General features: G+C 41.2%; 1 protein-coding gene and 1 long non-coding RNA gene across 4 annotated transcripts; both read right to left on the bottom strand.

Annotated features, from left to right (window-relative positions):
- Window positions 1–4450: 4450 nt before the first annotated feature.
- LOC128428949 (uncharacterized) lies at window positions 4451–6889 on the bottom strand. Its single transcript, XR_008333856.1, has 2 exons — window positions 6616–6889; window positions 4451–5324 (listed from the first exon to the last, which is right to left on the bottom strand). It is a non-coding gene; the product is annotated as an uncharacterized LOC128428949 (long non-coding RNA).
- An 8447-nt stretch (window positions 6890–15336) lies between these two features.
- On the bottom strand, window positions 15337–51025 carry slc38a4 (solute carrier family 38 member 4). 3 transcript variants are annotated; one of them, XM_053415215.1, is made up of 16 exons: window positions 50639–51025; window positions 35578–35811; window positions 34662–34758; window positions 34068–34183; window positions 32649–32722; window positions 31567–31659; window positions 31225–31306; window positions 31045–31127; window positions 30322–30380; window positions 28560–28817; window positions 27550–27629; window positions 26974–27074; window positions 26189–26313; window positions 20457–20601; window positions 19204–19301; window positions 15337–19060 (listed from the first exon to the last, which is right to left on the bottom strand). In XM_053415215.1, the coding sequence occupies exons 2-16, from the start codon at window positions 35700–35702 to the stop codon at window positions 18956–18958; spliced, it is 1641 nt and encodes a 546-aa protein (XP_053271190.1). In that variant the 5' UTR covers window positions 35703–35811; window positions 50639–51025; the 3' UTR covers window positions 15337–18955. The 3 variants fall into 3 exon arrangements, with proteins under 3 accessions (XP_053271190.1, XP_053271188.1, XP_053271189.1); XM_053415213.1 differs by lacking the exon at window positions 50639–51025 and adding an exon at window positions 39037–39535; XM_053415214.1 differs by lacking the exon at window positions 50639–51025 and adding an exon at window positions 39041–39535.
- Between the last annotated feature and the right edge of the window lie 21064 nt (window positions 51026–72089).

The raw sequence follows: 72089 nt of genomic DNA, 5'->3' as shown, positions 1-72089 counted from the left end.
GTTCAGAAGCTCCATTTAAAGGTAAAGATACAAATTTGACACCAAACTCATCAAGGTTGGAAATTAAAATAGCAACCTCTAACTTTTGGACTACTGCTGCCTGAAAATTAGATTTTGATAAAGATGTTGATCTTTTCCTGAGCGTAGTGTCTGGGCAGCTTTTTTAATACAGATTGTTCTGGGTTATGATTATCACAGTCCCTGTTAAAGCAGCCAAATAAATATTAGAGAGGAATTTCAAAAGAGGGTGATTAAACATTTCTATAAACAAGATTAGACATCCTACTCCCACAGACCACTCATACAGTTAGAAGAAATAGCAGAGCTTTACAGAGAAAAACTGATGCAATGATTAAAGGTTGTTGAGACAGCGGTTTAACATGATGGGCCTGTGAGGGTTGAGTTCAAAAGGCGAGCAGAGGAGAAGGAAGATGAACATGAAGAAATCCTTCACTGAACCAAATGACTAAGCCACACTCAAATACCTAAAACAGTTTGAACTTGTTTAAATAGTTTTAACAATAATTTGGGAAATACAGAGGATTAGAGGAGAAGGAGAAACACTAAGGTACAAATCAAACCTCTGGCAACAATAGCAGAGTCACAGGCAAGGGATGATGAAGGAAACAATGACCATTGGTGGTGAAACGATAACGTAAGACGACAAACTAAAAAGACAAAGGGAAGCACAGAGAGTTATATACACAGAAACACATGAGGGACAAGTGCAGACAATCTCAAGGGCGGGAACAGGACAAAGACAGGAAGTCAAGGCAGAAACACACAAGGAGCAAAAAACTACAAAATAAAACAGGAAACAGAACTACATTCATATACACAGGGAGACACAGGTTAGGCAAACGAAACAAGGAATCTATAATCCAGACTAAAACTCTCCTTAATCAGGAGGCAAATCCAGATAATGAGTTAGTGAAAAGTTAAAATACTTAGAAACAGATGATTGATGTCTCGAGACGTTACTGCGCCACGAAGACACCAGTTTGGTTTTGAACGGCTCAGAGCTCTGCAAAGACGGTTGTCTTTTTTCTTGGTAGTGACTTTCTAACCGCAGTGAGTCACCACACTTTGTTGTAGATGTGTGTTACTGTACTGTGAGTGCAGGTATTTAGCAGTGCAGTGCAACACAGTACATGTGACTGATTGATTTCTAGTGTGTATGCTAACCTGTGCTCTTCCATCTAATGGCCTGTTATGTTGACCAGGGTCGGAGTTGAGACAAAGTCAGGATTCCCCACAATATACTCTGAAAAAATAGATCAAAGGATTCAACTTGGGAGGTTTGGGGAGTTCTTTTTAGGGACATCAAATGAATGTGTTCAGCCCCACAACAAATATCACTTTTATCACGTGCTTCTTAAAACGGAATAAATCCACCAGCATACAGATAAAATAATGGTGGCTGTTTAAACCTGCAATTACAAGCTCTGCTGCTCATTCACAGCTAAACAAAGAATTAAAAGTAGCTGTCCATGTTTTTTTTTACATATTGGAAGAACACATTTCCTGTATTTGAGTTCTCACAGTGAACAGCAGTCACACTCAAACAGTTTGACCGTAGGCTATATTGTCAAACACCGGAAAAAAAGGAAGTTTAAGGAAGATATTGTCACAGTTATGATATCTGATCATCACCAGAAGGTCGGCGGTTCGATCCCTTCTCACAGAGAAAAGTGCTGCACATTAATACAATGTTTGAATGTGATGAATGTAAAACTGTACTGTAAAGTGCTTTGAGTGGTCTTCAAGACTAGAAAAGTGCTATATAAATATAGACCATTTATTATATAACTGATCATTTGTCACTCAAACCAGCAGTTACACAAATTCTTAAATACATTTCATGAGGTTTCAGTCCATCCTTACTCATCTGATCTGACCTGGTGTCAGCCAGAAACACACTGGTGTTGTTCACCCCTTGTTCATCCACTGATAGTTGTCATATATGCATTGAAAGTGTATATGTTCATATTTATGGAGAAAATATAGTTGAGACTTTCCAACTCTCACAGGTGTAGCTGCTGAAACACCTGGCTGTCATCTCAGCTAACATCCTTTACAGGTGTTTTCTGTCCGTGCCTCGATACCACAGATACAAAAGGAGCCATGTGTGGATGGCGTTGGCTTCCTTTAGCTTTGGAAGATGAATGCAGCAGTAGGAAGAGCAAGAGATCGATGTGGAGGAAGAGGAAGAACAGTTTTATCACTGATAATGTGCTCAATCTTTTGTTTCATTGTACACTGACTGACAGAGTCTTGTTTGCATCAGCTCGAGTCACTTTTTGGTGACATGGGAAGTGTTTCAGTGGTGGAAGTGGTTCACTGATGTGCTCAGATGTGTGTTTCAAAAGCATAATATGTGAAGAGATCTGAAAAAGTAGAAAAGAGATGTGAAAACGTTTCTTAAATGTCAATCCAGGAAAGTATTTCCGCACCAAAAATCTATTCACGCAAGCCGAGACGTTTCTTGAACAAAGTTATAAACGCTTTGTCAGTGTGACAGCAGATGTTCTAAAAGTCAAGCTCTTGCCAAAAGCTGCTGACAATTGTGCTCTGTGTGGCCTAGTCATTTGTGAAAAAACTAAAACACAACCTGCTATCACTACCAACACCTGCTGCAAATCTCACAGGTCATGCAAGTGTAGCCTGCATCATCTTTTACCTTAAAATGAACTTCTCCATCCGTGTTGTACAGAATAATACACTGGCTGTTGCAGACTTCCTCATAGCTTCACTCTCTCTGTTGTTGTGTGGAATATGAAGTTTCAAGAGGTTGTACGAGAGGTTGTGTGGAAACGGTGGATTTGAGTCTCTGGGGAAGTGAGAAAGTAGAGTCGGTGCACCAGGTGCTGAGGTGTCCTACGGCCTGTGGCACAGTTATGCAACATGCGGTGCAGGAGGACCAAGTCATAGGGAATCGAACACAAAGTAACTGAAACTTATACATAGGTTGTGCACCTAATAGAAACAAAAAATGTAATAGGGCTGCGGGCAGCACTGTGAGGGGCTTGAGTACTTGTGATCTCGGGACCTGATGAACTGGGAAGGGTGAACTTGGACCGGGCGAAACGGCTCTTTGTTGTGTGCGTTTTGTGCATCGCAGGAAGGAGAAACTCGTCACTTCCTGCATCTGTCACGCAGCACTGAACCACGCCCATTAATGATGCATTGAGGTCGGACGGTACATATTCTTTCCACATATGTTTAATATCGTTAGGATTAGGGTTGCAAAATTCCGGGAATATTCAAAGCTGGAAACTTTCCACGGGAATTAACGGGAATATACGGAAAAAAACGGAAAAAACGGAAAAAAACGGGATTAAACTAAACATTTTGTGGGTAATTTATACTAACTGTATTTACCTTGTCATATACAGACATATATATTAACATTTTGTTTTGTCATAGGCTGATCTGAGCCCTCAGGAAACTTTGGGCACTTGACTATGTGCTTCTGCATCTTTGTGTCATTCTTAACATAGGTCTTTGCACAGTATTTGCAAATGTACACAGCCTTTCCTTCTACATTGGACGGGGTGAAATGTCTCCACACATGAGATAGTGCACGTGGCATTGTTCCGTGGAATAAGATGAGAAAAAAGCTTGTTAAAAAACACTAATGCAATGCCAGAGATACAATTGGAATCGTCTTTAAAAATATTTTACAATTGATGGATAAATGAATAGAAATAGGCTAGATGAACAGATGAACAATCCTCAATCAGCATGCTTATATATTTTCCCCAGTAATATCATAGAAACTTACCTGACTAGTCCTGAACACCACAGCAGGCCTCAATAGCCCTGCTGTAGTGTGCAGGATGCTGGGAATTATCTGTGCATGTGATGGAGAAATGCATGGTGCAGGGTTGAAATTCAACGTGTAGCGTGTGCTGCATTCCATACATCTTTAAAATAGAGTTTTGAATGATGTTTTTATTGCTCAGCGTTTAATTTGTGTATTTTTTTCAAAATTCCCGAGCTTAACTTCCCATGGAAAGTTTCCGGAAATTTACCGGAAATTGTCCGCCCCTTTGCAACTCTAATTAGGATTATTGTCATTAGTCAACATATTTCTTTTGTCCTGGTTATTTTCCTTTAGTTCACTCAGCTACACGTTGTGGCGCTATCAGTTTTTACAACTGTGCCAGGAAGAGGCTCAAGTGTTAAGTGATTTATGGTTGTTACTTCTAACAAAGACAAGATGAAGGTCGGCAATGACTCACATGTTCGTTTAATCTTATTGATGTGAAGTGATAGTTTGGTCCATATGTTGCATCGTTCTACACCTCGAGACTGATTTGTTGCTTTGTAATCTTCTCTTCAACATGCAGACAACAGTCACATGGCAGCAGCAATAAATCCGTCTGGTCCGTTTATGTAATCTTCAGTCACACAGTGAGGCGAATTATGAGACAGATTACTCCACCAGTGATTGAATCATAAGTTTATTGACTTTACTAGTCTTCAACTTCAACTCAACTCCAACCATGTCCTCTATTATCTGTACCGCGTTCAAGTCAGAACGACCTTGCTTTGGCAAAACACTAATGTGAGGCTGACTGCAGATTAAGATTGCAGTATATTAATCCTACAGTGAAAATATAAATACACAATTTTTCCTGGAAGACATATGAGCGGTCATGAATCTCTCCTGACTTCTTGCTGCATTGTACCTAAATAATCCGAAAAGTTTATAATTTTTATTGATGGATCATCTGAGAATATAAGCCAACCTGCACAATGAACAAAGTGTATGGAAATCTACTATTTGCACCCAAACAGGCCTCTGGGTAACAATGTTGCAAATGCTCAGAGGCCCACAGATTTAGACATTCCTCTGTATACATAACCGCATTTACAGAATAAGTCAGATTCCAGAGAATGGCATTTTAATGAAAGATTCACTTTTGCTCGAGCATTTTAACCCTTCTGACAAATGTCACTCTTACTCCAAGACAAGTCTGATTCGGTTTCAAAGTGTGGAAGATAGTCCCGTCTGAGTGCACAAATGCCACTCGTGCCTCCCACATTTAGTTGGTTAGATCCAGATTAATTACTTGTGAGTCCTGGTTTAGCCAAGGAGAGCAGCCGGACTCAGGGGGAATAGACTCGACACAGAGAGACTCTGGGTGGCCGACTCGATCGAATCCCAGAATCTTTGGTTTGCATTTGGTTTGTTGAACTCGAGTCCGGTTCATTTCTTCTTCTTCGTCTTCTATCCACCTGTCTTGTACTTTAGTTTTGATCTGGCAGGTGCGGTGGTAGCCAGTCCAAACTGACATTGGACAAAGGCGTGGAACACCCTGGACAAACAGAGTGAAACAACCATTCACACCTTTGGTCAATTTTGAGTCTTTGTTTAACCAAACCCCAATCTGCACATCTTTGGACTTTGGGAGGAAGCAGGAGTTAAAAAAAACAAACACAGACACGTTGAGAACATGCAAACTCCACACAGAAAGACCTCGGCCGAACCGGGATTCGAACAATGTTCTCATCGCAGCGCTAACCACCACACCACTGTGCCACCCCATTAAGACAGTCCTATATTCAGGAAATACAATTTCAAAAAGTAAGTTTAAATAAGTCGTATAACTCCAGATTGGTCTCAAGCTTAAAAGAGTTCCCGACTGACTATTGCATTGCAGTGCTTTAATATTATCGCACATATAAAGGACACACTGCAATATCAAAATCAATGTTCGAGCTGTTTGTCAAAGAAGCGCAATGAATCATGGGATATGTTGGGCCGGCAAGGATGCACCTGGTGGAGCCTGCGTGGCTCAGGGATGGAAGGAAGCATTTGTTGGTTGCTTTTGGAGGATTCTTTGAATTTGCACAGTCTAGTTGCAGCCTCCAGAGGATGTGGCCCCTGAATTGAATGTCGTCAATGAAACTCAATGTCTAACATCAGTGGGAGATTTGAGCATTAAAATGTAAACACGATTCCAGATTGATAGATCTCGAGTTTGCACAAACAACTGTACTGTACAGTTTAGATAAGACCAGACCTGAGTGAATGAGTTACAACAGTGTAGCAAACAGTGTTTTCCCCACACAGAGGTTGCACAAGCTAACATATAGAAAACAAACATTTCTGTCAAAAATGTATTTTATATTTCAAATGCGTTTAATAGCATGTTGCATCACACACGTATAACATATAACATGTATCATCTCATCATGTGGCCTGTTTGTCTGTGACATATTGTCAACACCTACAGGTCATGAGCAAACAGTAGAGTGCTGTCGGCCCTTTAAATCCTTTACAGGTTTAGTCGCTGCTGTCTTTAAAGTTCAATATTTACCTGCTGCGTCTGGTGACCGTCAATATACAAATACATGGAAAAAAACAATGTGGCCATGTAACATTTTATGGCGGCAGCTTGTCTTCTTTCTATACCACTATCACACAGTGGATATTGACATTGCATAACCCTTTGTGTTGATAAAGCACGGTGACGCAGCAAGATTCCACCAACGGGCACAGCCGTAGAAAAGCTTTGTGCTATCGTCACCCTCTGATTGTAAAGTCAGATGATTCAAAAAATTTCTAACAAAGAAATACTGTTCTGTTCTTTGTCGTCTGTTTACCTTTAAACCCAGTGAAGGCTCTTCTGTTAAACGTGCACCTTGTGTCTGATGCACTTCTGGTTAGATCCTCTGCTGGGGAGGAAGTGATGTATCATGCCCTGTGTCGTGTTCCACATTGTGGAATAAACAGAAGATGAGCTGACCACCATGGCAGTTCAACTGAGATGTGATCTGTTGGAATCGCAGTAAAGCACACTTGGCTCCAAATGGATTTCCAAAATAAACAAGTGTGTTTTTTTCTTTTCTTATGGAGGCATTACAAAACAGGAATACAGCGTTGTCCATTGTTCTCCGGTTTATGTGTTCAGTCAACCTTTTCTCACACAGTCGCTCGCATCAGCTCCAGCAAATTCTGCTGAGTCATTCCAGGTTATGAGAGGATTAAATCACCTGAGAGAAACACAGCACCTGAGCAGGAACGTCCAAACGCACATGGAGGGTGAGAGCAGGGGAGACGGCAGCTCCAGCTGAACAAACACAACTTCACAATTCTCTTTTATTGACTCTCCAGTCCTTCAGAACATAAGCTGTGTACCCCTTTGTGGTGCCAGGGGTCCTTGTTGTTTTAAGAAAGGATCCTCCGCAGGTCGGTCACTGTGTGGATTTACATTATGAATTCCATACTGTCTGAGACCACTCTACAATACCTCAGATATTTCTCGTGGCTGTTAACGTCTCTTTCATCGACATAACTTGACATAATCCTTTCTAAATGACAAACTTAGCAAAATCCCCTCTTTTTTTGGAATTCTCAAAGATATTGTTTTTGCATCAAAAGGGTTCAATGGAGTGTCTGTTGTCCTGCCGCCGCACATTTCTCATAAGTCTCTTAAGACCATATGAACTCAAACATGACTCAAGTAGATTACTTGGGCGATTCCGTTAAAAAGCAAATCAAGTAAATATTTCCAGGATGTTTTCATACCTAAACCAAACATTGGTGTCCCAAAAAGTTAAACTTTCCATTCTACTGTTTACAGACTGTTTATTATTGTGTGATAAATTTGAGCAAATGTACATTTTAGTACAAATAAATGTATGGCATAACTTCAGCCATGCATATAAATTGTGTGTTGCACCTCTGACCACATATGACGTAAATGTCGACATCACTGCAGCAAGTTAAGATAAACTTTCATTTTTTAAGTGATATGTACATTGCAACTATGGCTTTGAAAAATCGTTTCTTTATACATTGTAAAAAATAAATCCTTGTCTTTACAAAGCTTAGACAATAAAGAATTAATTGAATTAAATAATAAGGAACTAAGTAATAAAGCCAACCAGGAATGGATTCTGACTTTGAATTATGTTAGAAATGTTCTAGACACTATCTGCACCTGCTAAATTCAAACCTGTATACACATCTGTGAAAACAGAAAGGACGCATGACTTGCAAGACCTGTATGACTTGACAAAATCACTGCCCAGGTAGAAACAGTTGAAACAGAGCATTCAAATTGAACTTGAACCAGATCACTTTCCCCTTCATCCTGTATTTCAAGTCTTTACAAGTCGTAGGACTGCGGACTAAGAGTTTTTACTGTAAATCTTATTCCTGAAATTTCCAGAAATTCTGTGTTTTGACATACATTCTTAACAGAAGCAAGATTTAAAAACATCAAATCCAAGGACATCAAGACATAAATGGACCTCGAAACTGGAATTTGGTCTAAGCCAGGGGTGACCAAACTTTTCATCCCGAGGGCCACATACAGAAAAAAATTAGAAGGTCTGGGACACTCACGCCGCCACGCCCCCCTGCCCTGGAGCGGACTGTTGACAGTGCACCTCTTAGGGCGGGGGGGGGGCGTGGTGGCGTTCTGAGGGTACAGCTGGCAGGTCAGGGGTGAGTTGGGTGCCACCTAGTGTCAAAACTGAGAAGTACAATACAGTGGGCCATAGTCCATTACATTACAATTCATTTAGCTAACGCTTTTATCCAAAGCGATTTAAAATCAGTGCATTCAAGGGAAGGGGAGAGCGGGGTAATGTGAGACACCCCCTGTATCTAGGCAACAGAACACATTTGTAGTCATGTGATCATTATGTTTCCAAGCCACTCCCATTCCATCCTTGCCATGAAGGAGAAGTTTCTGCTAGTGCTGTGGTTAGAATGTTTTTTCACAAAGTAAATTTTCTTGCTTTGAACTTAATCAACTGTTGTGTACAAAAAAATGTATCGAGGTAGAAAAACTTTTATCATACATGTTGATGAACTTCGAACATATAAAACCATGTGATTGAAGCTGGCTGAAGATTAGCCTGAGTAACTAAGAGATGTTTTTTCTAAAATTATGGCTGTGGGGTAAAGTGAGACAAATGCTGTGGGGTAAAGTGAGACATGTAGCACAAGTTAAGTTTAGTCTTAAACATATTTTAGTGTAATATTACATTACATATGTTTTATTTTTAATGCCATAAACATTGTAGAAAAGCCATCATGCCAAGAAATGGTGGGCCGCAGATGGCCCGCGGGCCGTAGTTTGGACACCCCTGGTCTAAGCAAACCAAAACAAAGGATATGTCAATGACTCAGAACTGTATAATTCAGTGCTGGCAACTTATCTCACTACATTTCTGCACATGAGTTCTGGTATTTCCTCATATTATGGAGCAAGTCACATGTCCCCCAGCTGTGACCCCCGAACTGGACAATATTTTCCAACAGGGATCATTTCCAGCACAAAGGTGACTTATCATTGTGTGTCTGTCACCATGGAATGTTAAGTTTCTATCAAACACAGTGAGTCACACATATTTTGACTCTGTGGGATTTTATCTTATCAGAGGAAGTAATTACGGTGATGCCAGAATTCTAACAGCTAACGTTTAGATAACAGTCAGTACCATAGAAGGCTTCATGTGTGTTTGGTATTTCATGAAGTGAAAGTTATAATAAACCATTGCAAAAAAAAATGATTGTACAGAGTTGGTATTAATAGTGCAGGCTTGAATCAACAAGGAATTATTTCACAGCATTGGTCTTATTTGCGGTACAAATACTTATTAGAAGCTTTATTTTCTTTCACAACAAGGTACATAAACACAGAAAATGGCAAGCCAATATACAATATATACTATTTATTATTACAATATATTATTCAAATACAATAAAAAGTCAAACTGACTATTTTAGTTTTTTAAATCAGCCTACATTGGGGTTTTAGGGCACCATAAAAGCAAATGCACAAATGCTATGGAGAGGAACTCAACATACAGGAACTGCGAAAAAAAAAAATTATGCAGTGTGTAATAGTAAGTAATCAAAGTTGTATAAAGCGGTTTACAGTTAGATATTATCATGTATCATCCACATAGAAACATACAAATATATATTATTTCCCTTATTAAATGTGATTGGGGAACAGAATTGTAAGATCAGTATGTTTCACACGGACATATTAAGCTGGGGCGATGGAGCTCGGTGTTTGCAGACACAGCAAAAGCTCTGCACTTTCTTGGAAAGGGTGTGATATGATGAGCAGCGAGGTGAGTGGGAACTGTCCAACGAGATAAATGAAGTTCGGCATCACATCTTTGCCTTCTACTTTTTTTCGAACACAGTTGGAGAACACAGATATGAAGAAAGCAGAGAAGGTCCTTGTTTGGAATCAATCCCAGCCCAGTTTGTCTGCTCCACATTCATTCACAGGCTGGGGGACTTGAATGCAACACCATCTCTGAATAAGACAAAGATCTACATCATTGTGCAAAACTCATGTTAATGTTAGCATTATAGCACTCAGAGAAAATGGAAATTCATTGTCCAAATATAATTTTACTGAATATATCTGGTTTGCTTTGTTATACATTTTACAATGCCCCTACATCCTTAGAGAATGTGTCTATTTCTGGTCAGAACTTCTTAGATACAAGTCTGCACCTAAGGAATGTAGTAGGTTTGTTTGACACGTCTCTGACCTGCTGCACTATTACACTCTTATATCATCTGCTGAGTTCTCCCGAAGGCTAGTGAGGGATCAGAATCAAGACCGACCTCTCTGTGGGCCTCTATGGCTGCCGCTGTAGCCCTCTCGCACCAGAATGCGGTTTCTATCACCGTGTCGCCATGTTTGCCACTGCTGGGGTGTCGGGCAGCACTTTACAGCAAAACACACCAAATCAAACAGCCAGCTCTGATCTCTGACACTCCGAGAGGCACAGGAGCTGCTGTTTACCGGAGAGGAGGTGACATGAATCCCACGTTCTCCTCACCAGGATGGCAACGGCAATGTTGATCATGGTAGCAACAGTGTCAGCATAAAAAGATTTAGGAGAAAAATGTGTACATTGTTAAAATGTTCATCACATGGTCCTAAATAAAATAAGCAACACAATCAAAAGCAAAATGTTTACTCAGATAATTTTAAATGTCTATGTAAGATATAGAAAACATACATAACTGAAACAAAAATGTAATTAAAGGCATATAAATATAAAGAAATTATAATCAGTTTGTTTTAAAAGAGACTAGAAATTGCTGGTCTGCAGAAAATAAATAAACAAAAATATAAATTAATCTTTGTAATGGTAATATACGGATAGCTGATAGGATCCTGGAAGTCACATGCTCACATCACACACACACACACACATCCTGTCCTTGTGGGATCATGAGAACCTGTGTTTACCGTGACAGCAGAGTGTGTGTTGTATGTGTCTGTGTTCGCTGAGCGGGTGTGCAGTTGTGTTAGGGTGTGCCTCAAGGGCTGTGTGTGACTGCACATTTGACGTCGACCACACGTGACGCTTTTGTTGTGTCAATGGATGCAGAATGCTGTTCCCAGTGGACCCAGCATTCTCCAACCAGCAGCCTGAGCTTATGTAAGGCTGAGGCAGACACATTTCAAACACAGGCACACACACACACACACACACACACACACACACACACACACACACACACACACACACACAAACAGACTGTAAATCCAAATGAAGCCTTTGAGGAAGTGACATTTATGGTCATTTATAGCTGATGCTCTTATTCACAGAAAGCAGCGCTGGTTCTGACTCCTCTCAGCTCTAATGGAGATTGAATCTCTGTTACACAACCACAGACCTACACCTACACACATTCACTGGGGTGGGTGCTGGAATCCACCGATGTGAAAGGACGTCCTTCATCACCTACACTGTCATGACTTTCACAAGGACATCCACTATAGAAGATATTCAATGTATTGAACTCAGGATTACATGTCGGCTTTATCACCTTTTTTTTTCTCTGTATGTCTATTTCCCAGTAGATTTTGAGTGTGAGTTCCTTATGCAGGACAGATCAGTCATCTGTGTTTGGTTAGTGCCCAAAGGAAGGTTCCTTAGTGCCTGGACTGAGAGACATGATGGAGAGATCAGATATTTGGAAGCAGCTCAGAAGTCAACTGAAGTCGGCCAGGCATCAGATCAGAATGTCTCAAAGATGCTTCATACTGCAGGTATTTTTTATATTTCCAGGGGCGGATCCAGGAGTTGGGCCCAGGGGACACTGGAGGGAAGTGCCCCTGTCCTGCCAAAAGTCTTTCAACTACAGTCTCGAACAATACTAACAATAGATACTGTATGACAATCTACTAAGGATTGTGTATTTTCTAAATTTTGTGGAAGTACACAATGTGCATGAACAAGGAACTATTTTCAAAATATACTCAAAGATGTGTGTGTCTTTGCTTAAAGCTAACGAACAAATGGGCACATTATAGAATCAGGAATTTTGCATGGATGTTGGAAATATAATTAGCCTCTCTCTAAAATTGTGGCCCCCGTATGCCCCCCCCCCCCCCCCCCCCCCTCATTTAGATAAATCTGACTGTGGATATATCGGACTTGGAGAGGGACCAACAATCAAACTGGACCCCAGGACTCTTACTGCCCTGCTTACTCTGCTGGCAAATGGCCCACATCTGCAGTAGTGCGTGAAAACAGATCAATTCCGGATGAAGTGTGTCTGATCATTAGTAGTCGCTGATGATCAATATTTTAAAAGCAGTTGACAATGGGTAAAACTAAACATTGCAGTTGTCCTTAGCATTTCAGCATCGTTTTCTGATTTGAACGCCCGCACCTTTAATGTTTTGAATCAGTCTTTTAGCTCTTACCAGCGTTTCCAGTAGCAGACGGTAATATACAGCAAAAAAAAGATCGTTATTAACCCACTGTATGTTAGCTACCTATCGAACTAACACTAAATTGAGTTCCGGAGGTTTTGGATTTGTTTCTCCTTTTGTCAACTCTGTGTGTTTGAAACGGCTCATCACACTAAGCCAAGCTCACTCGAAGAGTTTTTTGACCAACACTGTCTGTGGGGGCCGTCTGACTCTAAAGCTGATTTGATTGCTGCAGCTTTTTCCCCCACACAGATAGTAGGTTATTAACTGACCATATTCCTGGAATATACCCCAATCTACAGAGCAGTACAGTTAATCCTGATAAAAAAAAGGAGATAGAAGGTTGAAAACGCAGGGAGAACCGGGGATTAGGGAACAAGCGGGAGAGAGTGGGTGTTGTAGAGGGGGGGGGGGGGGGGGGGGGGTGCAGAGTTAGAGGTAGTGAGGAGAGTGAAGGAGATTCAATTCCTGTCCTTTTCAACCAAACTCACACAGGCAATGGGCCTTAGTTTAATGTGTTGTGAATTTCTTAATTATTCGCCCAGGAGTTGGAGTTGTTTTCATCTACGTTTATTACATGTGAGATTACGTTAAAACTACTCTAATTTCCATGAGATTGTGAGGAGGGATGGGACATGACTCAAGAAAGAAAACCCTTAATTTTCTAAATGTTTTTATAAACATTAGGGTGATTTCTCAGAGACAAATGTCAAAATCTGAGTGTGAATTTGAAGGACTGGTGGAGGTATGCTGCCTAGTTTCAATAATTGAATTCAATCGGCATCTGAATAAGTTTTAATTATTATTCCGAAACACAAAACTGGCTCAACTACCTCTGACACAGTGTAGGAAATCCTTCTATTATTTGAGTACTGATGATTAATTGAATAGCTGAACTCATAATGCTTCCAGTATGTTCATTGTTGGTTTACATTGAGTCACAGCCGGGTTGAACATAATAGCACATCCTGTGTTATTATTTGCTTATTTATTTTTCATAGAAGGATTTATTCCTTGGAAATGACCGAAATATGCATTTAGAAAACTGCTCCTGATCTCTGAGGATCTCATTTGTACGGTCAGTTCTATGCATGTTTTAATGGAAAATACACAAAGATGCACACAGATAGACGGGGGCATTTAATGAGGCTGAATCAAGTAGACAGAAAAACAAAACAAGGTTGAATGTATTGAATGGAAACGTGTTGGAGATGTTCGGATCACAGAGGAGAGCACTTACGAGACAGAGGTGAAGGGAGGATACAGCAGGTTATCATCCAGAGGTTGAAGATCAAGGTGTTGTGTAACCAGATTATCAACAACACCACGTGGCGGAATGTGACCTTCATCATGATGTGATGATGCTGATCTTTCTCTCTCTCTCTCTCTCTCTCTCTCTCTCTCTCTCTCTCTCTCTCCCTCTACCCGCGTCCCTCTCTAATTCAACACAGAAATCAATACACACTCACACCTGCATCCTCTGCCACACAAACACATCCCTCTAACCTCTGCTGTACAGGCACATATTTGAGAAGGTTGTTGACTTGTTGTGATTTGACGCCATACAAATTGATTTTAATAGAATCAAAATACTCGCTATAATCTCCAAGAAACTACCACGCATCCTTAAGATGTTGGAAAATGATCAACTTTGATCAGTTTTCCTTGATGTATCAATATGTTTTAGTTTTTGCTCTGTTAAATGATAAGTGTTCTCTAGGCTATCCAAATGTTTTTTTATTTTATAAATCCAATTCAATGCAGATGAAAAAAAGACATAGAATCTTCTTACACACTTGAAATCCCTGAGTGTCTCCCGCAGCTTATCGCGACCGGGTCGATTTTTGACCTGAAGGTACTGTATGTTTTTGGAAAGTGTTGCTATGGTGACCTAATTCTTTTTTTTACCCACCCCTCGTTTTTCTAAGTCTGGAAACTTTGCAAGCTGGCGTTACATGTCAGCACTGGATGCTAGACAAGAACAGGAGGATTTTATTTGTAGAGGCCTAATATCATCTGAACGTTATGCCAGATGGTTTTGGTAGATGCTGGTCCAGTCCGGTTATGTAAGCTCTGGTGTGACCAAAAGGGGGAAATATTTTGAAAACACACATTCAAAAGGGTCTTTAATACATTTAATAAGTAGAACCAGTTGTGGCCAATAAGGGCTAGAGCTCTGCTCCACATTTATACAAGACACTTCCGCATTTTATTCTACGACATAAAATGAGACTACCACATGAAAATCACTAGTCCGCCTTTACAGAATGTATTTATACTCGCTTCTAAACAGTTTTGAAGAGGATAGACCTTCACCGATCGGTCAGCGCCAAACCAAGTAACAGGTTAAAGGTGGAATTCATTTCTGAGGATTGTTTTGCTCAACAGACATTTTGTTTGTCACAGCTTGTTTTCTGCAATAGTCTGAGGGGTTGCTAGTTAGTCTACAAAATATGTCACACTAGCAGAACTCCTATACTGTTGTTCTAAGTTGTACATGCACTCTATTTTGTTTGTATATCTTTAGTGCAATTTGAGTGTATTTCATGGGTGCATTTCTACTATTGGTTAGTTTAAATGGGCTTGAAAGTAAAAAACAAGAAAGAAATCATTTTCATTTCACATTTTTTTATTGGTCATCAATAATGAAACAGCATCACTGATAAAAAACAAACACCCCCCTTGTTTGGCTAAGATTACACATCTGAATGTGCGGCCTGATCCACAGGAAGCAGACACACAGTGAACAGCAGAAACATTGAGCCCGTGCTTGTCCACGGCTGAGGGTCCATAGAAAAATAAGGCAGGTGAGTCTGTACAACTCGTCTCGAAACACTGTCAACTTTAGCTGGGAACTTGTCTGACATTTATAAATCCACATGACAACTTCGCTTCTCGGCCAGCTCAATATACAACAGCATTGTACGTATTGGCTCAATCATGCAAAAGAGGTGAAGAGACTTTAATCTATCCAAAAGTAAGATGAGAGAATTCATCAAGACTGAATACCTGAGATACTAAAAGGGGGTAGAGGTGTCGTGCCGGGAGCATTCTGTTAAAAACATGCTTTTTGAAAAGATGAAACCCGAACTTGAGGAAGACACACGCCTCCAACACAGACCGTCGGTGAGCAGAATAAGCCACTGACAGCAGGAGGTGAATGAAGTTGCAGGCAAACATTCGTCAAATGAAATCAGAACGAGTACACTGGGCTTTCAAACCGAGTACAATCCATTGTTGAACATTCATAGCAGATACTGAAAGTGGACTTTATGATTTCGTGAAATGATTCAGTTCAAGGTAACATCACAAAATATGATGTTATAAATAACACCTCACCAAGAGTGGATGTTTTAAACAGTAGTGATAAAGATTGTAAGCCACAGTAATGTCAGAACTACGACTGAGTTTCAGAGCTCGCAAAAAGAAGGTTGTTGTTAGTTCTGTTATTCCACCCTATGATATACAGCTACACGTTAGCATCGGTGTACGACCACATATGAGCATGCATGCTATTAGGTGTCATTAGATAAATAACAGAAAAACCTTTAACTATTATTACAAATGATCAAAATGTTGTATACAGTAAGAACCTTGCTGACATAAGGGCAACATCAACACTTCTTGCTTGTGGCTTGGCTTCAAACACATTGGTGCTTAGCAGGGGCCAGTCAGCGGCAGAGACCTGATGCCATGTTTCCGAGATTTCTGAGAAAACCAAGTTATTAACTGTTATGAAGCCGGCTGTTAATCGATTGATTCATCCTAATATGACAAGTTAACCTTTAAACATAACAATGGATATATTGAGAGACCAACATTTTCTACAAATATACAAGCTTCAAAAAAGGGGGGGGAAAACTACAGTTATACAGCAAGAAAAACATCTAATACAAGTTATATGTATTTATATATATACTAAAAAAACACTCCATTGCAGAAGACTTGTAAGGCAGAATCCCCCAACAACCTACTCACAATGAGTGTAAGTGTACCATAAAATAAAGATTATTTACAGAGCATATACAATTGTCCAAAAAGACCATGTTTGTAATCCAAAAACATGCACGTAATACACTATTTCATTTGAAATATCTATTTGTTTCATGTACATAGATCCGCAAAGGATCTATAAATGTTGTCCACTTTGGCTGGATGTGTTCATGACACATAACGGCACAGGAGGAAGAGTGAAATGAACAAATCTGGGCTGTTGATGTCGCTGTCTTTGATTCTACCAAAGGCCCCAGTTAAAGAAATGGATAAATAAAAAGAGAATTATCCTCGAATCTGATTAAAAGTTTTGATAAAATATGTCAGTTAATCTAAAAAGTGTGTGCAACGGCAGAGTGAATACTGAAACTATGTAACTACCTGATTTTCATTCCAATGAGCTTAATGACTGAGCGTCCTTCTTGTGAACAAGACAGACAAAGTGACCTGTGTGCTCTGCTTCAAGTGCTCAAAAACATGTCTCAATTACTGAAACAGTAACACTAACAAAAACCTTTTCCCTGATAAAGGGAAACACGACCCAGATTTCATCATTTGAGTCCAGCATTAGAAAATAAGCATAGTTTTGAGCTTGGTTTACTGTCTTGCATACATCGGTCACATCCTCTGCATGAACAGTAGGTAGCAGTACTGTAGCCGGCTCCTCCGTCACCACAAGTGTCTTGAAGTGTGTGATATCATTTAATACCAGATCACGACTCCAAGGAAGAAAACTTGGGACATTTTGCGGGGGATAGAAAACTTTTTCAAATTGTTGACGAGTTGTAGATATGCGAAATTTGAACCTAACTTTGGTAAAGAAGAAAAACAAATAACTGTATTTTCCTAAATATTCTTTTTTTTTAACTTAATAGGCACATAATGATGTTACAAAAGAAAGTAAGGCCTTACACTATATTCTTGAATGGCATTTGTGACTAGCATGCGACTAGTAAGGTATCTTGAATTGACATGTGATTTTAAAAAAAGCCTTACAGTTTGGCTCTGCTGGTTGATTTTAATATGCCCAATTGTTCTTATCTAAACTTGAAACTTTAAAATTGATTTTATACAAATATATAGTTGTACAGCACTGTCAAGTGCCTCATAAATTATTCCAGTGGGTGTATATGTGAGTTCAGAAGGCTAATTCAACTTCATTAAACGTGAAAGGCAAAGAGCCGTATGAGGTCAAGTAAGATATTATGTACAACACTATTTAGTTTCAAGTAGCTAACCTAACTTATGTACATTCATACTTAGCGTGTTCAGATGTGACAGTAATAGCGAAAGCCTCCTCAGGCTTTGTGTGGGCAGCCGGGAAGACAACAGCTGACGAGGACGCTGTGGAGACGGGAAACTCTAGTGTGAGCCCGATCAACTAAAGCTCTATGTGCATGTCGACTTTGGCAAAGCTTCTGATGGTTAGCAAATTAAACCAAGATTTCCAGAATAAAAGTTCTACATGACTACATGAAGTCACAGATTAACCGTTGCTTTGAGATCAGCCGACAGCTTTGATTGATTTCTTTTCCGCATGAATAACAGCTGTAGTGTTTCAACATGTTTACATATGTGCATATGCGTGCGCAAATGTGTGTTAGCTCTACACACCAAGTGAAGTGTAATGCTAGCGCTAAGTGCTCCTTGTTTCATGGAGGACAACACACTTCACCTTCAGGTGCACAGAGCACTGAGGGACTCGCATTGTCTGTCCAGCCATGCAAATTGCAGTTCACAGATCTGTAGGTGATTGCTACACAATGTGTGTTTGTTCTGTCTCTTCATAGCTGGAGGTAATGGTGATGATGATGATGGTCATGATGATGAAGATGATGATTTCAGGCTGGCTTACTTGCAGGTTAAACCAGAGTCTGCTCCTCCCTCTCGGAGTTTTGATTTTCTTGATCGTGTCACATCCAGAGCTTCACAGCAACAAAGAATAAAAACCCTACAAGACAAAAAACAATAAACCGAGCTAAAAAAAAGTCACTCCAGTGATATTCTCTGGAGCAAAAACTGAAGATGTCTTAACCCAGTGCAGCAAATCTTTGTCTTTATGTTGAGGTTCTAAGATTGATGTTAAAGATCTAATGCAGGGAGCCTCTGAAGAACCCCATCCCCAGATGTGGGAGCAGCTGAGGCTGTGGGAGAACTAGATTTGGGTTAAGGTGGTGGTGGTGGTGCTGCTCAGGGCATTGCTGCACACGTTGATCTGAGGAGGGAGGCAGAGGGGCTTAGTGACCGCTGTTGGAGCCTGGGGGGTTGTGGGTCCAGTCGAGGACGATGAGTGTCAAGCTGCCAATCATGAAGATGATTCCCACGACCAGGAAGACGCTCGCCTGAAGAGAGGAGAGACAGGAGAGGAGGCAGAGGAGGGATTAAATGTGTGATGATGCACAGCAGGATTCTGCAGAGTGCGAAAAGTGATACGGTGAGAAAGCTGTTGGTGTGTGTGAGTGTGTGTGTGTTCCTGCACACTTACCCCGATCTTCTGCGGGGAGCGGAATGGCACTGATTTGACCAGGCGGATGTAAAAGGCAGCAGGTAGGATAAAGATGAGCATAGTCGCTGCAGAAGAACCTGTAACAAAAAGCGACCGGGATTCAACCAATCAGAAGACAGCATTTGAAACCATTTGAACATAAAATATTTATCTTGTTTCCTACACTTTCAACTGGGTAACGGATTACTGCTTGGATAGAGTGTGAGGTTGAATGTTAACTTTCAACCGCACTGTAGACCTGATAGTGATGAACCATCGCCTGATAGTTCCCTTTTAAAATGTAAGAAGGTGGTAACATTCCCCAAAACCAAAAAGATTATTTGAATAGCGGCTAAAGTGAAAACCTGCGCTGTGACTAGATTAACAGAATTTCCCACGGTGCAGCGGTTTTGCTTATGTAAATAATATATCACAAATATAGCCCTGACATTAGCAGTCCTGACACGTAATGAATTTGTGTAGCCATCGAAATAAATGACTAGCGTTGTCTGACAAGCTATAAAAACGAACAAAGTTAAATTTATTACTAGTAAAATTGGGGCTGACACCCATATTGTTTTTTTACGCAAAAATGCATCTGTTGTAGCTGTAAGAACAAAACATTTACAAAGACCATGCACTCTCTTTTCTTTACAGTGTTAAAGAAATGTTTTCGCTAAATTGACCACACGCTGACATCAGATGCACACACCAGTCTAAAAACCAATCAATGTCAACCATAGGTAGACACAGCCCATGTAGGTGATGACGACACAAAACTAACTGGATCAAATCTAAACACTGTAGCAAAGCCATGAACCTTGCTTCAGACCTTCAGGCGTGAAAAGGCCTTGAGAAAAATCAGCACTTAGATATTTTGTATTATCCATTTCAGTTTTCGCCTGCTGAGTTGCAGTTTCACAGACGTGGCTGCCACTGCACGTTTTTGCTGGCCACCTCCCTAAATGTATTAGCACTTTCTGTCTTTGTGTGTGTTGGCGTCCAGATTGTGAGTGTGTGGGTCCGGGGGTCATAAACAGCTGACGCGACTGCACAGCTGACACAAGCCGGCACTTTAAGCTTCTGTATTTCCATGCCTCAATAAAAGGACCACTGAACTGAAGGTGCTAATCACATCCTGACTGCTTTAACTCACGTTTCTCGTGTTTACACAGGTTTTTACATGTTCCCCATTTCTATGCCCTGTAAACCAAATGAGCAACACTATGAGTTGTGCGTTTGCCAGGACTCACCGATGAAGCCGAAGATGTCTCTGATGGTCGGGACGAAGATCACCAGCAGGTTGTTGAAGGCCAGAATTGCGGCGGCGATTAGCAGGTGGCGAGTCCAGCTGAACTCTCGACCGCTGAATAGCAATGTGGTGATGGAGGAGCGGATCTGGGAAGAAACACAAAGTAATGGACATTACAGTCTGGTTCAAGTCGTATATTAAATGCACAAAATAACATTTGAAAACTCTCGACCACAAAATCTGGTTAAATTCTACCAATAATTCCACAAATGTCTTTATGAGGAATGAATATCTTGTGAAGCCGCCAGATCATTTTGACAATTTCACCATATCCGAATGATATCAGACATTCAAGGGAGTCACAGGAGCTGATCACTGTCATGTCAACAGGATTCATTGAATCACTTCCTGCTTTAAACTAGGATACAGTGCAGAGCTTTTATTTTGAAAAGTTGTGACTGAAGACTATGCCTATTACTACAGATAAACCAGGTGGGATGAACACGAATTCTAACTTCACTCTGCAACATGGACTGTTTATAAAGGGCTCTGTACACAAGGTCCAGCACACAAACAATACAAAAGTCACAGTATATTGTAGAACTGTTTGAGGAGCACTCACTAATGACAAGTAATAATCAAGACGCTCCCGAGCACACAGCCAGCTCCTAATGGACATGAACAGGGACTAGTAAAAGCAAAGTAGAGTCCCAATCAGAGCCAGCACTGAGTCCAACTGACTTCCCAGTCTCATGAAACACGTGGCGGTGTTTTCTGGACACTCTGTCTGTCTCTGTCGAAGAAACAAATCATTACCAGCGACAACAGCAGTCTAGTCTGCGTGTCTGTGCCTGAGACTGATTCCCACACTTGGCCACTGAGTGAAGTGTGTCAAGTGCTGCAAGGCTAGAGTGTGTGTGTGTGAGTGTCTGTGTGTGTGTGTCTTGTTTGACTGCCTGTGTGTATGTGAAAGCACCAGGAGATCCCAGCTAAGACGGCCGGTGCTGCTGAGCCACAGGCCGCCTGTTCAAGCCTCAAGTGGGTGAAAGGTTGTGGGTGTCAGGTGAAACCCGAGGCACCGAGAGCCGGCCGGCCACATGGGGTAGGGTTAGCAGGGGGCGGAGCTCCAGGCACCCATTCAAAAAGGCAGGGGATTATCTCCCGCAGCGCAATGGAACCATGGGATTGCATCAGCCGGTAGTGAGAGGAGGATGGACTAGCTGGCAGGGGGGGGGAGGTGTGTCTTTCTTCTATTGTCACTTGCACCGTCCTTTCTTCCTCCCCTCTGCCAGCCTGTCTTCCATCTTCTCTTTTACTTACTACGTTAAGACAGATGAGGGTCACCGGTCACCATGGCGCTACATTTAATTACATCATTTAATTACAATAACCTCTTTATTCAGTTCACCTGAAAAGGGACCAGGCATGTGCAATGTTTCCCTCCTCGAGAGCCACTGCTGGTTGACAACCACATTCCTTCTTTGTATCTGACTCGACTATAAGATTTACATCCAGTTAGGCTGGTGCACAGCGGAGAGAGAAAGAAAAAAAAACATTAACTGGATTTTCTGCGCTGTCTGATTGAACCGAGTGGCCTCCATCACGACTGTCGGGAGGCACCGGGGTGACGCCTGGCCTTTAATATCCGCCGCCAGAAACTTGGGGGATAATAATAATTTCAGCCCTTCCCTCCTGAAGCTATACAACCACACCGACCCCCCCACCCACAGCAAATGCATAATTAGGGCCGAGAGCTGGAGCCTGGATGCGGTATTTCTCTTCAAGGCTCCAAACTATTCGACACTTGGCTGTTACCTAGCCCAAAGGCTTTGGAGTTCACTGTGTGATATTTGCACACTTCTTCTACACGCACACACAAGCAGAGCATGTGGACAGACTAGTTTCAGGCAGCCCAATCTGGGATTTTACGCAATGTGGGTTACAGTCCTGCAAAACAGAAACACACAGACGAATTCAAACGAGTTTCGTGCACTTGACCCCATTTACTGCAAACTATCGTTGTGTTGCATATTTGAAAGTGCAGCTATATCTAACCTTTGTGCAGAGGCGGCACCCACACGTTTTAATTTCCACACTGGCTGCAAAGCGTTTAGAGTCTATTGTGGGAACTGAGACTTTGCACAGCAGAGGAAGTCCCTTTTCAAGTAAAACGACATAAGCACAGAGAGCGTAGCACACTGCAAAGGCCAAACAGTCTCCTTAAACTCAATCAAGCTGCACCAAATTTCAGAGAGTCACAGATATCATTTCCCTGAATGTGCATGATTTTCTTTCATCAAAATCAATGCATTTCTTACTGGGAAAGGGTGAAAATGTTGAAAAACGCATCGTTAAAGATTGAAAAAATTATTCCTGATCCAGATTCCCCCCAAAATCAAAGGGGCTTGTCCTCCATTCATACGGCAGCCTTCCACCAAGTTTTGTGAAAATACATTAAAATGTTTTTTGTGTAATCTTGTTCACAAACCAACAAAAACCTGTTTTCCACTGGTCAAAATAAAATCCACCCACACCCATTATTTATGCAATGGGAATGGATTTAATCAGCATTCCCTCCAGTGTCAAATGACTGTGCAGCACACACAGGTATTATTCGTATTCGATGGAAACAGGAGTTCGGAAACACAAAGAGGCAGAAGAGTTTTGATCTTACCGAATTTACCAAAACATAAACTCTGTTACGAGCCGTACGAGACGAGCTGCGTAGGTAGCACCGCACAACCAAAGCTGGGGATTAGCACTGAAATGGGACTACATGATGGTAGCATGTAGAGGTGACGCTGGAGCCGTTATAATCAGCTCATTTGCAGCCCCTTCTCCCCGGGTTACAATCTGGAGCCCGAGCATGAGAACTGGGGCATGTTTGACTGCACATAAAGCCCTTTCATTATGTACTGGCTCCTGCCAAAGCCCTCTGTTAGCAACCATCCTTCACGTGACTGCACACACACACACACACACACACACACACACACACACACAATCCCTACAGACACTCGTGTACACTCCCACACCTAAAAACGTATCTCCCTCCAAACGCACACGACACCCGCACACATTCTCTTCTGTAGCACTTCCCCACCGGAGCCAAGGACCGCCACAGACAGAGCTATAATGTTAATCTCTGACTGAAGGTCGGCGGCGTTTCCCTGCGAAATGAAGGTCGAGGAGGATTCAGGGCAAGATTCTTAAATGTCAAATGGAAACTTGGCCGAACGACGGTGGGACTAAGCAATTCTTTTCATCCGATGCCTCACATGTGTCCAAGTTCGTCAATCTCTCCAGAAAGGCCGGTTGCGATGGTCGGTTGAGTGAAACATTCCCCGGCACTGCACAGAAAGTCTTAGACTGATCAAATCAAATTCCCGGTCAGCACCAGCCAATTCCGCTGTTTCTATCACACTGCTGGCTCCCAGGATCCCGAGCTAATCACCAAACCTGACTGATGTAAAACACGATATGACTCACACCATCCCGTAGGTGTCAGTGCAGGTAAATACAGGTCACAACCAGTTTCTAACGCAACATGCATTAGCTTGACATATTTCAGAACTGAATAAAGGACCAAGAGCAAAGAGGGATGTGCTGCATTTGATCCCCAAACTCTCCCTTGCTCTTTTCACTAAACTCAATTCACTACAGCTTTTTCTTTTTTTGCTGCATCACATTTCAATCCGTATCAAATGTTTATCTCTTCATTATCACAGTCCTCCTCCCTCCTGCCTCTCTCTCTCTCTCTCTCTCACTCTCTCTCTCTCTCTCTCACTCCACTTTCCTCCTCTATTTCTATTATTATTGAAATGCATTTTAATGTGAGTATCATTCAAAATCAATGGGCTGCAGATATTGTTTGGAGAAAAAAATGTAGGTTTGTGCCAGACAACAAAGAAGGACAATATACACACACACACACACACACATACAAACACGTGAATATACCGCACAGTAACTGCCTGTTTGCAGTTAACCCGACCACACATGATCACAAATCACCAGGATGTCCGAGTTTGTCATCTGGTTTTGATAATCTGCATCATGTGAAAGAAAACCACCGGCATCTACTGACTGATTTGGGCTTTCGGTAACCTACTATACGTGTGGCAGCCACCAGACTGACATAGAATTAAAAATGGAGTTGCACAACTTATCATAAATCCTAATATATTCATGCACGAGATTCCTTCTCTCTATCTTTGGTAGATCCTGATGCACATCTCTAAAGATAATCTATGACTAACGCAAGCTGTTTAGAGGACTGTGTCCACTGGCCGAGGTTTGTGTTTCTCTCTCCCCCCCCCCCCCCACTGTGGCAGGCTCTGCCCCTCTGTCTCCCTGAAGGTGGCAGTCAGGGTGAGGGTTTTTCCACTGTCCTCTCTGAGGCTGTAAACTTCCACTGCAGAGAGAGGGGGGATCCTCTCTCACATTCCCTGCGCCAGAAAACAAACAGCAGCGTCTGCTAAAGAATGGGGTCTCTCTCTCTCTCTCTCTCTCTCTCTCTCTCTCTCTCTCTCTCCCTTTATTTTTGTGTTAACGATGCATGAGGATGCAGGCATAAGCTGAATTGCTAATATGTGGTGAGGATGTGTGTAGATATGAGTCAGTGGATATATATGAGTTCAGATAAGGCCATCAAATGTGTGTGTGTGTGTGTGTGTGTGTGTGTGTGTGTGTGTGTGTGCGTGTGTATGAGCTACCGGTGTTACCATGGCGTCCAGACATTGCTGCATCATTGTCTGTCAGCATCTTCCTGTAACTGAATATCAACACACTGCTTCTCTCTGGTGGCAGCCTACTGTAACTACAACCACTTCACACACACACACACACACACACACACACACACACACACCTCAAGAATTAGCAGCTGCTCGCGGTAACACATTAAACCAAGTTCGTGTGAGAGTGTGAGATGGTGTGTGTGTGTGGGGGGGGGCACCAGACATTTTTGTTCCCCTGGTGTCAGATAAGGGCCATGCTAAAATTAGCCCTTTGTCCATATAAGGTGTGGGAAGTGAGAAGTCTGTGTGAACGAGTGTCAGTGAGAAGATTAGTTTTGGAGAGTGGACACTACACACACAGTCCAACAAAGACTTTGGCTCCATCTTGAGAGAAAATGGGGAAACAAACACAGAGAGTGAGACGTCACTGTTCAGACCTAAAGGAGTATGTGTTAGTGTGTGTGTGTGTGTAATTAAGAGGTGCGGCCGTTTACACCCTCAGCCTGCGTGTTTTAGGATTTGGGATGACGAGGGTTCTCTTTCTCCAAAGCGCCAGGAAAGAAAAAAATCAGCTGCATCAAGAAAGTGACACCAAAAAAGAGCTGACTCGGCAGCGAACACAAAACCCAGTCTGTGTGCCGAGCGACACGCAGGGGCAGCAGTGTTCCAGCGAATGAATGGACACGGTTTAACAAGCAGCTGGTTGGCGATGTGTGAAAGGCAGCGGCCAGATAATCTAAATTACAAGGGCGGTGTGTGTTTGTGTCGACTTGAGGAACGTGTTTGTGCGCTCTGACGTAAATCCAATTATATTCGGGCTTGAATAAGGCTCCATTTAATGATGCTGTAGAGAATAGACAACAGCGCCCGAATGAACATCAGCGTAAAAGATATTTCGGAAACAACTACGTGTGTCCCCTCCTTATACGTGGAGGAGAGGGACAAAAACTGAATTCAACCGAGACAAGAGTTTGTTTTTGTGTGATGTACTTACAGGGAAGAGCACGATGGGCACAGTCAGGGTGACGGCGGTGAGAACCGCCAGACGCACCAGCAGCAACATGGTGTCGAACTTATAAACCTTGGTGAAGGTGTGGAGCAACTCTGCCTCCACGTTCCCTGTGATGGAGGAGGGACAAAAAAAACGGAGAACGATGAAAACGTCACTGGAGAAAAACTCACTAAGTACATTAACTTATATATTTTACTTGAGTACTCAGTATTGTACTGGGTTTATATACAAGTATTCTGGGGGAAAAAAGTCAACTTAACCAAAACTGTTTTTTTCAACTCCAATGATAAACATTATGATTATGAAATATAATGCATGTTAAACTAGACTTGCATTGCCAGAGCACATACCCCCTTGAAGTTCAATATAGCTGCACCACACAACACACATTTACACACTGATTTTTTAAATCAAGACACAGTAATTGTTCTCAAGGAAATCAGTAAAAATGTAAAATTAAACACTCCCTGACCCTAAATGGGTATTTCCCTGACTCTGCATCCTTCAACACAATTACTACCTCCTTGGTGGAGGTAATCAACAAAAACTGTTTTGTTGCGGTCCCTTGTTACGTGTCACATGTTTATTTCCGTTCCACCAGGGAGATAATCTCCAATTTAGTCTTCAGGAGGTTTCAATTACTGAACTGTTTTAGGCTCAAACAAGATTTTCTCTCTCCTCTCACATTAATCATCTGTCCACTGCTCAGACCTTCATCTTTAGACCCTCAGGAGGGGGCTAACCAAACGATAGGCTTCGCTTCTTACCGTAGAAGGTGAGGTAGCCAAACAGCGCCGATAACATGTACATGACGAGCATGGCCAAGATGGACAGGTTGGAAACGTTCTGCATCTTCTTCCTGCTGCGACTGAAGAAACAACGTACACACAAATATTCACTTTAGGAACAGTTAGGGTCACACGCGAGTTGCAGCATTTGGACAAATGAACGCAGATTGAGGTACTTCTCAACCTCTGTTGTTTTTTTCTGAAACGAATGAATTTGAATCTACCCCTCCCATCACCCCTTGCTTTCTAAACTTGTAGCAGAACCTACAGTGGCCTCCAGGTGACATAATATTCTTAAACTGCCTCTCTATACATAATCTGGTTTTCTATTCATCTGTACAGATGCCCCATGTACACAGGCTTGAGCAGGTTCATAGTGAGGTAGGTTGATTATGAGTGAATGGGGTACCAGGACATTGTCTCAGGAAATAAACCCTGCTGCTGACTTTTTAAATGTAACTCTTCTGTAGGTTTAGTAATACTACAAACTACTACGTACTGCAGCAGACCGACTTGATACTAAGATTTGATCTGACAAAGTTTCTGTGCACTTACTCTTTCAGCTCACTGTAGATGGGCAGGACCTCCGGGTGGCACACGAAGGCAAAGGCCAGGATTGGCACGGTGTACGCCGTCTGAGGGAAGCCAGGAGAACAGACGCACAAAATTCACTCACACAGAGTCACTGTGCAATTAATCGACATAAAACTCTACTAAGCCACGTAATTATGTGATGCCCGAATATTTATTTTTATTTATAAAAATTGATGTAATGTTATTCGAAAATAAAAAAGACAGAAAAGCCTTTTACACTGGAGCTGAACATGAAATGTGTTGGGTCATCGTGGTCTACCCTCACCCACAGGTTCAGCTCCACCACTGCTGGTTTGTTGGTTTTAGGAGTGTCATACGTGTCACAACAGACTCTGCTCTTTTCTCACACTTCATGATGATTGGTTTATGATTTATGGACTTGGGCGACAAAATCCTGTCTGAGCTGATGTCAGATCTTCAAATATGTTGACAAATGAGGGTGAATTCAGTGTTTCAGTGTCTGCAGGTATCACACACTGGCGCTTAGACGTCTTTTCCTCTGCGACCGTGTCCGGGTGTTAACACAAAGCCGCGAGGCAGAGTCTTATCGCCATTCACGACACACAAAAGCCCAAACACACCCTACAAAAACCCCACCTTCGCCAAACGTGTCTTTGCACATACTCTGTATATTCTGTTCCTGTTGTGTAGTCATTCCTCTGCATAAGCCGTGTGTAGTCTTGTACAACCAAAAAAGCGTAAATGAATTCACACGGTTTAATATTGTGATGACAATCTCCCAGGTACTATTTTTTATTGTGAACCAATGGAGGAATGTGCGTGACACACCTACACAAAACCGACTAGTTGATCTGCCCTTTCAGGTGTTGCGCCCTTTCAACCTTCACCTCTCTGCCTTGAAACCAGGTTGTGTTTACACATAATGCTGAACTTTACGAGCTTGACACATGTTTGCACACAACCGAGAGCCAATCAGCTGCGCTCAAACCCCCACCCCGGCCGCACCGTACCTGCGAGTTGAAGACAAAGTACTTGGGCGTGCACATCTCCTCGTCGTCAGGGTGGGGCTCAACGTGCACACCGGTGGAGAGGTGGGCGTCGTGGCCGCCCTTGACCGCCGGCGACATGTCGGCTCGGGAGAAATCCATCTGCAGCGAGCGGTTCTGCAGGTAGAGCCCCGACGCGTCCGAGGCGTTCATGGTGAGGTTGGCCGAGTGGTGGGCGAAGAAAGGAAGAGGGCAGGGCAGCTGCGTCTTTTTGTAGATCATCTGGCGAATAAAACATAAAGTTAAGTTCTCGTACATGAAGATACAAATAAATAAGAGGGCAACCAATTAGGAAATCTCAAAACCAAACTCCTTGCTTGATTGAAAGTTTAGCAGTTATCCAATCCTAACATTTTCTCAAATTTCTCTTTTGCTTAATTTTTTGGTTTCCTATATATGAGGTGTATGAGGGTGAACTAAGACAATAGGCTGTGGGTGGTACCACTATGACAAGAAGCTGAAATAAGCTAATAAGCTCCATAGAGTTGATATAGGTCAGGGGTTTCCAACCAGGTGTCCGCGGCCCCCTGGTGGTCCGCGACGGCATTGCAGGGGGTCCGCGAAATTTGCTTTGATATTTCAACACATTCCCAGATTAATCTTGAATATCGTGAAAAATATTTAAAATAAGAAAAATATATCGAAAATAATATAAAGGTGATGAAGGGAACCTTGAAACCGGCTTGGGGCTAGAAACTGCCAGTAGTTTTCCCCTGTGCATGAGTGTTAAAGGTAGATGTGGAAGAACGGTTGAGCTAGGTAGAAAAACTCTCAGGAGGTCTTGGAGAAGTAGTTTGTATGATGGGAATTTTTATTTTCCGAAAAAGAAGGCCCAAAAGGGCAGAGTTAATAATGAAAATATTAAATAAAACAAAAGAGCGAAAAACAAATACTTTGTAATAAGAAAAATAAATTGGCATAATAGCCAAAACAATTAATTGCAATAACAGTCAACTTTACCACGTTCGCTGGTTGAGAAACAATTTCTTAGGAGAGCTCTATAGACACACACACAGATGTACTACTCACGCAGTAGGTGGGATTTGCTGCTGGTGATCATGAGGTTAAACTTAAGTAGGCCTCAATTGTTTGTGTGATATTGTATGATTATCATTTGTGACATATTCTGCATTACTTTGTCATCAGTTGTAGCCCCAGTTTATGTTGATTGTTATTGATCACCGTTACTTTAATGTTCTCTCAACATGTCAGCTACATGTCTCTACATTTAAGTCATGAACGTTATATATTGACGTACATATGGTTCTGAGATGCAGTACAACTACAAACTGCATTTTAATTTTGTGTTCAATTCTTAAGCACTGAAAATCAACCGTTTATTGTTTTTTTACACATTTTTTTAGATTTGTTTGATGTTTTAAATAAATCAACATGGAAAACCAAATGTTAATACTTCCGTCTATCCACCTGCGCGCACACACACACACACACACACACACACACACACACACACACACACACACGTAGGCATGCGCGCTCGTAGGCACATCAGTGGGCAGCGGATTACTTTCTAGTCAGAATGGTGGTCCCTGGGACAAAACCAGTTGAAAACCCCTGTAATAGGTGATAATTCCCTGGGGATTTTGTCATAGCGTCAGTACAGTGCAAGAGGCAGTAACACCAAACTAATATTGAACTAGTATTACTGATAACTGGGTTGACTGGTGCAGCGGCTGGTGGGATTCCATATAGAGGCTGAACTTACCACGGACAGGAAGAAGACCATGCAGCAGAGCGAGAACCCACTGGTGTAGCCCAGGTATCCTAAAGAGGAGAACGAAAATTAGTAATGACTGCAGCAGATACATGTGATGCTATATTTTACGGTTGGAACTCTCCACCTCCGCTGCTCTGTTCTATCTCTGTAGCTGTCAAATCAGCCGTCTATTTTAGAATGGGGGTCACGTCCCATTCTGGGTTGTCACCCGTATCCAGAAGTTGACCAGCAGACATTCAGATATGACCAGAAAACCGAATGCTTGTGAGCCGACATTATTAAAGCTAAACCCAATACAGCCTTAATGCTATTCACTTGTCCAGTCGTCTTGATGAGGACTTGTTGGTGGGCCCAGCCTGTTGAAGCTGTCGGAGCGGAGGCCGACCTGAGGAGTCCGTTCATAAATTACACGGGAGAGACGGAGCTGACTCCAGGGTTACCGGCCGTGCTACATTTCTGTTACTCCTATTTGTCTCCGAGCTGACTCAGGGACTCGACTAGTGTTACTCCTGGCTCTGTGGAGCAGATCCCAGACAGCTGCAAGAGCACGGGCACACTGAGATGTTTGGCTTCACTTGGCAGGGAGTGAACCTTAGATATAAGGTTTACTCCCAGAGCATGGAGTGAAATAACTGAACAATATGCAGTTTGATGGTGATACTCTGTATAAATAGACGTACACACACACACACGTATTAATTAAGTCCTTACCCAGATTTTTCAGGAGAGACAAAGGCAGAATGATTCCGAGGGACACAAACACCACCAGGTAGTTTCCATTCAAGTACCATTCACTGAAAATATGGCACACAGGTTAAAATCTGAGGAAATTGCATATGTACAGGAGTGTAAGTTGAACACAAACACACACACAAACACACACACACTTACCCAGTTATTTCTTCTAAGCCCAAGAAGGCTCTGATGACCTCGGGCAGCTCATACTTCACAATAAAGAGGTAGCTGGACATGGCTGCAGGAGGACGACAAGGGAAATATCTCTGGGATTAGAAACACTGTGCTTTTCTACATACATTCAGACATGTTCACTTTTAATGACTTATTAGAAATCGGAGACACAGCTGTCTTTTAAAAATCTGGAATATAAATGGGTGACAACAGAAAGGAGAACACAACATAAACCTTCTTAATAAGGTATAGTTTATGTATTCAGAATATACATTTAATTTGTCTTTCATCTGTATTTACAGGACCAGTGATTTACTGATTTACCTCCGATGTTCTGCATGGTTATCGATATGAATGCTGCCATTTTCCCGGGCCAACCGAACGCTCTCTCCCCGAGCTTTTCATAGATGAGAGATCCTGTCCGAACAAACAAGATGATGGAGAATTAGACATGGAAAACAACCGAGGCATCACAGCACACGCTAAGACAAGGAATGAATAGTTAAAATGCAGGAGTTGAAAGAAAATAAATTAACATTTCATGTTTCTCTGCCTTTCTTATGATACCCCAAAAGATACGTGTGAAATTAAACTAAAGGTCCAGTGTGTAAGATTTAGATGAAGGGATCTATTGGCAGAGACTCGGCCCTATATATTAAAAACTTAATATTTAAATTAGGTATGGGTCCCCTCTTTGGAGGCCGCCATGTGAAGTGAAGGCTACCACAGGTTCTCTTTCATTATTCAAAGGGGAGAGTGAGGTGAGGGCTATTCAGCTGCACCACGCAACTTCACCACTAGATGTCACTAAATTCTACAAACTGAACCAATAAAACCTTTATCTGTGGACTCCACTGCGCACTAACCTTTATGTAACCTTTTATTCCTGATATGTCTAAAGCAACTCTGAAAACCCCCCAAAACTTCAGATAGTTACACACACAATGATCAATCGTGCAAGTATAATTCTTAACTTTAATTTAAACAAAAATAATATTGTTGGAGCAGTAGTTACCCTCCTTTTGTTTCATGAGCGAGTCTTTATCATGAAGAAACATCTTCCTCTGACCCCTTTAAGGTTGAATGTCTTTGAATGGTGAGAAATTCAGCCAACAGGGCAATTTCCCTTCTTAGATGTGTACATGTGAATACTATTTAGACTTAGACAAGCTAAAAGTGGTGCCTAATGTTTCACATCAAGAAGCACAGACTCGAGACAGGGATGAAGAATACACATGATGTTGTGCAGCGGAGTTGAGAGGTGTGGTACTGGTTTCTCCTCTCATCCCAGAAGCTTCTTCAGCTCTACTTTTTCTACTTTCCTACTCGGGTGGACCACTTGTGTGGGTCCCGACCTTCTGGGTTTTAAATTCTACAGCTGAGCGAGAGAAAGGTGAAATACCGACCTCCTTCTTTTGCCGTCACGAGGAGCAGGTGAACAGAATACAAGGAGAGGATGGCCACGGCAAAGAGGAGGAGTCTGCAAAGAGAGAAGGAGAATGAAGGTCGGCGCAAGACAGTGACACGACAGAGAGTTCTGTGTATGGGCTTCAACTTTTGTATCATCGATTCAAGTAGCTAAAGGTGAATACGAGCAGAGGAAGGACAGGGGAAAGGGTTTAAGTCTATAAAACTGATTTATTTGCTTTGGTCTAGTCCTGGCAGGTGGGCGCTGTTTTCGTTTTCGTCCTCCATGAACAGGTCAAACATCAAAGGAGCTGCGGCATACTGCAGCTGCTCGGATGTGTTTGTCGTTTCGTTGTTTGGGTGATGTGGGGGCAGGTCTCAGGTAACGCCGTGCGGCTGCAACATAACTTGAACACGGCTCTAGCATGACCCGTGCTGTGTCACGTCAATGCTACGTCAATAAGTCCATCTGCTGCATTCTTCAGAGGGCGTCCTGTATGTCAGTGGGTGTTACTGGACATACAGGAGCCGAGCTTTGCTTTAATGGCCCCTGGTTTTTAGAAACAGGACGGGGCAGTTTTTAGGGGCTGGTAGCATTTTAGCAGAGATGTGTGTTATCTTAACTGGCCGAAGATGACACGAGTTAATCATTCTTCCCTTCATGCTATCAGCGTTTTCAGATATTTCCACTCTCCAATCAGACTGGGTTTCAGAGAGGAGACACCCTCTATGTTTTAGCTGTAATATTCCATGTACCGCCCACCGTGTCAGGAGGCAACCACACAGCAGGGGCATGGATAGCCAAGAGAGTGGGCAGGCTTTATGGGTGTAGGGTGACAGCTGGTGTCAGATGTTGGATGTCACCCATGAATGCTGATAATGCAGATGCACGGGACAGACTGAGATGAGACTAAAAGATGGCAGAGGGTCACAGGGTACAGGAGTTTGTCTTCCAGGTCAGAATGTGAATTTAAAAAACCTAATTCAAACCTAACAATGATTATTTCTGAATAAAGGATGAAAAAAAAGTCTGCACTCAGTTCTAATAGGTAACTTCTCTAGGTTAACTACTATAGACAATATTAGCAAAAAATCATATAGTATATTTTAATTATTATTTATTATAATTTAATCAACAGCTTCTAATATTTAACTTTGTCCACCATTTTTTGTATATAATACATTGACAACTCCATAAATCATGTGCCAACTTATCACAGACTTTGCAAAGTGTTGACTTAAGTCAACACTTAAACCAAGTCAACGCATGGCTTAAACCTGTGTCACCCGATTATTATTATATAATTGTTATATAACCATATATTTTTCTTACTTCCCATGTGACCCGTGGTACCATTTCTTGTACACACCCTTCCAAGCTTGCTGTGAGTTTACTAATCTGCGGCTGCACAACTTACGAAAAGAGAATGATGCCAGTGTTTGCCATGGCAAAGGACAGGCCCAGGATGCCGCTGCCCATGATGGCGTTGCTCAGGTTGAAGACAGACATCCCGAAGGAGGTGTGGCCAGGATGCTGGTCACACAGAAAAGAAAGAGAAAAGAGAAATCTTTATTAGGAAGACTAAAGAAGAGCTAAAAAAAGCATATAAAGTCCGTCCATCTGTCCAACTCAGAAGTGCAGTTGACAACAAGAATAAGACTATAAGCACCTAAAAGATGCAATTCAACGCAAAATGCACCCTTGTGTTCTTTTAAACTGTTATATACCTATGTTTTGGCACATTTCCAGTAGTTTTCAGATTTACCGACTGATCTGTTTCTCCCTCACTACTAATTCAGCGGCCAACATTTACCAGAACAGATAGAGCATTAAGCCGGCTTTAAATCCTGACACCAAAATCTGCCACACTCAGATTCTTTACTCAAACAGTGTCAGGACTTCTGCCAGTAGTCTTTCTGAAAGCAAATCATCCTTAATGTAACTATATTTTACCCAATGGTTGGGCACACAGACAAACACCGATTACATTTTGACTTGTGAATCCTCTTACATATTCTTCATGGTATTCTTCATACTTCTTCTTCTTCATCAGCCCATTCGACAGGAACTTCTGGCTTTCTGCGTCATCGTTGTCATCCATAAACTGACTGCAAGGACCAAGAAAAAAAACATTACCACATGCACACACATATGACAGTTTATACGAACCTTCTTATGTTACAATATGTGAAAAAAAAGGAAATATACTAGCAGTTCTCTCACCGTGAACTGTAATCTCTGTGTTGTCCTTTAGAACAATTGTAACAGATTTTGATTGGATGTCAGCTGTGTGTGCTTGTTATTCAAGGCCAGCTGGGCGTGGAAGACCTTTCATTTACTAAGAACGTGTGGAAACATTCCAGCTTGCTGCTTCACACAGATCAAAACTGCTGATTTGTACAAGCTTTTATAACTTATCTATGGACTGAGATTCTAACCTGAAGTTAACTGATTGATTATTTCATTTAAAAGCACAATTTACAGCCACAGAAAAGGCAAGTTAGGAGAGCCCCTTTTCCATTGGTCAAAGAACCCAATAACACCCACTGACATCTGGCTTTTGTCTGCAATGGGAATGGATTCAATCCAATGACTTTGCAGTAAACACGAGTGTAAATCGGCGCCGAACCCTCCGTGCAGTGATGGAAACGTTACGCCCCGGGGGGGGAACGCTACATTGGCAGCACAGCGAGCTGAGAGAACACCTCAGTTTTCAGTACGTTTGTGACACTGAACATGACCTACCCGAGGAAGAAAACACAGGCTGACTAGTGTAATAGCAATAAAAAATACAGTAAGAAATGTTCAGAAGGCCAAAATGAACTATAACCTGTCACTACTGGAGCTGCCGTGTCAAATAAAGCTGCTTCAGTGTCAGCTCACTCGGGAAAAGGGGAAACAGAAACCTGAACATCATGGCTGCTCACCTGTCGATGGTGGCCTTCTCGGCATCAATGGGCTCTGTGTAGCGGTCGTCCAGGCTGTCGGTGCTGTCGTCATCAGCCTCCGTGGAGACTTTGCTCAGCTCCATACGATCCACGACTCCCGGCATGGTGGCGCACAGCGAGATGAGGGGGCGGAGAAATGTTCCGTTTTCAAGGTCTCAGGGCTTCACACGGGTGTGATACGTTTCTTCCTCAATTTCTGCTAGAATTTTATATCTAGAAGACAAAAAAAAATAAAGAGAGGGGAGTGTCAGTAACTAAAAGGTCTTTGAGGATTTCAGATTTTTCTTGGCTCCTCTCTTAAAAATCCACAAATTCTGGAATTATCAACACAACAACAACAACTTGTAACTGATTAAGGGCCTGTAAGCAGGACTGTTGTCTGCATCAATAAGGAACTTGGCCCCCTCTACCACCATCTCATTTCCTGGAAGTGAGAGGCTGTTTGTTATGTTACCTTGAGGAGGAAAGCTGGGGTATGATGCAACCATGTTCAGCTCTAACAACACAGACCCTTTTAGCTTCATTGCTATATACACTAAAACACCGCTTGATTAGAAGTATCTGTTTATGATGTCAGATAAAATACATTAAAGAAAAAATACAAAGTCGCGTCACACTGGATATCCTAACTTTAAGAAGAAATGACAAGCCATTGCTGACGTACATGGAGATTGCTTGCTGGTGCTAAGTCAACAAACCCTGAAACCAGGTTAAAGATACAATGGGTTCATGAGGCCACCATCAACAGACCGTCTTGTTTCGTGTATTAACCAGTTTACTCAGTATCACCCACGACCATTGAAGAAGGAGCAAACAACGTAGCATTCATTATTGCGTTACGTGAGGAAAAGAACGAAGACAGCGAGTGAATGAAGCCTGTGAGGTCATGAATACTACTGAAAGCAACATTATTTATGGTTCCTCACACACAGGGCTCAATAAAAGGGTACTCAACAAACGACTGGGATTACCAACGTGGCAAACCGTTAACCGTGGCGACCAAAACACGATTGCAACACGAGATGTGTTACTTCCGAAGAAGAACACGTGAGACATTAGCTTCTTTGAATTCTCTTTTGTTTTTGCAGCATTAATAAGTTGGTGTCCGCCCTGTGGCACAATTTAATGTGTTGCGTATGAGAACAAATATATCCAAGTGAGAGGCTCCATACTGTCTCTGGCCAGTCCCTTAAGTAGGAACTCTGGATATTTTCCGAATGAGCCTATGTTAGAACACAGCAGGAGATCCTCCACACGATGCACTGCAAGCGAACTCCGAAACAGTCGGGACCCAATTGTGCATATACTCTCCTTAGTTCATGGTTGAAAACAACTTTCAGCCGCTCCCAGACCTGACCTGTGTCTAAAATCCCCAAAAAATTGGCTGCAGAGTTTACCCGCAGTTTGCCTTTCACACATGCACAACACGGCGGGAAATCCTCTGCACAGGACGTGTTCACAACAACGACAAATCCTCCACATTTTGCAGGCGAGAGGTGGAGAAAGGAAGAGGTGTATTAGCGCCGCTGCAGAGATCACATGATTTTCTTTACAACACACATCATAAGCTCTTACCACCTCAAACTCTCTTGACATCTTTGGGTGTCCTACGTGTATGACACCACTTTTTTACTAGGAGATATTTTATTTCTTTTGGTTTGCTTTTTTCATTTTTGCATCGCTTTTTGTTGGAAATAATTCTGTGTTGAGAACTAAAAATTAAAGTTACGCTTAAAAACTGTATGATCTTTTTATAATATTATATTTTGACAGGTAAGCAGCAATTAAATCTAGTTTTTTTCTTTAAAAAAAGCTCCTTTCTTTCAGAAGTATTAAAAAGTACATGCATAGAAGGAGATGAATAAAGTTCAAGCGCGTGTTAGTGCTGTATTTGACTAAATGCATTTGGGGTCAGTACTTTGAAATCATCTGTAACAGAATACGTTTTAGATTTTCTGTTGAGCAACAGTCACTTAAAGGAAGTTGATGGGCAGCAGGATCTTTGCATCACAATGCATTACCCAAGCGTTTACAGCACACAGGCCAATTTGCCTCCACAGAAAATGTTCCACTTTGTAAAGGACATGCTATGCAAATGACATCATCGGTGTTAAGACTCTCCAGCATGACCCGACCTGGCTGAAAGTGTTTTGACCTACTGGACCAGACCTCCTTCCAAATCACGCTTTAGTCCCCTCTGCGATCTCGCTCTTCGGAAGTATGCCGCTCTAAAACAGACCATATCTGGGAGCCAACAGAGATTAAGCGGCTACATTACCGTTAACAACCGCATCACACAAGCCAGTACACCTAATCTCTCAGTGTCCCTCTCTGTTGTGTGGCGAGAGAGAAAGGGCGAACGTTTCACACTTCTCATTGCCAAAAAGGATTAACCTGTCCGACTGGGTTAACTTTGTATTTCACTATTTAACACCACTGTTGTTACAGGTACAGCATTAAAGAATCACTTATTTGGCCAGGCGACACACGAGGACCGGCTATGGTGTAGTATCAGCCTCGCATAGCTGGACTGACTGCAGCCCCCACCCACCATTAACATAACATGTGTGAAATACATCTCGAGGAGTGACCAATTGCTGCTGGAATTTGCAGCCCTGCTTGCATTTTCATCTGAACTGCCCAAACAGAGAAGAAACTCGTTTGCACTTGGCCACACAGATGTGAAAAACAATGGCTGGTTTCATTTGCATTCTGGATAAAAAGCCAGACATTATAATGAAACAGCTGGAATCAATGGTGACAGACAGACGAGAGGGAAGACGCACGTGCTGTCTGCACAGAAACACAACCAGCAATATTGTTTTGTAGCTTTTGAATGACTATTTCATTCATTCATCTCACGGGAAAACTTTTAAGTTCAACTGGTCAAATGTCTTTTAAAGCGGTAAGATTCGTGCAAATGTTCACAAGGTGAAATTAGAAAACAAGAAAACTGCACAAAAAAAACCAGTCGTGAAACTTCCTGCGGATACCAGTCTCACCAAATAACAAAAAACCTTAACGTGCAGAAAGCATTGAAACAGAAAACCTAAAGAAACTAAACCCTTAAAACCTTTGCACATACTTTCAAAATAAAATAATTCGCCGAGACACATTTAGGAAGAAATGTGTCCACAGATGATTTAACAACCTCAAGTCTCCACGGTGAAAACCCTGCACCGATCTCATATATCCTCCACCCAAACAAACTCTTGCATCAGCCACGAGCTCTGAGGAGTTGGCTCTTGTCTGCAGGGTCGAGGGATACCACATAAATCAGGAAAAGGGTGGAAAAAAAAGAAACTCCAACGTGCAGAATAAACAGCTTGGAGGAGAAACAAATCTTGCAACATGGTGCTTGGTAAATATATCTGATTGTTTATAAAGCCTTTTTTTCATGCATAGTACGGACCAAGACTTTAAAGCAAAAATACTCACTCACTGAAAGTTTCCTTAAGGAGATTATGAGAGCTCCTTTTCTTAGAAGAAATGTGTTCTTTAAGAAGAGAGAAAGACAACAGTGGATGGGTGAGGAGCAGCAGCTCTTTTGTAACTCAGGTGAAAATACAGGCTTTTAAAAGGGAGGAGGGAGGGCCTCTGTCTGCCAATGAGGACCCACACTGTTCGCACAGGCCCCGCCTTTAAGCACGGACGTAACCTCCACAATACACACATGCACATAAACATGTCTGCCTCTTCAGAGAGGAACAAGAGGGCCACAGCAGGGGCCCCGACCACAGATAGAGAGACAGATTGATAGATAGATAGATAGATAGATAGATAGATAGATAGATAGATAGATAGATAGATAGATAGATAGATAGATATGTAGATAGATAGTTAGATATATAGATGATAGGTAGACAGATAGACAGACAGATTGATAGATGTAACATAGCGAGAACATCAACCGCCATCAGACTGAAGATATTGCGGCCCACCAACGCCGTTAAATACCCACTGTCGCATCAACCTTTGATCACATGACATATCACATGACCATGACCGTCAGTACAATTTGACACTGGCCCACGCCTTGTGTGACCTGACGACAACGACGATGATCGACGCTCGAAGCGACTGATGCTGTCGTCACTGCATCACCTCTTGTGAGCACAGAGAGACAAACTGTTTGCACATGCAGCTGCATACACATACACACATACACACACACATCCAGCTGCACCGTGGCCGATCATCGGTGGATTTTGGGGGTAGGCTGTGTCGTCGACCGGCCAATCAGTGAATCAGGAGACATCGTTGTCGGCATGTCACTGTGCTCAAGGCCATGTTTGTGTCAGGGATGTTTTTTTTTATCTCTTGTTGGACAGTCTGGTTCAAATGAAGGAACAAACACACACACACACACACACACACACACACACACACACACACACACACACGTGGGGAACAAACTGCAAGACTTTCTTCGAATTAGCTGATTAAAGATTTTTTATAGAGTGAGCAGAAACACTTTTGTCACAAGGGTTTTCACTTTATCCCACAGTTGTAAACGATAATTATCATGATAAATGTCACATAATTGTTCATTTTCATTTTAGGAAGCTGGAAAGTTGTAATAAGCTCAGAAGTGTGTTAATTCCATGTAATTGACTCTAACAGAGAGACTTTGTAACTTTTACATCCACACTTGACAATAATAAGCTAAAACCTACTGTAACATCGGCACGAATGGAGAGGAGTGAAAACATCAAGTGATGTCTATCTCTCAGTAACGTCTATTTACTCTGGGTTACACAAAATAGACAAAGACCAGAAGAAGATAAGGATGGAATGTACTGAACCTTTAGAGGGCTTCAACTTTTCATTTTCAGGGAAAAGTGTTACGGTTCATTTAGTCTAAGTCAAGGAAAGGTCGACACCTAAGCTATAACTCAAGGTCAAGATCTAACTGTTGTGTGCCTCAGCCAATGAGTTGAGTCATCATTATCTGCTTCTGCTCCTGTGTCAAGGTGTTAAATATAGGCCATATAACACATTATATTATATTATATTATACTGCATTACATTGCATATTGCAATCTGACACTGTTCACTGTCTTGCATCTTGCATTTCACTTTTTACTTCACTTTTTGTATCTTTTATCTATTATATATATTTTACTTAGATATGTTTATGTCTAAATAAATGTTACTTTGTATAAATATTAGAAAAAGGGAGTAAATAAGAAGTAAATAGTGAGTAAATATATATTGTTTCTTTTTATTGCTTTTCTTATGTGTGTTGTATTTATTGTGTTTTTATGTTTTTATGTTCTATGTTTATTGTTTGCACCAATTACCAGAGCAAATTCCTTGTAGGTGTAAACCTACTTGGCAATAAGTACTTTCTGATTCTGAAAAGTGTTTTTGCAGAGTGTTATGATGTCACAGTGACCTTTCCCTTTAACATAAACGTAGAAGTTCACCCAAGAGAATATTTGTGGCAAATTTGTAGAATTTCCCATGAGGCATTCCTCACATATCTCATTCAGTAGAATGGTGGACAAACCAAAAACACAATGCCTCCAGCCACGGCTGTTGCCAGTGTGGAGGTGTATGCTGGTCAAACTGACTTACGGCCCATCCCCCAAAGTAGAAATGTAGCTTTTCTTTGGATTTCTTCAAACAAGCATTTGAATCTAAGGAAAATAAGTAAAACTGAGCCCCAAATTATTTTATAAAACCTTCAGTACAAAGAACAACACAGCAACATGATAGCTAGATTCCTAAAAAACAAGTGAACTCCTCAACATGATCAACTACAGCTGCAGGGATATTCCTTAAAAGGCCCCTTGGAGTGTTTATGTTTGGGGCCTCACACAGCCCATCACCTATGACTAGAAAGCCATCCCTGAGCCAATCCTGTGACATACCAAACAGGGATGGCGTTAGCTTGGGGGTCACAAACTTCAGAGAGCAGCAGCAGCCAACTATAGAAGTGACTGAGCTCGACAAAATCTCACACACAAACAAATGAAAACACAAAGTGTCCACTGGTTTAACCCGTTAAGACCGGTGTGCGACCTGCAAGGAGCAAGACTTTTGCATAAGGTCTTATGTCATCGTGTGACAAAATAACCCTGATGATATCTATGCTGCATTCTACATTGGTAGTCAGCGGAACTTTTAGTTTTCTTCCGGATGGTGGATCATGTGATAGGAGCTTGACGAATCAGCGAGGACTACGTCCTGAGCGAAAAATCGTCACAAGGTTGAGAGTGTCTATGGCATGGTTTCCAAACATCTCTGTTTCCCGTCCAGACTACAACACAGCCCTGGAGTTTTGAAAAACTTTAAAAGGGACAAAACTTTGTTTTTCGAGGGGGGGGATCGATATGGGGAAAATGCTACTGGAACAACTTAAGTTTTATAAATCTGTTTCTTTGGATTGTCCCTTTAAATTCACCTTAACTGCTTTATATTGCCTAAGCACCTTCCCACTGATAATACTGATCCAGAATACCAAGAGGTAATGTATACATTGGTTGATAATCATCAATTTTGCTTAATTGTCTATGTTTCATATAACTGTTAAAGTCAGTATTTTATTGTTGTCAATGGTGAAATACTAAGGGGAAATTTAGACTGTTGAATCCTGTGTCTGAGGAATCATCCAAGTTAACATGTTGATTAAAGGATCTTGCTTCAACAAAACATGGAGGAAAGACCTCACTTATTTGCCGTTATACCCGATAGAACAAGCTGTTCCAACTTGCAGAAGTTTTCGAAGGACTCAGACTCTCTTCCTCTAACTGTGCCCTCCTCTCTCTGCTACGTGCACAAACCCACCCTCCCTTTATTTTGGTAAAACTTTGTCATCTTACTGACAGTGTCCACCTACTGTCGGGGCTCGCCAAGACATTTGGACCGGTTCTCTGTGATGAGGGAGTTTTGACACAGACTTGTAAAGGTATTGCTCAAATGAGAATTTATGTATTTCCCTTGTTCACTCTTTGAAGTCGCTGGTTTCCCGGCAGAGTTTTGACATCTGCATGTATTTGATTAAATTCCAGAGCATAACACCTCATAAAAAACAATTTCTGTAGCATGCCGGAGTATAATACACAGTTTGGACATCAGTAAACAAGAGGCCCTGGCGGATGTTGCCGTCACGGATCAATGGGTCATTAACCTCCAGATTTGACCATAACATGTCTAACACAACACTATGGACTATAACGTGTGCCCCTGAATGGATGAATTATTTCAGCAAACACAGACAAACGCACAAACACACAGTATCCGAACCCATGTTAAAGTGTATGTTTGTTATGCAGCCCCAACAGCATGGTCATTGCGACTCTATAAATAAAGCCTATACCTCCTTCTGCCATGTGACTGCCTACAAATACCACAGACTGCTTCTAAATCACCGGACATATGACGTCCAATATCTGATTAAATATCAAATAAACACATATTTCCCTCCGATGAGCTAACAGGGCTTTTATGTGGTGAAAGCTTAATACATGTATGTCTTTATTAGAATAATATTAAAGACAAATGTCCTCAACTAATGATTTGGCCTCTTTAAGAATTCAAAGGTCAAAGCGGGATATTTTTGTCCCCTGTGTCTACAACTATCACCTCTATGGACCCATTTTCAAGTAGGTGACTGCTGTATAATACATGATGTAACACTGAGGTCATTATTATTATTGGACACGTGTCAAAGAAAAGTCTAACGCTTATTTGTCCTCCATTAGAGGCCCAGCTCAGACAGGGTGTAAACATCAATCCAAAGCGTGTTGGATCTAGGACCATGCACAATTCCTCATTAAGGTGCCGGCTCTTTGTTAACTGTTAGCTCTATAGCTTTAAACACAGCCACACATCATTGAATATATTGTAAAAATGGTTCCTTGTAAAAAAAATAAAAGAACAGAAGTGTTGTATTGTGAGTGAGTTGTTCTTACAATAGAGGGGACACTGCAGGGGCCGTCAGATTGACTCTTGGCCCCGCTGGTCCTCAACTGATCACGAGTGGACAGCTTTATGTACAGGTGGAACCACTGAGGATACATTTGACGTCGATCCCTAAAACCACGTTTCAGAGGTTGTCTGGGACACATGTGGCCTAGTTTTTGGATCAGAGTGAAGTATTTTTATGCTTTACAGTGTTTCACATACACTGAATCACTTGTGGCCTCCGCCACAATATTAAAACTGTTATTATTTCATTATAAAGCTGCCAGCACCACAATCTTTCTCACATTGAGACACACACACATGCACGCACAAACCTAAACACATTTACCCAATCTGTAAACACTGGGTACAAAAATGCGTCTTCCAGTCGCAAACAGAAATGACGTTGTGTTTCTTTGCCTATAGAGCAGGGAAGTGAGATCTCATCACAACTGATCACTGGCAACACACATGGGGACCCATTCTAATGCCAGATGTGAACTACTTGTGATCACATCTCTCGAGAGGTGCGTTAATATGAGGTCTGAACACTCTAGTTGTCTCCATATCTATCATGGAAAAAGGTTTAGCCTTATGAACTTTGTCTTTGGAGGTTGAGTAATGTGGCCGTGAGGATCCGCACTATTACTACATCTGACCACGTCCGCACATGGATCGCTCAGATGTTACGCACCAACTAATGTGTCAACATGTCAGCATATACACACGCCCAGGGTAGTATAAACCGAATTGCGTGTGGTCCATTGTGGGTCGTATCTGGGACTACAGATTTCCTCATTGCATGTGGTCTGACCATAATTAAATCGAATACTTAAACATTTTGGGAAATATTCTAATTTGATGTTCAGTTTCTTACAGCTGCTAAAAACGACTCTATAGCAAACAGCCACATAGCTGATCAGTGTGCTAATCGTCCCTGTAGCAATATACAGTACAGAATAAAAAACAAACCACTAAAGCGGACAATGCTCATAGTGTGTGAGTGTGATAAGGCAGATGTAAGTGGTTCAACCCAACCAATCACAGCTAGTTAAGCGTGTCATGTAGGGCAGATTTACAGCTGCTGGATACAGTAAGAGTAGGCTACTGTGAGTTTGCTCATAAAAATAAAACAACCACAACATACAGAGTTGTGTGCGACCGATCGGTGTTGAACTGAGTTCACGCCTTCCTCCCAGTGTCTGAAAGAGCTTCCACGTTGGAGGAATTCATCCATCATCTGTGTTTGGCATGTTGAAACGGCTCCCTGCCCCCCCCCCCCCCCCCCCTTCTTCAGCCTGTCACACTGCGGTCATACATTCTACATGTTGGAGACAGATGGACAGTCAGGGCCGGCTACGTCTCATTACCAACCCCTGGTTCCAAGAAAAGAGTACTCGAGATAAAAACTTCATATCTAAAAACACCAGATTTGATTTTGAGAAAAGACTACAGTATCTTAAAAACAAAGATGAAAACGACCATGAGAAACAAATACCAGCGCTCGAACCCTCGGGTATACTCTCTAGTATTGAGTTACATCTGATTCACCAGGTACACACTTGGCTACATACCCTGCACAGGTGGTGTGTGTGGAAGTGTTTCCGATAGGATCATGATTTATCTGCGGACAGGTACAGGAGGTGTGTGTCGGACCAACACCTGACCGAACGCTCACATTACACATTCCTGCCTTTTACTTGCCCTTCCATAGCTTTCATAGTTTACAACCGGTGCTTAACTGTAAAGAATCTGTCCTCCTCTGGGGCTGTGTGTACCCAATGTTTTAACACTACTTTTACTGCACTTTGTGTTCTTTTTGTCCTACTCCAGACTAAGGGCTCTTTCCTTCAACTGATAGAACGATACCTGGAATTGTGGTGATTTGAGGAAGACACTAATATCTTATGTGTGAGAAACCTAAAAGGAGCTCAACACTCCGGCACATGCCTTCTGGCTGAACGCAGACAGCTACAATTTATGGTTTTATGATATATGAGCAGAAGTAATAAGAAAGTAACGCTCCCATGAGAAGCCGCTTTGCTGGACTTGCAAGAGTTTCTTCTTTTCTCTCACATATCTGTCGTCTGTCATCTTGAAATAAACTAGTGCAAACACGGACTTTCCAGAGAAAGTGCCATCTGTCTGTTCTAAGCATTGGCTCACTATCGTAATCGGCGCCTCCATATCAAGGGCCATGCATCAACTGAAACAGCAGAGCAGGCTGTTTTTAAGATGTAGACAAAAATGACCAACCCCCTCCCCCAGAAGTACAATAAAAAAAGGAAGCTAAGTGCAGGCTAACAAGACTAATCTTGGTTTCTCACCACTGACCGAAACTACAGTGTGTGGAAAACTGCAACTAATGTTTATATGCGGCAAACTCTTTGTGGAATACTCAGAAACCCGGGAGAAAATCGTCTGAATTTCTAATCAATGGACACTGACAGCTCAAAGAGCGGCTGTATAGCTACGACCGACCTCCAACCAATTACCCTGCTGCTGGAGAGAGCCGAAAAACAAAAAACATATTGACAGAAAACGCTGACTCCTGCGATGCCATGTGTCATTAAAGGTCAGTTGATCATTGGCAAACATCATATCGACCTCTTGTGCATCAACCTGGTGTGGCCCCACTTTGTTTGTGATCCACCATTGCAAACACCCGCCCCGTTCATGTTAGCAGTGGGTATCGATCTTCTCGCTGACGTGCAAATCGTGACGCGGGCATCTTGCTTGGCCACGATATGCAGCAAGCTAAAGGGTTCGACCTTGAGAAGGACTCCGAACAGTCTACGAGTCCGAAGAGGATTTGATTCTGTTCCAAAAGCACTGATTTATAATTTAGCTTCTGGTTGACGACGACAGAGCTAAGAGACCGAGAAAGTTAAGTGTGTGGTATTTTCCACCATTTTTCCATTTCAGAAACACCCTCTAAGTGTAATTTGAGAGCACATGAGGGCATACATGTGTCTGAACGTCTGAACTCCTTAGGTCACCTGTACAAAGATTCCATTGGCCTCCACACATTTGGAAACAGACGGCTCATTCAGCAGGACACCACATCCCCAGAATAATCTGCTTATGTTCCTGTTTCTCCGGTTTGCGACAAGCTGAGCCCTGACAAAACCCAAACAGACCATGACCAACACTCTGTAAAGAAAATTGCACATTTTCGAGTTCATTAGTGAAGCACCAAAAGGCTAACACACCATTTATTTTAAGATATCAGATGACTGTCAGTAAGCCCCGTCCCCCCAGGCCTTTTAAATACAATGTAATGAAAGCATATATAGTTTTGAGCCTAAAGAGTTACAGAAAACTCAAACTTTGTCTCAGCAATTCATATGCGAGCAAAAGGTGTCTTTAAACATTATGTGAGTAATTGTATAATTTATGCAACTTTATTGTATAATATGGGTCACACAAGGCTCGTTTCATTCTCTTTTGTGGGTTCATTTGCAGACGTCCTCCCTGGGTATGAGACTTTTCTGTTGCATCAGTAAAAATGAACCTGCTGTACTCTGATTATTCAGACGCCGGCGGTGGGACATCTGGGCTCTGGCTAGGTTTGATAAGCCACCAGGTTGGAAGAGTAAAAACTACGAGTCAGTAATGTCAACCTCCCCCTCCCTGATCTCTTGCTAGGATGTCATTTCTTAATTTAAGTATTACACAAGTATTAGCTGTTTTTGAAGCAATGGGTGTAGCCTATCCACATGGGGCATTAAAAATGCTATTTGAAGTAAAACTATCTACAATTTACTGTCAACTATAGGATAACTGTGAATGCTACAACAAAGCATAACAGAATCACAATAGTGAGTATACAGGCTCAATATTGGCAGGTACAGTTTGAATATGACATGAGACACGAGCCTTTTATTTGTAAGAAAAGGGACAAAAGTTTTGAAGCTTCACATTACATTAAGTTTGAAATTTGGGAAATTCTGTACGTGTTCACTTGCTGTGAATTAGATAGAAACACTAAAAATAAAGTTAACCAGGGCTAGACAGCTTGGTTTGACTGAGGGAAATAATAGAGGGAAACAACTGTATTTGTCTATCAGCTCAATATGTAACACAGTATCCATGTATCTATACAAAGCATGACTCAGTTATCATTCTAGGTTTTGTATTTCTTCAAACCAAACACAATCATCTTGCTGCTACACTCAGGATAATACCAGAGGGGGGAGCTTGTTCTTGTGGAATATTTGCACACAGGGAAATTAGCAGTAAAATGGCAAATTCACATGATTTATTAGTTTAAGTCATATAAGCGCCGGCATACGTCATAAAAGACATACGCCAGCGCTTATATGACAATTTGTTTGCTTTTGTTTAACCGATCCAAAACTTGTAGATCTAACAACTATTCACTGAAAGAATGAAGCGAGCCTGTCTTACTGCACGACCCAGATCAAACCAAGACTATTTCCAGTATCTAGGCTGCTAGTTTCAGGGGGTTGTTGTTGTGGTTTACAGTAGCAAAAAGGATTGTCAAGATGGGAACATGCAGCTAGTGGAAGGCGAGGAGAATGTACGTGAAATTCGCCGCTAGTAAAACTCTTTTACCCACAATCTGAATCCGCTGAGTTAGACTAAACATATGCTACGGTTTTGTAAACGGAGTAGCTGTCCCCCTCTGCCACCAGTCTTAAGGTTAAGCTACCAGGCTGAAGAAAAAACATATAAATATATATTTATCAAGCAGACCAGATAATAGCAGTGGTGTTATTTTATGTAACTCTTGGCAAGAAAGCAAAAATTTCAAAGGTTTCAAACTCTCGCTTTAAAACATGCTGCAGAAAGTGATTTATGTTGGCAAGATTTCCGAGTAATCAAGATGAATCCAACTGGCACTTCCAGTGATGTGGCTTCTTGCACATTCCAGGTTTCTGAGTTACAGGTGAACTGATTGTAATCCTGCAGGTAAACTTAGACCGCTCTTTGCATTGTGCACCATGTTCACAGGTTTCCATTGAATGTGTTGACCGTGCTTTGGAAACGGGCCAGATGATTCTCCGCTTTGAGGCACTACCTCGCTGTGTCTTTGTTTGTCGATGATAACCACCCCTTTTGAAACCTGGCTCATGTGCTCATTTTTGGTACAAGTTACATCAGCCCGCTCAAGCGGCGCCGCAACCCCCCAAGTCGCTGCGTCGGGGCGTGACCTGCATATGTCATCCAGGATCCGTGATCAAGCGTCACCCTGCTGACAGGTGTTCAAACCTGTCCTTTTATTCCAACGCTCAACCTGCAGCACATATAGTTCCTGAGGAGTTACTGTAACAGGCTTTGAACAAAATGTTCCGGTGTGCAACGTTGATTTCAGGCGTACCCCTCAGCCTGTGTAGACAGCTGTGTCATGTCATCTGCGGCAGTGGTGGGATTAGACTATGATTTACACTTTTGAAGCAGCATTTTGGTGCAAAGCACCAGGACGTTAAGGTTTCTCAAATTTGTGCTATATCTTGTTTCCCGTTTTCATTCCAAACCAAACAAGTTTCTTTGCAGTTTTTACTAAAACAGTAGAAACGTGGGGTAATTGTCCAAATCTTAAAATCTCCACATCACCATAAAGCACTACCAGTTGCATATTATAATAACTGGAAACACTTAAAAATCCATTCGTCAAATAGACAAGTGGGGCCCTATTAGGGGAAGAAATGACTAGATCACTTCTTCCTGTTATGTAAGTAAGGTGCACAGGGAACAGACTGGGCGTGAGAGTGAACGTGCACAATCACTGTGTGGCAACCATGTATTTTTAGCATTGAGGGGGGACAGAAACTGGACTCACTGCTAAAACATACCTCAGCTCAAATATTCTCGACGGGCTGAATCTAGTCTTTGTTCCCAGTTGCCACTCTGAGGTAGGGGTGCCTTGCTGCAGATGCTTATGACTCAAAATGCCCGAACATAACATATTGGCTACAGGAGAGAAAGTGAGACTCAGTGTGCACGTGTCTGAAAAGCTCCCCAGAGAAGGCACAACAAGGGAAAAAACACTTGAGAGCTGAATGACATTGTCAAAACCATCAGATTGCACTTACAGGGGAAAAAAGAGAGGACGGCCTAAATCAAACATCAGTAAATGTCAATTAGTTACAAAAATGGAAAAGTATATAAGATTAACTGTGGTGATGCTTTGCAGTTTGCAGGGATCGGAGAATCACAACCAAGCCATGTGGGCTTGGCTGCCAAGTTTCTGGAGATCAAATCGAGTTAAAATTAACCCGGCAATTTTGTATAATATTTTCCAGATAGGCATGACAACAGTCTGAGCCTGCGATCGCAGTCATAACATATGTATTAGCCCTCAATGAGCCCTGCAGGCCACACTCTGCATGCTACTGTCTGCTGTTACATAATGCCATGATCCATATTTTTTACTTTGTTCATAGCCCCTGTTAATTACACATTATTAACCCCTTCAATAATAGCCATTCTAACTTATATCCATAAGATGCGAGCTTCTGGTTTGGCAGTGGCTGCTGTAAGTTACAAACCGGGAACAATAATATTCTCCATTGAATTTTTCTCCTGAAGTAAACGCGAAAAAAGAAAGGGGCAGCAAAGCAAACACGCAAATTCGCAACAGCTTCTATGCAAAATGTAGTGTCAGTCCACGGGATGAGGTGGTGCGTTCAGTGGGTGAAGTTTAAAAGTCTATGAAACCAAGAGTAAAAGCGAATTCTGTTGTTGGTGTAAGAAAACGAAAACAAAGGTTCGCGCTTCCAGTGACGCCCTGGAGGAAGCTCCACACACACACACACAAACACACGCTCACTCACACAGCTACTGTAGCTCTTTAACTTAAATGCACTCGTTTGATGAACAACACGGAGGCAAGTATACAGAAAAAACTAGGAAAAGTCAGTAAAAACCCATGCACCAATAATCCCTCTTTCATTTGTGTACCCTCTGGCTGCAGCCGCTCCTTAGAAATAGTCAGAATTACAATGCGCGCTCCCGAGTGCATCAAGCATGGTGGTCAAATTAACGAGCGAGCCACATGCAGGGGGGAGGGGGGATTTAAATTAAAAGAGTTATAATAATATTTGGTTGCTACCGCTGCAAACAAAAGTAAAGGCTGGATGTGTAGATGTTGGGGGGGTCTTACCTACTGCTCCGGCGGACAGACAGCTGCGTGCAGCCTGGAGGAGGAGGAGGAGGCGGACTGGTGAAAACAGGAGTTGGAGACCCTTCCCATTTAACAAGCGAGGAGCCCGAGTGGAATTTTCCATCTGCCATGTGATGATGGCAACTCTCGGGGCGTCGTGTTACAGCGCTCTGCTGGGGGGCTCCTTCGCTCCTCTCTCTCCAGATCCCTCCCTCCCTCCCGTCTCCTTTCTTTCCAGGTGAAAAGACCCAAGCCTCACTTATCCCTCACTCGATCCTTCATCTCACACGGCTCCATTGTTGTCTCCAGATATGACAATCCACATGCATATTTATACTGGGTCAAGTGTGGAGTTTGCGCAACTGTTTAGTGAGATTAAATGACAGGTTTGTTTAATGAGTGTGGTGCGTTTACTGACGGACACGCTTTGTTTACATCTGGTGGGAAAGCAGCGCCGGCACACTCCCCATTCACTAATGGTATTAAAGGGAAAGTGTATTTTATATGTATGGTGGGAATATTCTTTAATATAACAGTTGATATAAACAAAAAATATGTTGCGTTCAGTAGAAGGCTCAACAATCCCCCAGATTTTCTCATGTTATAAATATAAAAGAAAAAGGAAGTGGTAGTTCTTATATAGAAATAGCCTGATAATAAAACGTAAATTATAAATTTCTCAAAAAAATAGGAAAAGAAAGAATAAAAAAATCCTGGATTCGAATCATAATCCGCATCTGCACCTAAATTACAAAGGTTAATCAACGAGTTTGGCCGAAATCAATTTCGTTGTTTGTTTAATTGTGTGAACAATTCAACAAAAAAACACAGATGAAAACATGACTTCCCCTGGTGGAGGTAATTATAAAATAGATTTTAAAAACAATTGTATGAATTGTATTATTTTCCCTATAGTCCAGGCCTCATCCCTTTGGTGAAAATTGTAAAATATTTTTCTAAGAATTCTGCAAACAAATAAAACCAACAAACAAACAGACAAGTGAACAATGTGGTGAAAACATACAAACATGGCAGAGATCATTACAATTATATTTTAAACAACATTTTAGCAGTTGCATATTATTACAAAATAAAGAAAAGGCTACATGTTTACAATACAGTCATTTCAGAAAGCCACTGTCAGATATGTTTATGTCAATAAATGAACGTAGGTGACATTCGATCTCTCTGTCTCTCTCTCTCTCTCTCTCTCTGAATGAGGGAACACAAAGATCCTGTGACTGCTTCCTGTTCACTTGTGGTTCACTCCAACCACTCATCCCTCATCAGTTGATTGTTATTGTAATAGATGACCATTATCACAAGCAAACTCAATGTAGAAAGACAGGGCAGCTGCTCGTGGAGGCAACGGTCACGCCTGGTGCCAGGTATGAGTGATGTCACGGCGGTGCAGGAACAAAGGACTCTCAGGGAGATGTCCCACTGCTCCAAATAGGGTCTGTCCACCACTGACACAGAATTTTTTTTAACTGCATTTATCGTATATTTGATATTACACAGAAACCGTGTGATGAGTGAAAAAGCTGCAATTTTCAAAGATGAATAAATTACCTTACAGAGTATTAAGTGGCAGAATTTGACTGCTTCCTAATGGAGCTGCAATCAGTTGATCAAGAGAGAAGTTTTACAAGTGTTTCAATAATCCAATAGACATTCAAGTTGTGTTGTGGAAAAATTTGTTTGTAGTTTATTAGTGCAGGTTTAAAGATGGCAGCTTTGTTGTTGGTCAGACAGAAGCACCCTCGCCTACTGTTTTTTGCTTTACTATATTTATTTCTGTAAACTGTACTTGGTGATGATTGTTTTAGAAACTAGCAACCATCACCACAATAACTAATAACTAACTCCGAATTGGGTCTCTGATTTTCTCTTTTACCAATCAATCAAACAATGTGGGTGGTCCTTTCTGCGTCTGTTCAGGCGTCACTCCAGGGCTGCGTTTCCGTACTACCTAAAAGCTATTGGTCGAGTTGGTTTGAATGAAGTGTCATTCAGCCAATCACAGCCAAATGCAGCCATTTGTCCAGCCCACCAAGTCCAGATAAAGTAAACAGCTGAAGTTCGTTAGAGATACGTGACTGTCACTCACCTGCTGACATGTCACTACAGCCACACGGTATGAAACTGTCATTAACCAGTTAGTTAACCAGTTAGTTAACCTGTTAGTTATGTAGAAACATATTTTATCTCTTGTTGTGTTACATATTAGCTAACATTTAGCTAGTGAACATAAAGTGAAATTAGCTAGTTATCGAGTTAGCTAGCTTCCTCATCAACACAAGTCAATGTTAGCTGACATAGCATTAACAGAGCTAGATAACAGGCTTGTCTTCTTATTAGGTGACCTCTTACAATTCATGTTTATAATATCTCTTTTCCAATATTTGCTTGATCGATAGCACCGTTACTCCATTTCAACTGGTTATCCTGCTAACTGGTGTTTTGTATATGTATTTGTTTGCAGTAACAGATTCGACATGACATTCGCTGCTCTCAAAACTTGCTTCAAAATGGCAGAACCCTGTTAAAGTTATTATTTGATCCATCGTGCCATAAACTTTCATTTAGCAAAATATGAACTTAAAGCAAGAATCAAATAAATGAAACAATGACATAGGATTTGACATCTTCTTGATAATAGAACCGCACAGTGTAACAAGCCACCCTTCAAGGTGAGTTATATACATTGATTAAAATTAATTTAATTACAATACATTTTGAACATTATTTTGACTGGTTTTAAAGACTCGATGCTTCTGTTTTCACCCCAGCCCATATGTTTTAAGAGTAGAATATTCTGTTAGGATTCGCACAGCTGTTAAGTCTTAATCCTCAGCAAAATTGCAGAACCACCATGCCAATGTAAATATGTAATGTAATGGCACAAATCAAGCTTGAAATACTGTAAAGGGATTTCAAGTCTTTCCTGACATAGCATTTGAATATTCAGGTTTGATCAACATTAACATGTGTGTAACCTCTGCTGTTCCAGATGTGCATTCAGCATATCTACCACAGGGGCTTACATCTGTTCCATATGCTACGGTTTTCTTTGAGTCGAGCCACTGTTACCTCTGTTGCTACAAGGGGGTGGGGGGCATCATCAAATGCCTGTTAAGGTTAAGAATAGCTAAACTATGTAAAGTATCTGCCTACACAATTAATTTAACATGAAATACACAATCAGCTACAGACATGGGAGTTTATAATCTTCATGATTCATGACATTCAAGACTTCGATCCACAAGTTCCCACAACTTTCCTTAAGCGTTCCACATGTGTGTCATGTTGACAACACACCTTTCAGACAATTCATTTGTTGTTTAGAGGTCGTCATGGTTATGTCTGAAAATAACAGCACTTGCTCTACAATAACTTCTGAAAAACTAATTATTAACCAAACTGTTTCCCTTATGAGCGTTTGGACTTTTTTCATTCACAGACGACTGAACCTCTGCTCGTCAACTGGAACTTCCACCACCACTTTCTTTCATATCATGAATGTCAATTTAAAAAATAAAATGAGGTGAGGATGTGTGGAAACTGAACATATTCAGTAAAAGCATCTTTGCTTACTTTACACACAATAACTGCAGGTCATGGTATATCCAAGTGCTAAAAACAGGTACTGAGAGGTTACCTGAGAGGCTGGACCGACTGTTAGTTTCTTTGGGAGTCGTTGTGGGTCGTTTTGGGTCGTTAGGGGTCGTTGAGGTTACCTCAGAAACTGGTCCCACCCTGCTGTTGGTTTCGTTAGGAGTTATTGTAGGTCGTTGACCCCTTGTCAGTCTCTTGTCTTAAGGTGTGAATTGTTGTGAAACTTCCTGGGGATGGAAGTCAAGACTGTATTGTATGTGGCTGATAGTAGGACGATAGGATCCTCCTCCTCTCTTCAGAGCTGATGCCTCTAGTTTGACAAAGATGGCTTCCTTTACTCCTCTTTCAAACCATCTGTATTCCCCGGCCAAAATGTGGAGGTAACCTCAACAACTCCTAATGACCCTACAAGTTAACTACCAGTGTCTCCCATCAGTCAGTTAGAACTGAAGAAGCCTCTTGGATCAGAGGTGAAGCATCTTCAATAAATCAACCAAGTCCATTTGACCTGTGTTTAGCACTAGTATAACTCTACATGAGGTTCCACCTCGTTGATGTGGACGAGTGATGTTTCCACATGACAAGTTACACGGCACCTGAGTTTTTCTTTACAATTTCTCTATTCATCCATTTTATGAGAGTGTAATGTGTTATTACTATGTTGTTGTTCATTGAAATCATTTAAAGCTTTATATTTTGGGGGTAAAGGTTTGTTATGCTTGTTTAGGAATGGAAATGACTGCAGGCTTCAACCTCAATCAGGGAGGATGAAGATAACCTTACACAGGTGAGCAGCCTCCAAACTTTTAAAAACCTAATAGTATTTATATAGTCTGAGAAAAGTCTGAAACCTCAGACAAGTCTGTAGTTGTCAAGACAATGAATGGTAAGTGAATGCTGATGAATAGTATCTTGGAATGAAGGGTGTGGTGCTGCCGTGCACATTTTGTGCTCAATCCTCAGTTATTTACATATGGTGGTGAAGAAATGATAGAGATGCATGGCATGCTCTATTATCTGGCATGTTATGGATTGAGTCTGGAACTTGTTTGATACTCATGTCCCACCTTAACCCTCACACAATGGCTGCCTCACCTGTGAATACTCTGTTTGCAATCAGGATAGTTTTATATCCATACACTTTTAAACAAGTAGTTGAAACTTATTTTTCAACAATTGCAGGCTTTCTCCAAGCTTAAATATTTCATATGTAAAGAGTCAGCTTTGTCTTTATTTTTTCAGCATTTAAAAAAAGTCTATTGTTGTTTTTATCTTACAACAGAAAACACAATCATGTTCCCTCTTCCCTCTGTGACCAGGGTGGAAGAGGAAGCTTTTCACGTTAGCCTGAAATTGAAACAATTACCTTAGTACGTGAAATTGAGTTGTACTCAATGCACGGTTTAATTGCCATGTATTCACCCATTATTTATGCAGGTCATGGGGAGAAGATACCCATCCCATCATGCACTGGGTGAGAGGTAAGGCACAGGTCAACAATCAGTCACATAAGATATACTGACATAAGGTCACAGGCACATTCACACCTTCTTCTTTTCACCATTCACTTCACTAAATCAACATGTTTTTTACTGTGGGACTTTTTTGTTTGGTCCCAGTGTTTCTCTAATAATAAGAGTCTAGGGTGGTTGGGCCAGATAAAAAATACTAAGTTATTTTATTATGAGTAAACATTTTTCTGGATCATTATAAAACTGGTTGGACAAATTAGACCGTGGCAGGCAGCCACAGTCTGGGTAATTGATGGGAAACACTAGTGGTCCCATGAAAACTATTCATGTCCCTTCAGCTTCTTAATTAACCTCACAAGGTCCCACTTAACCACCACCAGTGTCTGAAAATAACTGCTGTACCTTCATGTGGATTTTATTACTTAGTTGAAAAGACGTGTATGGCGTGTATGCTAGTAGTGGCGAATGTAGCTTATTGCCTCACTCAGTGGGAAATAGCAGGCTGCAGAGTTCTTCTAAGATCACTTCTTTTTAACTTCACAGTCAAAAATTTCGAACTTGTAGTCGTCAGCCCCAGACGACACTAACTTACGTGAAATAACAACAAAACAGAAACCGGAAAAGGAAAATACCTACTTCTCTCAGCAAGGGTCGTTGTTGACTGGATGGACACAGTGTCTGTTGTTTTAATAGGAAAAGAAAGCTTCTTTCACATATTTGGGTCTAAGCAGCACTTTTACTAGTAGAACCTAAATGTTGTTTTTTGCAGTTTTGAGATGGTTTTGTTACCCTGTGTTAGAATAATTATTTTATTTGTGTTTGTGTTTTTGTGTCTGTGTGTGTGTGTGAGTGTGAGTGTGTGCATGTGCGCGCATAGAAAATAAGTTAACAATGCATTAACAGATTTCCAACAAACTTGGTGAGAATATTATCTGGGATGGTATCTCCAGGTGATCAACTTTTGTGGGTGACTGTTCAAAGTTTAACAAGATTATGGTTATAAAATCTAATCTTCCATGATATTTTCTCAAATAATAGACAATTCAAATCTCATAAAATGAGTCCCAATCAAATATATAGTGACGACATGAAGACGTTTCAATGAAGGAAGAATTGATGTCATGCATTGTCAAAAAATGAATTTATATATATATATATAGTTATAAGCCAAAAGCTAATATTGATAAAAAAAGTATGATCATATTGTATAAGATTAGTTACATGATCTACTGCTTGTTTAGAATAACCAATCATCTGTCATCTTATGGTATAAAAGACATCATGATAATGTCATTATGAAATGTCATTATTACCAACCAAAATGCTCATGTGGCATATTACAGGGTTGCCGTCTCTTCAGCAGCTCATGCTTTGATACTTGGTGACATGAGTTAAATCGTTTTCTGAATCCCAGCACAGATACTGAGTAAAGCATCTCACATGAGAGGCTCCTTCAGCTGACAGTGATTAAACACTCCAACACTGACAGTAATCAGGTTTAGTTTCAATCCACAGGTACAGTAATCAGGTCTTGAGACCATTCAAGGTCACAAGAAGGTGTATTAATAATCAATAATATTGACGGTTCATATTTTCCTACCGATTATGTTTTATGTAATGACATCAGCTGACCATGTGGCATTGTTTTCTTTCGATGTCACCAGAGGTTCAGGATACTCAGTTCTTGTCAAGCAATAAATAAATATTTCAGACTATTATTACATGACAGCTGCTGAGGCAGGATCTGAGTCGGTCCAAGCATTTGCAGACTGAGATACTGAACATCTCGTCCGAACTGTGGCAGTCCTGGTTCACAAAACCGGGCTGACCTATTTAACGGAAATAGAAAGTGCATTTCACTTGTGGGGTTGAAAAGAGGTGAGAGACTTGAAGCTGTGGTGACGCTCTGGCATTACACAATATGTGTGATTGCTTTTATGATGAGCTATGAATAAGGGGAGAAATGTAGATATTCTGCAAATAAATTGTGTAGAAAAGCTGAAGTGAATAAGTTCAATTATTATTTTGAGTGTCAATCATATGATAATGACGTACTTTGGCATTTGTTTAGAGGTTGACAAATGAGGGAAATGTAATACTTACGCGAATCCTTAAAGCTCTACTAATCAATGTTTTATGTTGATACACAAAACAATTGCTATGAGACATGTTGATCCCTGATGATGTTTACAATGGAGAGTTCTGTGCAGGTTGACTCAGACGTGTACAGCGAAATCAAACATTTAGACATTTGGGTTTAAGATCAAAAGAATATGAGACCACAACATTACCGCTCCCATTTTGTGAGGATCAACAGTAAAGGAACGAAGGGTTTAGGTGTTAATAACATTTTATATTTGGTTTCATAACCCTTGCTTGCAATAACTGCATCACACCTCTGACCCACTGACGTCCTCTTTCATCCATCCAAGTGCTGCTCTATATTTTTTATGGCCAGTCACTAACACAGCGATTCCAAAACCTTCCCTCCTGATGAAGTCCTGTTTTGTGTTGGCGGCGTGTTTTGGTTTATTGTTTTGCTGCATGGTGAAGTTTGGATTTATAGACTTCTGAATGAATTCTGCTGCTGCCGGTACATCATCAATAAAGATTACTGAGATCTTTCCAGAAGTGGCCATGAAGGCCCCAACCACAACACCACCTCCTGCCTGCCTAACAGATTAATTTGTATGTGCTGGATCACGAGCAGATCTTTTCTTTCCATAAAACTTTGTTTTTGGCCCATGTCTGTAGTTCTTTTAGGAAATTCCACCCTGGCCCTCAGATTCTTACTGCTGATGAGAGGTTTGCATGTTGTGGTCTGGCCTCTATATTTGTGCTTCTTTAAACAGTGGATTGTGATACTTTCCCCTCTGCCCTGTGGAGGTTGACGGTGATGTTACTGGCAGTTGTTCTGGGGGTTTTCTCCACAGTCCTCACATTGTTTCTGACATCAACAGCTGCTGTTGTCATTGACCGACCTGATGCTCAGTGCATCAGTTGGTTCTTTCCTTTTCAGCAAACTCCAATTGGTTTTATTTAGTATTTTCTCTGTTTCAGAACGGCGTAGTCTATGGTTAAATATACAGTATTTGTACTTATATTTATTGGTGTATTACAAGATCATCTATAAAATGTTACTAATAATCAAAAGAAAGTAGTACGGATTGCGAAATTTTTGCATTTTTAACAACAATTTTACAGTTTGTCTCTGCACTGAAATAATCTGATGACCTAAAGGAAGTATATGACTGACCTCACGTGCATGACTGTGCGTTTCTTTAAGAATCCTTGACTCTCAGAACTTTTAACCACTTGCAGTAAAGATAGTGGTATCAGTCAACTCACATTAGCTCTTTACCTAAATTACTATTTGACCAACAGGGTGGGAGAAGCAATGGCTTCCAGCCATGTGACTGTTTAATGCCTCTGCATTTGATCATCACAGTTATGGATCTGAATGGATCCTTAGTTTCATATCCGATGGTAAAGGTGAGTCCCCGTCAAAGAAGAGATGAGCATGTTTCAAATGCACAAGAGTAACTCCAAAGCACATGGATCCAGAGGAGTCCACTGTCTGCTATATGCTGAGGAAGGAGGTTAGTTAACCAGTAGGCCACTGAAACTGAATGTTGGAATCTTTACACCTAGAGACGATTTTGATGCAACTTGGTAGAAAGATGGAACATGGCAATACTTAGCAATCAAGACAAATGGCTGGGTCCAGGATTTGTATTCACTTTCTTTAATCTTGCGAGATGAATTTAAATGGACTGTTGGGCCTTGGCGGAGGTATACTGAGTGCCATTCTAGTTTATATTTGTGCACAATATCTATTAAGGCTGAACATGAGTCATAGTTGCGGACAATAGAATGCTGGACAGTGTGTATTTGCAGCAGTTGTGCCACATTTCTCTGCAACCTAACCTGGATGTGTCCTTGTGGGCCGATGGACTGTCTTTGCTGCGTCCGGGGACCCACAGGTCACCAAAAACCAAGTTAGTTAAAGGACCCATCGTATGCACATTTTACCACAGTTGATATGGTTCCTTGGGGTCTTAATGAAATGTCTGTAACATGTTTTGGTCAAAATACCTCAAGGATCATTTAAAACAGCCCCTTTTTAGCCTGTCTAAACAGCCCTCCTCAGATTGACCTGTTTTGAGTGACCCGCCCCCCCCTCTATGACGTATTTTTCGCTCGTAATCCCATTCGATGAACTCTAGCATATCGTTTCTGACATAGAGGAACCACAACAAATCGCAGGAGTTGTTTTTTTCCAGAGTTTTTGGGACGGCAGACATGCCAGATACCCAAATTAACGTGTAGAAGCACTACAAAAGTGGAATTTTCATAATATGTCCCCTTTAATGTGCATTCACATTCTAGAGTAATGCAAACGTAGCGTGCAGCAGTGTGTATATGTTATCAACCCCCATCTGCCTTTTCTTTCTTTAATCCCTGTAAATTTGAACAGCGCAGTGCAACTGAACCCTCAGCAGCCAGCCTGTCCAGTCTGTTCAAACACTGTTGAACTCAAAAGCTTGAACTTGAGCATAATACTGACAAACAAACATTACATAAACTTCAGACGGGAACATACCTGTAACTCCCATTGAGCAAACCAGTCAAACAAAAGCGCTCGTTTCGCAACTGGCACAGAAATGCCAAAAAACTACTGGTGTTACAATTATGACTGGACCGACTAAACTGTACTGCATTTGAACTGTGACAAACAGGGACAAAGAGTGAAATGTTGGACAGGCATTCAAACCTCTAACTCTGGCAGCGTCCTGCTCATTTTATGAGAGGAGAACATGGTGTTATCACCCACTGTTTCCTGGATAGGATCCACATCTGTGTTTATCGCAGTTGGATGGACAAATCGCAGAGAGGCAAATGCTCGGACCTGGTGAGCGTGTTTTTGTGAACTCCAACATCTGTCTGCTTGATTTCGAATAAAAGAAGTTCTCATCTGTAAGAGGCAAAGACCACAGACCCCGACAAGGACCCCTCACCTCGAAGAAATGGATGTTTATCCAGATGTTATTTTGACCATGAGAGAAATAACAGTCTAAGAATAGTCTCATGTCCCTCACACACTAATAAAAGCAGGAATTTACCTCAGGACAAAATTAAGTTGTATCCTTTCAATAACAAAAGCTCTAGGCACTTTATTTTTCACAAGTGGATCCAGCGAGTAGCTCCATGTGAGAATTTGCTATGCATAAATAAAATACATAACTCACTGTCCAGTTTACACTCTACATGTTGGCCTGTGTACTTTTGGTTAGTGAATAATGACAGAGTGGATATTTCCTCATAATGCAGGGTTGCAAAAAATGGTAAACTGTCTTTTTAGCCATCGCAGGAGTGTCTGGGACTATGTTGGTCTATGTTTGTTCAAAACTTAAACAATTACACACTTGGGTGGATCGTGCTGAAATCTTATACAGATATTCATATTTCCCAGAGGATGATATCTTAATATCTTAAGTAATTTTACGTAACTTTTCCTCTTCGACCACCATCTGGTCCAACTTTCTATGTGTCCAGTGCTTTAGTTTATGAATACATTAGTGCAAAAGTAATTGGATTCCCATCAGGCACAGCTGTAAGTTATGTTAAGTATCAGAAATTCTTGCTGAAACTTGCTGTAATGGATATACTTTAATGTGCCAGCCGGTAGCATGGATTCTTTCTCAAACATGATTGACATATCTTTAAAACATTCTTTTTTTCTGTCTGTAGTGATTTAGGTATTGAGAAGCGGTCACAAGGGTTGTGCAACAGGGTGCAGCAGATTTTATGAGGGAATTTAAGGAAGAAAACGGAGATGGAAAGCTTTGGTATATCCCTCCATGTAGGTCAGGTGGTCAGGCAAGAGCAGTTTTTTAGTTTTTTTTTCTGTCTATTTTGTTTCAGTAACTTTGCTTTGAAACACACAGTCATCATTTTTCTTTACAAAGAAGATTCACTTTTTTCTTTTGTGCTTGATCCCCAAAAAAAGATTCATCATTCTTGCATGGAAGAACACTTTCCCAGTTGGTTCAGTCTGATGCATGTACAATATGTAAATGATAGTCATGCCTTGGTTCACATTTTGTCTAACTAAAATGGGACCAGCTCATGGGGCCAGGTTATTTTACCTACTGGGACTGCGCGGTAGAACAGAGGGGAAGAAAGGGAGATGTTTGAAAATTGGAAACAGTCATATCAGTCACAACTCAACTACCAACAATCAATGCAAGCATGCTTACACACACTGTCTGGAACCGTTCCACCTCATCATCAGTGCAGGGAAAGTAATCCCTGCTTTCAACCTTACGATCGCTGTTCCTTGTTCATGTATTTTGTCAAGGATTTCTCTGATTTAAAAAAAAACAAATAATGCTTCATGTCAGTTGCAGGCACATACCGAATACACTTACATGTGAATGGTAATGTGATAAACGTTTTAGATGTGTCACTGTCAGTATTAATGGAGGTTATTTCTGAGGTGAAACGCTCTCCTGGATGAAGTTTACTAAAATTAAGTTTTGTAGATATATTGTCGAAATTCTCGAGGTTTGGGTTTTCTTTGTTGCTAAAGCAGCAGGCAGTCCTCTTTGAGTTGACCCGAAATATAAAAAATAATAAAGTAACTGTGTTGCTGTCGCACATCAGCACGCACGTGCTGCACGACATGAAAGTGAAATTGTAGCTTCGTTATCAGTAATTATCATTTACGTCCCTCAGGGTGAAGACATGTCATTACCCTTTAACATTTTGAAAAGCAAGGCGAAGAAACTGACAGGTTCCTTTTTTTCTCTAAGATGTACTGAAGTGAAAATGTGTTTGCAAACACTAGACACAGATCTCATATCTAAAAGACCTTTTGTAATGTATTTTATGTATTTTCCAATTACTCTATTTTTTATTTATTAACTCAGGCTGAAGTAATTTCACCTATTAGACACATTTTTAGTCATCTTTACTGCTTTATCTTAAACTAGTACAACCATGGAGTAAGTCAGACATTATCTTGTGAGGTATATCATTTAAAAAAGTCATTAATTTGTGCACATTTGTTCAGCTCTGCATCAAAGTTCTTCTCAAAAGTGTCCACTCAGCGTGCGTGGCGTTCTCCTTTGTGAATCCTCTGAGCCCTCCGGTGTGCCCCACATGCCAGGGCCACAACACAATACCGCAAGGCCTCAACATAATTTCCCAATTCTTCCGCTTCTCTGCTCCAGTTATTAATTTCCGTGGCTTGTTGTATAAGGTATTATGCAATGTGTTTTGCTGGCCCCTATTTGTCTGCACCCTGCTCTCTAATGGGTCTGGGGGCAGGTTTGCCGGGGCTTAGACTGCTGTTGACGTTCACATGCGCATGAAAGGAGCCCCCCTGCTCCTCTCCTGCTGTTGGGGTCCGTCTGCAACAAACCCAAACAAGCCAACGGTCGGCTGGGTTGGAGGGACCACTGTGACTATGCACACGTGTCCCTAAGGTTTTGGAGAAAACAGGGGACACGTGCAGTTTGTCAGTTACTGCACAGCTTGAACATCCTGTTTCTCAGTATTATCTGCTTTGTTGCTGCGGGCATTACAAAAGGCAGAGAAAGTAATGATTCTCATGCCATCTGGTTAATCACATTTCAAATCTGGAATTGCGTTGTTTGTCTGTTTTGTCTCTGAAAGAATACCTTTGTGAAACAGATCACAGCCATCTTCACACTGTGACAGTTATGTTTTCATTGCTTTGATAGATTTCTAGAAACATTTAACTGAAGATGCCACAGGTATTTTAAACCTAAATTAATTGTGGTGGGACTGTATTAGCAAGAAATAGCAAATTTACACAATAAAGTTACACAGTTGTATTTTTTGACCCTACTCAATATTCTATATACTGTATACTCTGTTTTGGTCTCAGCAACAACTTGATTTGCTCTTTAGCCGACTGTTTAACAGTCTTTACTAGCTCACATGATTCTGTAACTTAAACATCTGGTGCTGTTTGCATAGTATATAGTATATTTTGGCTTCACTTAAAAAACATCCTCATTTACTCTTTGTGTTCCCTTTGGTTTGCTCTCCAATTTGACCTGGGGGAAATATCAGGTTGTTTAGCAGATAAATGCTCCTCTGTGTTCACTAGATAGTTGCTCACTATCTTTCTGTTGTTGGAGCAGGAAGAGTCAGCTGCTGTCCTCCCTCCACACTCCTGCTGACCTGCGTTGACTTTACACTTGAAAAATAAACACCAATGCTGATCGCAAGATATCAGGACATGAACGGTCCTGAGGTTTACTTTGTGTTTGTTTGATTCGCTCTAAAGTTTATGACCTAAAAGCTCATGTAAATCATATCTATCTCATCCAGCTTACTGAGCTGGTAACATGTATTCTGTGCCAAACGTTTAATATTTATTCAAGGGCAATTTCTGTTAACAGAGACAGAGTCCATTTTGTTTATTGTTTTGGTTCATTTATATATGGTTTATTTATTCAGGCAGTTTAAATATTTTAAATTCTAATTCAAATCTCAGACTGAATATTCTTCAGAATTAAGTGAGTTGCTCTTTGAAAGGGTGTACTTGCATGATTATGCTATAATATTATCATACTACTAGTGGTTTAAAGTGGTTTCACAGTGATGAAAATAATATAATTTGTGACAATCATTTCTGGGACAAAATATGTACGACAGGATTTGTTATTGTAACAGCCCTACCTTAATATTTTTAAGAATGCACAGAGTCTTAGGTTTCCTTGCACAGTTTATAGCTTTATTCCTTTGAAAATGTCTTTCACATCTGAGCAATATTGGTATTTTACATGAAATATCCTTAAATGAATCGAATCAAATCTACACTTTATTGATCCTGAGGGAACGGGATACCCAGCCCATAAGAAATTACCAATTTATGGGAACTGTCAAGAAAAGGTATAATTGGTGTATCATTGCGATGCCAAAAGGCGCGGTGAAAAAATGTCAGTGAACCTAAAGCATTTGCTTGTGCACCTAAATGAAAATATAAAGTTCACTGGTATAACTAATGTAACAATTGAGTCTGGAGCTCTGTAATGTTATTACAGGCACATCTGAATCAGTTGCGACATCCTGACTTGCTCATTGTCAGTTATATTGTGTCAAACCATGATGTGTATGCCGCTCCATGTAGGTTTTATTGAAAATAAACATAAAGCGAAGCACTTGAGTTGAGCCCCACTGTTGAGGGAGGCTCAGTTTGTGCTTTTAGTGTTAAGCCTAGTTCACAAATTGGCCTGCATCTTTTCCTAAACCTCTTTTTGGGGTTGCTTTAAGGAAAGGAACTTAATCTGCTGTTCCCAACCTGTGATAAGTATGCCGATACCCATTATATCCCCCCCCCTTAACTGCAAAATCTGTAACTTAACTCTGATCATTTCTAACCTGATACTGTTTTTTCCAATCTCAAATAGCTATTAATAACCATAGTACTTTTCCACCTGCATTAACATAACCATTAGAGTACACCATCCTCATCATAACCGCTCATATTTAAAAATACTATTCTGCTATACAAGTCTCGGACATAGACCCAACAAGCACACCCCAAAATAACCAGTGGCCATCTTCGTACCCATGTGACTGACAAAGTTAGCCTCGTACATGGCGACATGGTTAGTCACCAACCATGTTTATACCTGGGGTGTCTCCCACTCTCCTGGAGTCAGAACCAGCATCTTCCTCAAAGACACATAAGCAGTGTGTTTTTTTATTTTTTCATTAATGAGAGGATCTGGCAGCATACATTCTTGCAGTATCAGTTCAGTGATTCAACGCTGCGTCTGTGTTGAAACTGACGCACGTTTGGGAAGGAGACAAAGAAAGGCATCAAATCCTTTGTGTGAGAAAGTATTCAAGGCCGCTCTGGCTCCAGATATGCTGTCACAATGCAGCCGTTTCCTCACCATCAAACCTGGTATGGAGACACACTGCTGCTGAATGGAAAGGAATGTTGGTGTGAATTTTTGGTTTGTTATGCTTTCAAGGTATTGTTTGAGTGTTCGGTTTTTGGGTAATGCTATGCACATGCTTGAATGAGAAGATTATTACCATTCTTGTGTGTTAGCTTAGCATAATGACTAGAAACAGTTACAAACACCCGACCTGGATCTGTTACAGTAACAAACTATATCTACTAGTGCCTCTAGATGCTCACTACTTACCACGCTATATCTTTTTTATAATCTATGCAACAAAACACCTTAAAAGAACAAACTTTTCTTTTCTTTTTTACATTAGGACAGAACTAGCTAGTTGTGTACCTGAGTTGTTATGCGATACCAAACTAATCAGCTGCTGGCCCGCTTCATATTGGCGGTAAGTTGTTTCTGAAAATCTCTTCACGTCCCAATAGCCAGCAATAATCGTCTGGGGAAAATGCCAGTGTCTCTGGCTCTCACAGGACTGTAAAATACGACCAATCATTTAATTTAGTCCGAGCGAAATGATTGGGCTTGTTTTTTTTACAGTGCCTGGCATACCTGTATGTCACTAACCAACATACCTGCCTGCATGTGGACCGGAGAGACATACACCACTGAAGCCGAGAACAAAGTGAGAAGTAAGCGGGCGAGTCACGGAAAACTATGCTTCTGTTGTCAGGCAGTGCACACTCATGTGTCCTGGGAGTGTGGCTGAGACCAGAGGGCCAATGGGAGAGGGGGTGGGAAGTATCAGTTGCATTTTTTCATACAGACCCTGCTCTTGCTAGCTTTTACCAACCCAAACTTTAACTCTCAGCAAGAAAGTGAAATATGCAAAATATTTCCCAGATGCTGAACTAATCTTGCAAAGTCTCTGAAAACTTGATTGAAAGTTAAAAGCTCAAAATCCACTCTGCCTCATCTGGATTGTGTGGGTGTGGTCTGACCGGAGTTCTTTGACAGGTCCACCTACCCTGCAACACTTGTACCTTTTTGCAGAAAGTTGTGTGTTTGCATTTATTTCTCATTGGTTATAGTTAAAATGTGATTAGGGACAAAAATATTTCCCAAAGCACTTGAATTGTCTCCGTCACTTGTCTCTTTGCTGTGATATTGCAGTGTCCTTCCTCTCTTGTCACTACTCATGATGAGAATGTCCCCTGTGAGATTGTTTGGACAAACAGGGATCTGTCTGATGGAACGTCATGCGCCAGTTGTTTCCACAAATTGAGTTGCTCTAATTCTACACGCAGTGCTGCGGCTCAGGAGGGTGAGATGCAACCGCACAGGCAAGTGTGTGGGTGGTGAGCCAAGCTCTGTACTTTTCCATCAGGCAGCTGAACAAATGGACAGGGCCTTCGGAAGTTTCTAAGTGCCGTGCCTTATCAAGGGTAATCTCCCCCTCCTTCTTCTCCTTGGGCTTTTGTCTGTGTGGTCAAGGGGGAGTTGAGAGGACCGCGTGAAGTCCCTCAGTGAGAATGTTATTGTTTGCGGAGCTGCAGATGACACGCTTCTTAGCGAGTAAGGGAAGATCTGCTGGGTGTGAGGTCAACGCTTTGTCTGCCACATGCCCGCCACCCGCATGGGCCCCACCACTTTCCTGTTGCCATTATATTTTTGGATTTGACCCTATGACATTAAAAACTGACAACAAGTGGAGGCAATCCTGTCAACGTTGAATGGAATCGATAGGGTAAAAACCTGTGGTTCATAAAGAAGCACTTTTGCAGAATGGTGTCAACAGAAAAAACCTCTGAAGTCAAATCTGTTAAAACGACTGAAAAAGTTTAATTTTGAATTTCTCTCAAGGACAGAGGCTTGCGTTATCAACCTGGAATGTGAACTCGCTAACCTCCAGTATGCTACTCCTTTCCCTCTTGACTGCTGGGTAAAGGCTAAAAGAGGGAAGTGTGTGTGCGTTGTTCAAGGGGGGTTGTCCATAGGCTCACATTGTGATGATGGCATGATGTATGACATGGATCAACCGTGTCACCTCCCACAGTTGTCACTGCGAGCACACGTGTGTCAACATGGTTGGGATGGAAAATGACCCCTGAAAAACAGACTTAAAACACACACCTATGCATACAGAACATACAGCTACAACAACACAAAACGAGTGTAGCTATACTGAGTGAACATGGGAAAACCGATCACACATAAAAAATTAACGCATTTGATTGTGTATTTTTTTAGTTTTATTTAAAAAGAAAAAAACTCCTCAGAAACTAATTCAGTACACTTGTCAAACTCTTCACTTTAGTCACTTCCAGGCGCAAGTGAATTGCGTGTGTTGTTACTACTGAATTACACACAAATGCATTCACTATCTGAAGTGTTTGACTCTGACGGCTGTAATACTATTTCCTGTCAGGATATAAGATTATATCAAGCCCAGGTTTGATCTTGCTGTTGTTCTCAGAGCAATCACTGTATTTCTCTTGACTGCTGCTGCTTCCTAGGAATTTCATGTAATAGACGGATGCTTCTGTTGAATTGCTGTAACCCAAGTGATTTCCCTATAATGTTTTAAATTTGTATGCTTTGTGGAAGCATGAAGGCCTGAATCAGACTGAATGTATCACTATATGAACTGTTGTATCAGTAGTTAAAGCGTTTAGCTGCAACAATAACAAAGTCAGTTAAGCCACCATGACTTTGGATTTCTAAATTAAATCAGAAGGGAGACAATAATCCAACACATTAATCCGATACGTGAAAAAGCTAAGCTGATCAAAGAGATACTAAATGTAGATAATAGATGCGGATGTTGAGGTTAAAAAGGGTACTCAGTGCAAGGACACACGCCCCCCCCCCCCCCCCCCCCCTAACAAAGTACTATTGCACAATAGCAAGGCAGGGTGAGCAAACATGCAGGAGCACAACGCTGTGCATGTTGAAGGATTTCTCAGTATTCAAGTTTAAACAGATTTCATACATTCACTGCCAGTTGAAAGCACGCGCCTTATCACGCAATAATGTTGCAATAACATTAGTACACTGACTCAGACTTTTTTCATCTAATGCAATAGTTTCTCCACCTTTAAGAGTTATTTCACTGGTCTGTGCTTAAATTGAAAAAACTGGTTAAGTTTTTCACTGCTTTGTTATGCAGAACGATCCGAGTGTTGAAAGTGGGCCAAAAACAATAAAAGAACGTAACCTTTACAAAAATTGTATTTTTATTTTATCTTCACTGCTGAGTTATCTGAGTCAGTTTAGAATGATTTGTATCAAGCTAGCTTTAATTTCCCCCTGTTGCAAATCTTTATGCTTTATGCTAATCAGCTGTCCGATGTAGCTTCATATTTATTTGTCAGACACGAGGATGGTTTTAATCTCTTTCAGTTAACTCTCATCAGAAAAGGAAATGAGTGTGATTTGCTAAATGTTTAAATGTTTCTGTAATTTCCTAATAATTGAACAAGGCAATAATTTGATTTGGAATTCAAGCAGTTCAGATACTCTTCTTGGAATTAAAAAGTAGACTGCTGGTTCAATTTTTATATTGAGAGACACCACACATGAGGATATGTTTATGCAGCATGAATACACAGGAAAACTAGCTGTGACTGAGCAGAAATACCTCATGTGTCCACCTGAGAGTGCCGTTTCTCCACCATAGGAATCGTAGTGAGAGTGGTGTAGATACTGATGGCTTAACTTGCCCCACGAGATTTGTCTCGAGAGGTTCAAATTCTTATGGGAAAAGTGGAAGCAAATGTAATTGAAAATTTGATTAGTAATGAGTAAATTAATCCTCATGATCGGATATTTTTTTCTTGTTGGTGCATAAAAACTGTTTGGTACTTTAAATGGTTTCACTCAAATTAAAGGACAGGAGGCTTTGTTTTTTTTTTTTGGATATGCAGAAATAATCTGCTCAAAAGCCCTTTAAACCTTTTACAATCCTACTGAATAAAGCCAAATTAAACTCGCATAGAAAACAAAGTCATTGTCAGCTCCTGAATTTATTTATTTTTTGTCATGAGGGGAAAGAACCGATTTAAATTAGACACGAGGCTTGAGTAAGAAAATTATTATTCTTGAGTGGAGCTGGATTGGAGGACCAGTGCTGTGCAGTGTTCCCTGGGAAATGTTACCCAGATCAGATACAGAGAAGCTTTCATCACACAGACATAAATCTGCCAAACAGACACACCAATAGCCAGAAGAGACTTTTATCCCAAGATATGAGCAGCACTAATGGAGATTTTTTTTTTTCATCTGTAGTCATTAAGTTCTTACAAGTGCTTTACCCACTTCATTAACCTAAATGTTTGGAGGAATATTTAGTCTCTGTGCAGTACTCTGGTGATAAGGAAATGTTATATAGCCCTCTGTAGTGGGGAAAGAAAGCTGACTGGATACAATGTTAAATTGAAAACATGTGGAACGTGTGCTACGGTCTAGTCCAAAGGTTTAATTTATTTACAAGGTGCTGTTTCTGTACCGTCTACGTATCAAAGATCATCTGTCAATTAAACAGTGTAGGCAGTGCTGTCAGGTGCTTCTCTTTCAGTGTTCTATCGAATTTAAGTTTGGATGTGACACTCATTCAGTGAGCTGAATTAATTGAAATTCCTTTCTTTTGTCTGCTCAGTCATAGTGTCAGTGCTCATTATAATCTCACCTCTTGCCTTGTTAAGGGGAGCCTTTCTAAATAAAAGCTACAGACATTCGAATTCCAATACACTACTTGAAGATCATTCAGAAGGGCTATTTATGTTCCTATTGCTACATCGCCAGTGTTAAGTGAGATACATTTAAGCAATGAACTTCAGTCCCCTAAGCTGTGAATACTTTATGGGATTTTCAATAAAAACTGTTGGTAAATTCCATCTCGCAATATATTGGAAGGAAATCAACTGCGATGGAAAGGCAAAGCTGACGACGTAGGGGATAGTCACACGTATGCAAATGCAGGGAATTTATTATTGCCAGATGCTGTGAATTACGTACTTACATTGCTTGCTGAATGTGGGCAGCGCTACATATGACGCACACAGAAATAGGTTGGGTGGTCCTTAATCACAGTGGTTGTTATTGACACACATGCCATCTACTTGCGTTCAGTGTCGCTCTCCCAGTTCCCAGCTCACTGCCAGCCAGTCAGCCTCTCTTTTGAGGGGCAATTAAAAAATGTCATCGCAAAGTACTGCTTGGTTCGACACAGGTAATAACCGAGTCTCCTCCACCTTGGCTCACTATTTAAAAAAAAAACGGTTATGGCTGTGACATTGCCAGTCAAAGTTCACAGTTCGAGTTCAAATTGGAAGTCCTGCTGCAGATTTGCTTTGCCGTAAGGAGGATGAGGAAATATCAGGCAGGTATATGTATGTTGTTGCCAAAGCTTGAGGATGTTTTCTGTCCATATGAGGCACTGTGTTGCCATGTCCTGGTTTCACTGCTTTGCGTTTGTGTGCAGACGCAATGAGAGAGAGCATGACAATATCTCAATTGTGTCTGAAGACTGTTGTCAGAAAGTCATCTGACTGAACCCAACAGCCGGTGAGGAGCATCTGATTGCTCCTGGCTTCCCCCTGTACGCTGCATTAAAAATTGAAGCATGACAAAGCTGAAATTAAGGTCAAAAACATGCTCAAAACTTTCAGTGAATGCCAACTTCACTTATCAAGAAAGCAAGACCCATGTTTACTCTTGTTTTGCGCTGCTAAATCTAACATGCCCACCATACCCGGCCGGCCCAACTTGCCACTTTCCGCGGACTTTTGCATCACTGTAGCATCTGCCTAACCCTGAAGATGTAGAACTGTCTTGTAAATGCAATGATGCTCTTAACTCTTGGTGAGTGACCATCACCACTCACACTTTTAAGTACCTTAAAGACCTGAAAGACTTAGACCCCATAAATGACACAAAAAAGCTAAATTGTAATGGGAAATAGTGCCAGTAGTGTTCAATGATGCATTGTACACTTGCCAAGAGTGATGGTTGCACTATGCAATTATCTACTCTGTCCATTGTCAACACTAGTTGTTGATATTAATGTCCAGACCTCTTTGTCTTTGTCTCTTCTGTCAATACAGGCTCATATAGTAAATAACACGGATGGGTATTGGATTGGATTTTTAACACGTTGGTTTTAGGTTGAATGAAATTAGGCATTTCCTTTAACCCCAAAATTGTCAAAGGTCACATATTAGCCAATATGTTTGTGTTTACCTTGCATCTGTAATGTTTGTAGTTAATGATTCTTAGTGTTTTGATGAGTTTACAGAATCACATTGTTGCCTAAAATACTCAGTACTACAGTTATTCTTTTATTCCTTATTATTCACAGTAGCAGTCGGTGGCTTGGAAACTCAAACATGAACAAAACCTTTTGAATGTCACAAGGGTCCTGCAAGGTGCTACATGCATTATTTAAACCCACACATCTCA

This window comes from Pleuronectes platessa, chromosome 22, assembly GCF_947347685.1.
Source record: "Pleuronectes platessa chromosome 22, fPlePla1.1, whole genome shotgun sequence".
NCBI classification, from domain to species: Eukaryota; Metazoa; Chordata; class Actinopteri; order Pleuronectiformes; family Pleuronectidae; genus Pleuronectes; species Pleuronectes platessa.
The sequence above is the reverse complement of the archived record's forward strand: the minus strand, read 5'-3'. Positions and strand labels throughout refer to the sequence as shown.

Bases quoted from the DNA above. Each gene is read 5' to 3' on its own strand.
- slc38a4 (XM_053415215.1), bottom strand. From the start codon at position 35,702: ATGCCGGGAGTCGTGGATCGTATGGAGCTGAGCAAAGTCTCCACGGAG. The intron at 31,660-32,648 runs GTCGGTATTTCA...TTGTTCGGACAG, and splicing joins CGTGACGGCAAAAGAAGGAG to GATCTCTCATCTATGAAAAG. The intron at 28,818-30,321 runs GTAAGTTCAGCC...TTTATTCGCCAG, and splicing joins TGGTCTTCTTCCTGTCCGTG to ATGATCTACAAAAAGACGCA.